Here is a 72089-nt window from a genome sequence, read left to right on the forward strand (position 1 = left end):
CCAGATCCGGGTTAGACTTAGATATTATTGGTTTTATGTCATTTGTATTCCATTTTAGTTTCTCTTCAGTATAATTGGTTTTATTTAATTGAATTGATTAAAATTTAGCTTAAAGATCCTCTAACGTTGGCTTGCCTAAAAAGTAAAATGTTAGGTGCCATCACGGCCCCGAAGGTGGAAATTTCGGCTCGTGACAGTGAAGCACACGAGGCACCAGCAAAATCTACCAACTCCAATCATGCTCCGATTCGTCCGAAACTCACCCGAGTCACCCGAGATCCCTATCATACCAACAAGTCCATAGACACTACCCAGACCTATCCAAAGCTTTAAAATACATACGACATGACTACATAAATGAATCAAAGATCAAATCACAAGTCGATCTTCTTTTAAGTTCAAGAACTTCTAAACTTCCAACCAAGCATCTGATTCATGCATAAACACTTACCTCTCATAACCAAACTTTGCACACAAGTTCCATAAAAAAAATGAACCTATTCCAAGTTCTAGAATAACAATCGGAGTCTGATATCATCAAAGTCAACTATCGATCAAACTTAAAAACTCTTCAATTCTTCAAATTGCGAACTTTCGGCAATTAAGCTCAAATTCCTCTAGGAACATCCCAAACCAAATCCAAACATACACCTAAGTATAAACTCTCCGTACAAACCAATTGGAACCATCCAATCACCAATCTAAGATTGCTTACACAAAAGTCAAACTTTAGCTAACTCTTACAACTTAAGGGTTACAAAATGAACCTAAGTATTCCAAATCACTCCAGAACCCCATGAATACTAAACCACTCATCCCCACAAGTCATAAAACATCAAATACAGCGAGAAGTATCAAATAGGGGAACGAAGAATACTCAAAATGATTGGTTGGGTTGTTATATTCTCCGCCCTTTATACAAACGTTCGTCCTCGAGCGGGTTTAGAAATGTACCTGAACTGCTGAAAAGATGCGGATATCTACTCTAAATATCTAACTCGGTCTCCCAAGTGTCCTCCTCACTCGGTTGGCCTCTCCAAGCACCTTCACCGACGCAATCTCCCAGACCTGAGCTTCCGAACCTACCTATCCAAAATGGCCACTAGCTCTTCTTCATATGTCAAATTCTCATCCTACTGCATCATTTTGAAGTCCAAAATATGCGACTTATCTTCATGATACTTTCAAAGTATTGAAACATGAAACACTGGATGAACTCCTGAAAGACCAGGAGGCAAAGCAAGTCTATAAGCAGCCTCGTCAACTCTTTCTAACACCTCAAATGGACAATAAACCTTGGGCTCAACCATCATTTCTTTCCAAACCTCATCACACCCTTCATAGGTAAAACTCTAAGAAGAACCTTCATTCCTTTCATAAATGCCACATCACAAACCTTCTTGTCCGTATAACTCGTCTGCCTGAACTGATCTATGCAAACCTCTCCTTAATCAACTTCACCTTATCCAAAGCATCATGTACCAAGTCTGCACCCAACAACCTAGCCTCACTAGGCTCAAACCAACCAACCGAAGAACTACACAACCTCCCATATAAGGCCTCATAGGGAGCCATCTAAATACTGGACTAGTAGCGGTTGTTGTGGGAAAACTCCGCCAATGGTAGGAACTAGTCCAATGGTCTCCAAAATCAATAACGTATGCCACCAACATATCCTTGAGGATCTGAATAGCTCGTTGGGACTGCCCATCTATCTGTGGTTGAAATGCAGTTGCTGAGCTCCATCCGTGTGCCTAACTCATTCTAAACCACCCTCCAAAAGTGTGATGTAAACTAAGTGTGTGATATGAGATAATAGAGACAGACACACCATGCAAGCAAACGACCTCTCTGATATAGATATGAGCTAACTTCTTTAAAGTGTAAGAAGTCATAACTGGAATAAAGTGCGTCGACTTGATCAGTCAATCAACAAGGACCCAAATGACATCAAATTTCCTCAAAGTCCATGGCTAACCTACCACAAAGTCCATAGTAAGCATTCCCACTTCCACTCTAGTATATCAATATTCTGAAGTAAACCACCCAATTTCTGATGCTCATACTTGACTTGTTAACAATTCAAATACCGTTAAACATGCCCAATAATGTCCTTCTTAATCCTTAGCCACTAATAAGGCTACTTTCAATCACAATACATCTTCACAGCATCTGGGTGAATAGAATATCGCAAACTGTGAGGATCCTCAAAAATCAGCCCTCTCAGCCATCAACATTAGGAACACAAATCTAGTCCTAAAGTCGTATAACGTCATCATCCCCAATAACCACCTTCTTAGCACCACCTCGTTGCACCATGTCTTAAAGTACCAACAAGTGTAGATCATCATACTAGCGAGCCTTGATACGCTCAAACAAGGACGACTATGCAACAACACAAGCAAGAACTCTGCTAGACTCAAAAATATCCAATCTCACAAATCTATTGGCCATGCCTTGAACATCCAAAGCCAAAGGCCTCTTCACAACTAGAATAAATTTCAAACTCCCCATGCTCTCCCTCTTCCTACTCTAGGCATCGACTACTACATTTGCCTTACCTAGATGATACAAGAAGGTGATATCATAATCCTTCAATAAGTCTAACCACCTCCGCTGCCTCAAATTCAAATCCTTCTATTTAAACAAATGTTGAAGCCTCCGATGATCCATGTAAACATCACATGACACGCCCTATAAATAGTGCCTCCAAATCTTAAGTGCATGCACAGTAGTCGCCAACTCTAAATTATGCACCAAATAGTTCTTCTCATGGGGATTCAACTGGTGTAACACATAGGAAATCACCTTACTGTCCAGCAACAATGCACACCTAAGGCCAACACGTGAAACATTAAAATAGATTGTATACCTCCCCGATCCTGAGGCCAATACCAATACTGGAGTTGTAGTAAAAGCACTCTTGAGCTTGTGAAAGCTCTCTTCACACTCGTTAGACCATTTGAATGGAGCGCTCTACTGAGTCAACTTAGTTAATGGAGTTGTAGCAGACAAGAACCCTTCCACAAAGCGATGATAGTAGCCCGCCAAATCCAAGAAACTCCTGATCTTTATAGCTATAGTAGGTCGGGGCCAACCCTGAACTGATTCAATCTTCTTCGGTTCCACCTTGATCCCATCACTAACACTATGTGGCCTAAGAATTTCATTGAATCCAAAAAAAACTCATACTTGGAATACTTAGCATACAATTTCTTCCCCCTCAGAATCTGAAGCACAATCCTCAAATACTACTTGTTGTAACGACCTGATATGTCATTTTGAGTTCTAGCCCCCGCTTTTATGATTCGAGACCTTTAATAGCATTATTTGATGATTTATTACTTGCATGCATAGTTTGTGTTAATTTACAAAAATCTTTAATGTGAATTTTTAAAGAAAACTTGATGGTTGACCACGGTCAATATTTTTGGTAAACAACCTTAGATCGATATTTTGACAATTCCCATAAGTTTGTATGATGATTGTGGACTTTACGCACGTTTTGTTAGGGTCCTGGTGACCAGAGGCCGTTTCAATGCTTAATGTGGAAAGTTAATTTTTTTATGCTTGAACTATGAAATTCTATGAGTTTTGGTGTTTGATTCTTTAATTTAGATGTTATTTTGATTATTTGAGCTTATGCGCGAGTTCTTATGATATTATTATACTTGTTTGAATATTCGGATTGGAGTCCTAGAGGCTCGGGTGAGTTTCGGATGAGTTCCAGACTGATTTGCTAGGAATTAGGATTGTCGGTGCGGTGGACCTCACATTTGCGAGATTATGTTAGTAAATGTGATCCTTGCATTTGCGAGTGTTAGGTAGGGATTGGGAAACATCGCATTTGTGAAGTTTTGGTCACTTTTGCGAGGTGATCGTGCTTTGTAATTGCGAGCCTTATGTTACAATTGCGACATTGGCGAGTATAGGGACAACACAGAGCTTTGTTCGCTTTTGGGAGGGTTTGATCCTTTGCAAATGTGAAGGCTTAGTCTCATTTGTGACATCAAAGGGGCTCCGACACTGTTCGCATTTGCTATCAGTGGTTCTCTTTCGCGAACAAGAGTTCACAATTTGGGTAAAAGGTTGGAATTTCGAGACTTAGCTCATTTTACTCAATTTTTGAGACCTAGACTCCACATAAAATCGATTTTGGAGGGCAATTTCTTCCCAACTTCATAGGTTAGTAACTTTAATTTATTTTTGTTCAATTTCCATTACTGTTTCATGGATTTTATCTATTAAATATAGGGTTTCATAGAATAGAAATAAGGGTTTTGGGTAGAAATTTAGGATTTTGTAAATTTGAGATTTAGACCTAAATCTCGAAACAAATCGAATTGGGGTGGTTTGACCTATTGTTGCTACGCAGCCCAGGGATAGACCCGCGATGTCAGCTGATGAGCTAAAGAGGTTGGACAAGTTCACCAAGTTGACCCTCCTCACTTTAGTGGTGTATCTTTTGGGGATGACCTGGACTTCTTGGACCGTTTCCATGAGATTTTGTGCAACTTGGGACTAGTAGAGTCCAACGGAGTTGATTTCACTATCTTTCAGATGCATGGTTCTGCCAAGAGGTGGTGGCAGGTTTATGAGCTGGGCAGACTAGCGGCATAACCTCCTCTCATATGGGTTAAGTTTTCACAATTGTTCTTGGAAAAGTTTATTCCCCTCACTCAGAGAGATAAGCTGCAGCCAGTTCGAGTACTTCCAGCAAGGTAGCATGACTGTTACTCAGTATAACACTAGATTTGTTGACTTGTCTTGCCATGCAACTATCGCGATCCCTACTGAGAGGGAGAAGATGCAGAGGTTCATTGAGGGTCTTACATGTGGCTTCAGACTTCAGATGGCTAGAGAGGCCAAGACTGAGATTTATTTTACTCAGGTAGTGGACATCGCAAGGAGGATTGAGCACATTAGAGGCCAGGCAAGGAAAATGATCTCTAACAAGAAGCCCCGATCATTTTGCTGGTTTCAGTGGTGCCTCGTCCAGAGGCAAATGTGTCAGTTTTGTAGAGGCCATACTATCAAGCCGGTTTAATTAGCACTCTAGGTTTCTGATGGTACAGGAAGCCATAGTGATTATGCACCTAGTTCCGAGCAGCTAGCATATAGCTCATGTTAGTGCACCTTTGATATAGAGTTACCATGGTGGTTATTCGGGTCGTCGGGGATAGCTCCAAGTTTAGCAGCCACGTCAGCAGAGGTCTTGCTATGTATGTAGGGATCTGAGGCACGTTGCGCGGTTTTTCCCTAGGCCGTAGAGCAATATGCCACAACAGGGTACTTGTGTTATGTTTTCGGCACTGGTTGCTTCACTACCCACTAATCCAGCAAGAGGCGGGGGGCAGGTAGAGAGAGGTGGAGGCCAGTCGTGAGAGGTCATCGTAGAGGTTGAGGATAGGTTGGTGGGCTCAGCCTCGTTGTTAAGCATTTTTGGGTAGGCTCAAGGCGGAGTCATCCAATGTAGTTATTATAGGTATTATCTCACTCAGTCTTAGAGATACATCTGTATTGTTTGATTCGGGTTCTACATATTCGTATGTGTCTTTATATTTTTCTTCGCACTTGAGTATGCCTCATAATTCTCTTGATGTTCCTATTTCGATGTCTACATCGATTAGAGATTCCCTAGTTGTTGATCAGATGTATCGGTCTTGTGTTGTTACTATTAATAGTTTTGATAATATATTTGATCTTTTGTGGTTGGATGTGGTGGATTTTGAGGCCATTCTTGGTATGGATTGATTTTCCCCATATCATGCTACCTTAGATTGTCATGCCAAGACTGTGACGTTGGTTATGCCATGGTTGCCTAGATTAGAGTGGAAAGGGACCCTCGGTCATTCCACTAGCAGGGTGGTTTCATATTTGAAGGCTCGGTGTATGGTTGAAAAGAGGTGTTTAGCATATTCATCTTATATCCGAGAGTCTAGTACATAGGTTTATTCGATGGATTTAGTGCCAGTTGTGAGGGAGTTTCCAAAGGTGTTTCCTGTAGATTTGCTGGGTATGCCACCCGATAGGGATATTGACTATTGCATTGATTTGGTTACAGACTATTTATATTCCACAATACAATATGGCTCCAATTGAGCTGAAGGATTAGTTGTAGGATTTGCTTGATAAGGGATTCATTAGACCGAGTGTTTCACCTTGGGGTACACCACTTTGTTTGTTAGGAAGAAGGATAGAACAATGAGGATGTGCATTAACTATCGGCAATTGACAAGGTTACAACTAAAAGCAAGTATTTTTTGCCTAGGATTGATGATTTATTTGACCAACTTCTGGGTGCCAAGGTGTTTTCCAAGATCGATTTGAGATCTGGCTACCATCTAGTGAAGATTAGGGCATCAGATGTCCCTAAGACAACTTTTAGGACTCGATATGGTCATTACGAATTCTTTTGTGATATCATTTGGCTTGAGTAATGCTCCAGCAGCCTTCATGGATTTGATGGACAGAGTGTTCAAGCCTAATTTGGATTCCTTCGTGATTGTCTTCATTGATGATATCCTGGTTTACTCCTATATAAGGGAGGAGAATGAGCAGCACCTGCAGATTGTACTTCAGACTTTGAAGGATCATCAACTATATTCCAAGTTTTTGAAGTGTGAGATCCAGTTGGACCTAGTTGCCTTCTTGGGTAATGTTGTGTCTTCTGATGGTATCAAGGTATATCCCAAGAAGATTGAGGTAGTTCAGAATTGGTCTAGACCTACTTCAGCTATAGAGATTCGGAGCTTCTTGGGTTTGGCGGCCTACTATCACCATTTCATGGAGGGGTTTTCATCTATCACATCCCCATTGACCAACTTGACTTAGAAGGCCGCTCTTTTGACTTGGTTTACCGAGTGTGAGGAGATATTTAAGAAGCTCAAGACCGCCTTGACTATAGCCTTAGTGTTGGTGTTACACATATGCTCGGGGTCTTACTTTGTGTATTGTGATTCATCGCGTGTTGGACTTGGCGCAATATCGATGTAGGATGGTAGATTGATTTCCTACCATATCGTCAGTTGAAGGTCCACGAGAAGGACTACCCCGTGCATGATTTGGAGTTAGCAGCCATTGTGCATGCGCTCAAGATTTGAAGGAATTACTTATACGGCGTGACATGTGAGGTCTACACTGAACATCGGAGTCTCCTGCATTTATTCAAGCAAAATGATCTTAACTTGAGGCAATGGAGATTGTTGGAGTTATTGAAATACTATGATATCACCATATTGTATCATCCAGGGAAAGCTAATGTAGTGGCCAATGCCTTGAGTAGGAAGGGCGGAGAGCATGGGTAGCTTGGTATTTATACCGGCAATGGAGAGACCATTGGCAAAGCATGTTCAATCTTTGGCTAACAGGTTTGTGAGGTTGATATTTCGAAGCCTAAGAGTGTTCTTGCTTGTGCTGTGGTGCAGACATCTTTGTTGGAGCCCACCAAGGCTCGCTAGTTTGATGATCCCCACTTGTTGGTGTTGAAATATACGACGCAGGGGTGGTGCTAAGAAAGTTGTGATTGGGGATGATGATGTTATGCGGCTTCAGGGTGATTTGTATTCTAAATATTGATGGTTTGAGAGAGTTGATTCTTGAAGAGGCTCATAGCTCACGATATTCTATTCAGCCATGTATCACAAAGATGTATTGTGACTTGAAGCAGCATTATTAGCGGTGGAAGATGAAGAAAGACATTGTTAGACACGTCTCTCGGTGTTTGAATTCTCAGCAGGTGATGCATGAACATCAGAAACCCGGTGGTTTGACTCAAAGGCTGGTAATATCGGAGTGAAAGTGAGAGCACATCACTATGGACTTTGTGGTATGTGTATCACGGACCTTTACGAAGTATGATGTTGTTTGGGTCATTTGGACCAGTTGATCAAGTCCGCACATTTCACTCTAGTGATAACTTCATAGTCTTTAGAGAAGTTGGCTCGGATTTACATTAGGAGATTATTCGCCTGCATGGTGTGCCTATTTCTATCATTTCAGACTGTGGCACGCAGTACACTTCAAACATTTGGAGAGCTTCACAACGTGAGTTGGGCATGCAAGTTGAGTTGAATACTGCATTTCACCCTTAGACGGACGGGAAGTTCGAGCGGACCATTCAAATTTTGAAGGATATGGTAAGGGCATGCACTATTAATTTTGGGGTTAGTGGAATCAGTTTCTACCTCTAGCGGAGTTTTTTTACAACAAAAACTACCAGTCGAATATTTAAATTTCTCCATATGAGGCCTTATACGGGAGACAATGTCTTTCTCCGGTTGGCTGTTGTGAGCCCGGTGAGGATTAAGCAAAAGAGTTATGCTGATAGGAAGGTTCGTGATGTGTCTTACATGGAGGGGGAGAAGGTTCTCCTCCACATTTTGCCTATGAAGGGTGTGATGCAATTTGGGAATAAGGGTAAGTACCCGAGTTTTATTGGTCCATTTGATGTCTTGGAGAGAGCTGAGGAGATTGTTTATAGGTTGCATTACCTCCTAGCCTAGAAGGGGTACATCATGTATTTCATGTTTCCATGCTTCGGAAGTACCACGAAGATAGGTCGCATCTTATGGACTTCAACATAGTGCAGCTTGATGAGAATTTGACATATGAGGAAGAACCGGTGGCTATTCTAGATGGACAGGTTCGAAAGTTGAGATCTAACAATATTCCTTATGTGAAAGTGCATTAGAGAGGACAGACGACTGAGAAGGCTACTTGGGAGTCCGAGACTTACATGAGGAGTAGATGTTCGCACCTTTTTGCTTTATAGGTACATTTCTATGTTCGTTTGAGGACGAACGTTTATTTTAGAGGCAGAGAATATAAAAACATGATAGGTCGTTTTGAGTTCCAACCCCCCATTTTATGATTCGAGACATTTCATAGCGCTATTTGATGCGTTATGACTTGCATGCATGGTCCGTGTTAATTTTCGGAAAGCTTTAATGTGAATTTCTAAAAAAAACTTGATTTTGATCTTGAAAATGGCTAGAATTGACCACGGTCAATATTTTTGGTAAATGACCTTAGATTAGTATTTCGACGATTTCGATAAGTTCGTATGATAATTTTTGACTTGTACACCCATTTGGGTGGGATCCCGGGTGACCCGTGGCCATTTTGGTGCTTAATGTTGAAAGTTTAAATTTTGAAGTTTGAACTATGAAATTCTTTGAGTTTTGGTGTTTGATTTTTGAATTTAGATGTTATTTTGATGATTTGAGGTTACGAGCGAGTTCGTATGATATTATTATACTTGTGTGGATGTTCGAATTGGAGCCCGAGAGGCTCAGGTGAGTTTTAGTTGAGTTCCAGACTGATTTGCTAGTAATTAGGATTGTTGGTGATGCAAACCTCGCATTTGCAAGTGTTTGTTCGCAAATACGAGCCTTGCATTTGCGAGTGCTAGCTTGCATTTGCGATGCAGGGTAGGGACTGGTTAGCTTTGCATTTGCGATGCAGGGTAGAGACTAGTTAGCTTCGCATTTGTGAAGTTTTGGCCACTTTTGTGAGGTGGTCGGGATTCGCAATTGTGAGCCTTATGTTTTTATTGCGACAATAGTGAGTAAAGGGACATATTCTCTTTTGCGAAGATTTGTTTGCTTTTGAAAGGTTCAGGTCCTTCGCAAATGCGAAGGCTTAGTTGTATTCACGATATCAGAGGTTGTTCGCATTTGCGATCAATGGTTCTCTTTTGTGAACATCTTCGCAATTGCGATATCTACATGTCATGATCCCAAATTCTCCATCTTAGGCTGTCGTGATTGCACCTAGTCTCTAAGACTAGGTAAGCCTAGCATACATTGAGAATTTATCAGAGTTAAAAACTAAGATGATAAATTAAACTGATATCCATCATAATGAAACTAAAACAGTACATTAGTCACAATATTCCCAAAATAAATGGAACTGAGCCATAAGCTCTAAGAGGTGCACTAGAAATCTCAAAAGTACAATAATGTCTAATGTGAAGATAAACAGTATAAAAGACAATAGTAGAAGGTGACTCCGAGGCCTACGAACGTCAAACAGGTATACCTTGAAGTTTCTGAAATATCTGGGTCGACTAACTAGCATCTGGCACGAGCAAATATACATGGATCTACACAAAAATGTTCAGATGCGTAGCATGAGTACACCAGAACGGTACTCGGTAAGTATCAAGCCTAACCTCGGTAGAGTAGTGACACGGCTAGGTCATGACACCTACTAGACATAGAAACTTGAACAGAATATTAATATATTCTAATAACAGAAAACAAAGAAATAAATGCCAACGAGACAGTACAATGATGTAAGGCTAACAACGGATATTAAAGCAATAAAGGACAACAAATAATGAGAATATGATAAGAACAACAAGTAATCAAATACAGTCAAATTACAAGTAAAACAAATGAAGGAATAACAATAAATGTTCCATCAACAAGCCTTTTCCACATGGAAAGTACAACAAGAATCACAACCGAGGTGCCACATAACACATTCACATTTCACTAGTCATAGTCACAATCTTCCTTATATCATCGCGTGAGCCTTGCATTTATTTTGAAAATAATTTTTTTGAAGTAGCTATATGTGTTTTAGCTCCCTTATCTTACCACGTGGCTTCAAGTAATTCCCTTACTAGCAATATGCGCATAAATCCCACCTTATATCAACTCATGTGTTTCAATACCCACCCTTATACTACCGCATGCATATCAATATCACAACACAATAATCAACTCGTACCACATGTACCCATATGCCACAACATTAGTAAATCAACAATAACAGTGTTACCACAACACATAGCCCACGACTCAACCACAATGTGTACAAGAATATCAATAATAACAAAATGAATGAGAAATAACTCAACAAGGAAGGATGTCCCAATAATCAACACTTCAACCACAATGCGTTAATAGCTTTCACAACTACAACCTCAATAACTCAATAATGAAGGTATTCCTGTGAAATGGCAACTTCCAATTCAAGTACGTAACATAAGCTTAACAATGAAAGAGATAGTATGAAATAGCAACTACAACTAAATGCATGTAAATAACTCAACAATGGGGAGGATATCATGTAACAACGTCTACAAATAAATGCATATAAGAGTAACTTTGACAATGGAAAACTAGAACATGTAATAACAACTTCAATTAAGGCATGTAAGAATAATATTGACAATGAAAGACCGAACAAATAGTAACTTCAATAAAGTGCTTATAAGTAATCTAAGAGTCTAAACCGGTCAAATATCACATATAATCCCTTGTACACACTCATCACCTCGTGTAAACGTCTTCCACATAATTCAAATAGAACAATCAACCCAAATCCTAAGGGGTAGTTCCCCCCCCACAAAGTTAGGAAAGATACTTACTTTATCTAAGCCAAATCAACACTCAAAAAAATAGCTTTTCCCTTAAAATTCGCTTCCGCGCGGCTCAAATCTAGCATTAAAATGACTTTATATCATCAAACAATATAAGAGAAATTAATTTCGATTAATAAAGCAAAGATCTTTATACAACTCCCCAAAGGTCAACCCCGGGCTTGCTCGGTCAAAACTCGGGTCCAAAGGTAGATCCCGACAGCCCATAACCCATGAGTACATATATGTATTTTGTTTTCAAATCTGAGTCAAATTAGACTCTAAGATCCCAATTTTTCATTTTTCAAAACATAAAAAAAATCTCTTTGATTATCATAAATTTGATGTTTAATCTCATATATAATCATGCAATATAGTTGAAAATTGATCAAAATCACTTACTCAATGATTGTATGTGAGAATCCCATATCCAAATCGCCTCCTACCGAGTCTAGGGTTCTAAAAATGAGAGAAATAAGAACAAATCCCATTTTCCCTTCCCTTTTGTTCTGGTGCAGATGTCGCAATTGCGAAACAGGGTTTGCAATTGCGAACCCTCACAATTGCGAAGAAGGAATCGCAATTGCGGCGTCTAATAACCTAAAGGGAAGTAGAAAATACGACATCGAATATAGAATATCGATGTCGTAGTCCTTGAGTAACTCAAGCTACCTTTTTTGCCTCAGATTCAATTCCTTCTGCTTGAAGATATATTGAAGGCTCTTATGGTCCGTGAATATATCCACATGGACCCCATTCAAATAATGACGCCAAATCTTCAATGCAAAACCACCACCGCAAGTTCTAAGTCATGTGTTGGATAGCCTTTCTCATGATTTTTGAGTTTCCTAGAAGCATAAGTGATCACCTTGCTATGTTGCATCAATACACATCCAAGTTCGATCCTTGAAACATCACAATACACCACAAACCCTTCTATACCCTATGGTAAGGTCAACACCGATGTCGTAGTCAATCTTGATTTCAACTCTTGGAAACTCTCTTCGCAAGCACCCGTCCATTGGAATTTAACCGCCCTCTGCGTCAGTTTAGTCAATGGAGAGGCAAGAGTAGAGAACCCCTCCACAAATTTCCTGTAATACTCTGTTAAGCCCAAGAAACTGCGAATCTCTATTGAAGTTGTAGGTCTAGGTCAATTCTTCACAGCTACTACCTTCTGAGGATCAACCTTGATTCCTTCACTAGAGACGACATGGCCCAGGAATGTGATAGATTCAAGCCAAAATTCACACTTCGAAAACTTCGCATATAACTTTTGTTGATATAGGGTCTGCAGAACTTCCCTGAGATGATCAGTGTGGTCCTCTCGACTCCGTGAATATACAAGAATGTCATCAATGAACACTATCACAAAGGAGTCGAGGAAAGGCTGGAAGACTCGATTCATAAGATCCATAAAAGCTGCTGGGGCATTTGTTAGCCCAAAAGACATTACCAAAAATTCAAAGTATCCATACCGGGTCCTGCAAGTTATTTTCGGAATATCCTTCTCCCTTATCTTTAATTGGCGATACCCAGATCTTAAATCAATTTTGGAGAAGTACTTACCACCTTGCAACTGGTCAAATAAGTCATCTATCCTTGGCAGTGGGTACTTATTCTTGATTGTGACATTGGTGAACTACCGATAGTCGATACACATTCTTAGTGACCCATCCTTCTTCCTTACAAATAGAACCGGTGCGCCCCAAGGCGACACACTCAGCCAGATGAAACTCTTCTCTAACAAATCCTTCAATTGTTCCTTTAGTTCAACCAGTGTCATTCTGTAGGGTGGAATAGATATAGATTCCAAAATCAATCTCCCTGTCTGGTGGGATCCCAAGGAGCTCATCTGGGAAGACCTCCAAAAATTCATTCACAACTAGTTACTATTTCGAAATATAACAAATTTGAACACAAATTAGGAAGAAGTCCATATTAATCATCTCTCACTTCCACATTGAAATTTCTATATTCTGTGCCAACCCACCGGGACTTTGATGTTCGGCCTTAATTTGCTGACAATTCGGGCATCTTGCCACAAAGTTTGCTATATTTCTCTTCATATCATTCCACCAGTAAACTTTCTTGAGATCGTGATACATCTTTGTAGATACCGGGTACACGAAATACCTAGAAGCGTGAACCTCGATCATGACTCTTTCCCGGAGACCATCTACATTTGGAACACATAATTACCCTTGGTACCTTAATGTACCATCATCCATGCCAAGAGAAAAGGCCGTGGTCTTATGTTTCTGAATCCCCTACTTCAGCTGAAAAAATAATGGGTTGTTGTATTGCTTCTCCTTGACTTCCACAACAAGCGATGATTCATCCCTATTTTGCACAATCACCCATCCTTGACTAGAGTCCGCAAGATGAACTCCCAAACTAGCCAACTGGTGAACATCCTTGGCCAACGGCCTTTGATATGCTTCCAAGTGAGCCAAACTACCCATGGATTTCTAGCTAAGAGCATCCGCCACAACATTAGACTTCCCCAGATGATATAGAATATCGATGTCGTAGTCCTTGAGTAACGCAAGCCACCTTCTCTACCTTAGATTCAATTCCATCTGCTTGAAGATATATTAAAGACTCTTATGGTCCATGAATATATCCACATGGACCCCATACAAATAATGACGAATCTTCAGTGCAAAAACCACTGCCGCAAGTTCTAAGTCATGTGTTGGATAACTTTTCTCATGATTCTTGAGTTGCCTAGAAGCATAAGCGATCACCTTGCCATGTTGCATCAATACACACCCAAGTCCGATCCTTGAAGCATCACAATACACCATAAACCCTTTTATACCCTCTGGTAAGGTCAACACCAATGTCGTAGTCAATCTTGATTTCTACTCTTGGAAGCTCTCTTCGCAAGCATCCGATCATTGGAATTTAACCGCATTCTATGTCAGTTTAGTCAATGGAGAGGCAAGAGTAGAGAACCCCTCCACAAATTTCCTGTAATACTTTGTTAAGCCCAAGAAACTGCGAATCTCTGTTGAAGTTGTAGGTCTAGGCCTATTCTTCACAGCTACTACCTTCTGAGGATCAACCTTGATTTCTTCACTAGAGACGACATGACCCAATAATATGACAGATTCAAGCCAAAATTCACACTTCGAAAACTTCGCATATAACTTGTGCTGATATAGGGTTTGTAGAGCTGTCCTGAGATGATCGGCGTGGTCCTCACGATTATACTGGAACTCCAACATATTATACTGGAGTTCCAGATAAATCCAGCATATTATACTGGAGTTCTAGTATAATATACCGGTCTAGCATAATATGCTGGAAGTTCATACACAAGTGCTCCAATTTCCAGTATATTACACTGGAACTTTCCGCGTGTTGGGGTTTCAGCATAATATGTTGGAAGTTCATACACATGTGCACCAATCTCCAGTATATTATGCTGGACCGGTCTGTGTTATAGTAAAAGAGTGGCTATTTTTCAATGATGGTGAATATACAAGAATGTCATTAATGAACATTATCACAAAGGAGTCGATGAAAGGCTTGAAGATTCAATTCATAAGATCCATGAAAGCTGCTGGGGCATTCGTTATCCCAAAAGACATTACCAAAAATTCAAAGTGCCCATACCGGATCCTGAAAACTATTTTCGGAATATCCTGCTCCCTGATATTTAATTGGTGATACGCATATCTTAAATCAATTTTGGAGAAGTACTTAGCACCCTACAACTGGTCAAACAAATTATCTATCCTTGGCAGTGGGTACTTATTCTTGATTGTGACCTTGTTGAGCTGCCGATAGTCGATACACATTCTTAGTGACCCATCCTTCTTCCTTACTAAGAGAACCGGTGTGCCCCAAGGCGACACACTTGGCCGGATGAAACCCTTCTCTAACAAATCCTTCAATTGTTCCTTTAGTTCCTTCAATTCTGCTAGTGTCATTCTGTAGGGTGGAATAGATATAGGCTGGGTGCCTGGCATCACATCAATCCCAAAATCAATCTCCCTGTCTAGTGGGATCCCAAGGAGCTCATCAGGAAAGACATCCAAAAATCCATTCACAACTAGTTACTATTTGGAAATATAACAAATTTGAACACAAATTAGGAATGTTGTGGCGGATGCTCTTAGCTGGAAATCCATGGGTAGTTTGGCTCACTTGGAAGCATATCAAAGGCCGTTGGCCAAGGATGTTCACTGTTTGGCTAGTTTAGGAGTTCGTCTTGGGAGTGGGAGATGATCAATATGGACTTTATGGTAGGACTACCTCGCACTCCTCGTAATTTTGGCTCGATTTGGGAGATTATGGATCGACTCACGAAATCGGCACACTTCTTGCCGGTTAAGGCTACTGACACAATGGAAAAGTATGCTTAGTTGTATATCTAGGAAATAGTCAGGTTGCATGGCACTCTAATTTCTATCATTTATGATCGGGGGGCATAATTCACGGCTAATTTTTGGAAGAAATTTCAGCATGGTTTGGGTACTTAGGTGAATCTTAGTACAACCTTTCATCCACAAACCAACAGGAAGGCATAAATGATCATTCAGATGCTTGAGGATATGTTGCGCACTTATGTTCTTGACTTCAAGGGTAGTTAGGATGATCATTTTCCACTCATAGAATTTGCCTATAACAACAATTACCATGCTAGCATTCAGATGGCACCATTCGAGGCTCTATGTGGTAGGAGATGTAGATCTCCCATTGGGTGGTTCGCGATTGGGGAAGCAGAGTTGATATGGCCAGACCTCATGCATCATGCTATAGAGAAATTTGGATCATTAAGGAATAGTTAAAATTGCTCAGAGTCGTCAGAAGTCCTATTTAGATGTACGTCGCATGGATTTGGAATTCAAAGAAGATGATTGAGTATTTTTGAAGGTTTTCCCAATGAAGGGTATAATGCGGTATGGGAAGACGGGAAAATTGAGTCCCAGGTATGTCGGGACGTATAGAATGATTCAACGGATTGGTCAAGTGGCTTACAGGCTTGAGCTACCACTAAAGATGTCCTTAGTGCACCAGTGTTTCATGTATCTATGTTGAAGAAGGTAGTCGGAGACCCTGACACTCATTGTTCCGGTTGAGACTATTGAGGTTAATGAGGAATTGACTTATGAAGAGATTCCAGTTTCCATTATTGATAGGCAAGTCCGAAAGATGAGAAATAAAGAAATTTCCTCCGTGAAAGTGTTATGACGAAACCAACAAGTTGAAGAGGCCATTTGGGAGGCCTAGGAAGAGATGAAGAGGAAGTACCCTCATTTGTTTGAATAACTCTGTATTTATGAAGTTATGTTCAGTGAAATTGTTAAGAGTTTACTTTCTATGAATTATGTTTCACTTGTACAATTTATGTTAAGGACGTTTCTTTTGGTAATATAATGTTTATAACGTTGTGGTCGGTATTGCCTCCATGGTTGTGTTACATCATTGTGTTATGGTTGTGTTGTTAGGATTGGTTTCTGTGATTCTGTGACAGGTGGATAGGCCCAGTTATAGGGGAGACTCAGGCAAAATTTTTGAAAAATTTGGGAGTTAGTCAAAAATTTGGAACTGCTAGTGTGGGAAGTAGCAGCTGAGTCACATTGGATTCTAATGGCGGATTTTGACCCTCATTCGAGGACGAATGATCTTAGGTGGGGGATGATGTAAGGCCCCGCAGAATTTCACCTAGCACTCGGGGTTTCGTGATGAAAAAGTAGACTTATATGTTAGATGATTGTAGAAATTCTTCGCGGCTCGCAAGCTCGTCGCGGTACGAAATTTTTGGGTTGAATAATGCATGAGGGAGTTGAAGAATTTTTTTTGCAGAGCAGGGCATTTCTGCGATCCACTCTGCGGCCGCAGAATCACTCTGCGGGCCGCAAATTGGCCCTAGAGTGCAATAGAAAATGGCCAATTTTGGAGGGTCTTTTTGAGGTCCAATATACGACCGTATAATGTTTCCGCGGGCCGCACAATCCATCGCAGATCCAACATAAAAATTTCTGGAGGGGAATTCTGAGGACCGCATGTCTCCCGCAGACCTGACCCAAGCAGCCTAGTTCTTGACATCACTTCTGTGGCCCATTTTGCAGACCGCATATTCATTCTACGGTTCACTCTGTGACCGCAAAGCTGTGTTCGGAGGGTCCATTTTCTGGTTTTTATAACCCGACCCTATTTTGATATATAGACGTTAAAGACCATTTGCAAAGAGAAAATCTGATATTTTTAGAGTGAGGAAGTGCTATAGAGTGGGAGGGGAGTTCCTAAGCTATTTTTCATCAATCCTTGCTCAAAAGTTGGAGAATCCACAAGGAAAACTAAAAAATTCTTCATCCAAGAGGTATGGTTCCATACCCTAGTTTTAATTTTGAATTTTGGGTAGAAAATGGTTAATGATGAGTGTGATTCTTGGGTGTGAGAGTGTTGATTATGTATGCATGTACTATCAAGGTTTGTGGGAAGGTTGTTAAGCTCAAATTGGTAGGCTTTGGGTTGTGGGATGAAGGAACCCACCATAGGAGGATCTTGAAATCATGATGTCCACTTAGTTTTGTTAAAATGCTCAAATGAGCTGAACCCATGAACTTCTTCCTAATTTGTGTTCAAATTTGTTATATTTCCAAATAGATCGAAGTTGCTAAGTTTTCACTAAAATACTGATCGTTGTCAACTTTAAAAAACTAGTCGTTGCCAACTTTAAAAAAATAACCGTTGCTAACTTTAAAAAAAACAATTACCAACTTTAGTATATAAATATTTAAATTAATAATATTTTAAAAAAATGTCCACTTAAGGTCCACATCTCGTTCCATACCATTAGTTAAGCCTCATTTGTTTGCACTTAATGGAGGTCTGAATCTTAATCATTCAGATCTCAGACATTAAGTGCGTTTGTTTTCAAAGTCTGAATCTTAATTATTCAGATCTTTATCATTAAGTGTGTTTATTTATTTTTTACTTCACAACCACTTAATGGGTATGAATATGTCTGTATCATTAAGATCTATAACATAGACTTAATTTCATTAAGATGCTATCATCCATATTCATTATTAACTGCCGCCACCGCCTACCATTATCAACTACCACCATGCCACCCACCACCACCATCATCCTCAATCATAGACGCCATCATTGTCGACTACCACCACCTACCATCCCCACCACTCCCACCACCATCATTAACAACAACCAACACTAATCCACCTCAACTGCCACAACTAACCACCCCATCACCATCAACAACTATAGCTGGCACTGCCCATCATTATATCTACCACCACCCACCACTGTCTTTCTCAATCACAACTACCACCACCACCACTCGCCATTATTAAATATCACCACCCGCCACCACCATCTTCAATCATAATAGTTACCACTACCAATCACCACTAGCTACTACCCTAAACTATCACCAACTAGGGGTGTTCAAAACCGAACCGAAACCGAAAACCGAACCGAAATCGAAGCTTAATGGCTTATTGGTATCGGGTTAACGGCTTAACGGACGGGGAACGGATTGAAATTTTTTTATTAACGGCTTATCGGTTTGGTGGCGGATTATTCAATTTTCTTAACGGATAATCCGCTAACCCGTTAAGAATATATATATATATATTTCATTTTTATCCATATATATATATATATATATTAAATATCAAAAACCCTTCCACTTCTTCCATATATATATATATATAATTCATTTTTATCCATATATATATATATATATATATATATATATATATTTATATATTAAATATCAAAAACCCTTCCACTTCTTCTAGTACTCCATCTTTAAGTTCTAACGCCTTATTCCTAAATAATCAGAACCTTTACGTACTATGCATCAGAAGATCCCAGGCTTGGCTTAGCTTAGCTTATTCTCCCACCCTACAACAAGATTGTTTAAGCTGCTGTCTATGGTTCACCTCTGCTTTTGTTTTTTTAAAACTAATGCCTGCTGTCTATGTTTAATAGAAGAACAATAGTGTTGTGCCACAACTTTTTTCACTCTACAATACATGACACACTACATCATTCTTATGTAGGCGTTAACAGACATGTATGTATGGATTCAATGTGTAATTTTCTATTCTGAATTTGTATGCTAGGCGGTCAACAAACAATTAATGAACGCAATATAGATTGAATTAGGCCGATAAACCGCCCAATAACCGCCCGATAAGAGCTAAACCGTTACCAATCCGCCCGATATCTTATCGGGTGGCTAGCGGATTAATACATTTAAAACCCGATAACCGTTAAGCCAAACCGTTAAGAGTAATTAACCGCCCAATCCGCCCGATAAGCAGCCCTATCACCAACCACCGCTTTTAGTCGGCATTCACAAGCACTACCGTTAGCCATCACCACCAGCAACTACCATATTTTAAAAAGCTATATATTTTAGTGATGTAATATTAGATTAATTGGTATTTTATTTGAATTTTATGTTTATTAATTTTTAGATAAACGTAAATTTTATATATTAAGATGTTAAAAACCAAACAGTCTTAATCATTTAGTATTCAGATCTTAATACACATCTTGACATTCAGATGTGTATTCAGATTCGAATGACTTAATTTTAATATATATTTTGATATTCAGACGTATATTCAGATTTAGATGTCTTAATCTTAAAAAGAAAATGACGCTTTAGTGATACGGATCGTCTCGTTTATCTCGGCCCGAATAAGATCCAGTCCCGTTTATCTCGTTAAGATTTCCTCCGTTCATCCTTGCCCCCAAGGATACCGTAGCAAGTTTCTCCACCAAAGACCAAGCCATTTTTGTGGCGGGAGCCCTAAAAAGCCCAAAGTGTTCATTTTATGTTGCCTGTGTGCCCTATTTTAAGTAATAACGACATCGTATTGGTCTTCGGTGTACTAGTCCAGAGGCTAGATGTTTCTCTTCACTAAGTTCACCGTCAATATATAAATGCAGTGTCTCGTTTCCCTCCTTTCAAAACTCACTATTTTCAACTGATTGAACTCACGACTGTCCTATACATATATATTTAGAGAGAGAAACAAAAAGGGTCTTAGGGTTCGTACGCGTAGCTCGGGATTTCGATATCTAGAGGAGAAGAAGTTAACAAGATGAGTATATGGAACTATGTGGTTACGGCTCACAAGCCAACGAACGCTACACATTCCTGTGTTGGCAATTTCACCGCTCCTCACGAGCTCAATCTTATCATTGCGTACGTATGCCCTAGCTTTCCTATTTTCCTCATTTTTGCCTATTTGCTATAGTTGTTTGTGGATTTTGGCTTGTTTTATTTGTAGAGCACTTTTTTTCTAGTGAATTATACCTACTACTGTGCTCAACTATTGGGGTTTTCCTGGTGGGTCGGCCCATTGTTAATTTGCATTTCCGAGTTCACTATTTTTGGGTTTTACAATCCGTAGTTAGTCGGCTTTGATAATTACATACAGAGTGTTTTCTTTTTTGTATTCTTTTCTTTGCTTATTCATTTTTTTGTGTGAAAATTGGTTACTAATTTGTTAATTCTTTTTCTCAATTTTGGTTTTTATTAGGAAATGTACTCGAATCGAGATTCATTTACTCACTCCCCAAGGTTTACAGGTGAACACGTTTTCCTTCTTGTTTTGGCTGGCATGTCTCTTCTGTTTTTGAAGCAATTACTCATATTTCGGGCATAATTTATCCAATTCTGACGTCTGTTTTAAATTGGAGCTTATCAAGTTAGTAATGGAAGGTTAATTCTAGTGTACTCTTTTGGTTTGGGAAAAGAAAGAAGAAAGAATGACATCAACAGTTCTTTTTCAGAAAAATGATATAAATAGTTGTTCTATAGGACAGTTGAAAAGAAAATCAGTTGGTACATTGGATGACTTGAACACTTGCAGTATCCTCAGTGTAATATCCCTTGTTTTAATCAGGAAATAAGTGAACTTTGGGTCATTTAAATTTAAGAAAAGATGAATTGCGATTAGCCTAATTGAATGGTTAAACCCCAGAAGAGTATATGCCTTCAAGTTGCATATACTATTTAATTCTATATTGTTACATCTTAATCTATCATACAATTCTGTTGAAAGATTGAGCTTAAATATCTTAAATATTTGCATTTCGGTGCTACAATGTCCAATGTCATCACACAACCATTCGTCTTATTGAGGTTAAACTTTCAGTGTGTGTGTATATTGTACTGCTTACTGTTTTCGGTGCCTCTCCATAGTTCCAAGTTTTGATTGATAATGATCTCGTTAGTGTTTTCAATTAGTACCACATCACTTGTCAATTGGCCTTGGAATCTCATTTAGCATATTTTTGTTTAGAACATTCTTAGGGTAATCATGTACATGTTCCAGATTTTTAGTGTGAACTCGCAGTTATAGGAAATTGTGTATCTCTTTTGTGGTTATCACACTGAGACTCCTTCGTAAATATCCTTTATGAGAATTATATATTTGGCATGGTTTTCCAGCACTAGTGGTCAATTACTAGGTGGACATTTTTTATGACTTACCACTAAGAGTATCATGTAAAAGATTGCTCACTATGAAATCCGTGATTGAAACGTGTAGAAAAAGTTGTGATGACAATAGAAATATTTGTTTAAAGGAAGCAAGGAGGTATTAATCAAGAGCATGTTTAGTATTTCGACATCTTGCATGTCAATGAATGCGTTTGTTAGTGTTTCCGGAAGTTGATTTTGAGAGGAAACTTTTGTGCGATACTAAGGATGAGACAAAATAGTTTCACTTGGCGAATTGGAAAGTGGTCATATCCGCAATACAGTATGAAGGCCTCAATGTGAAGGATTTTAGAGTCTTTAGCAAAGCACACTTATTAAAATGGCCAAGTGGATTTGACAATGAGGTGCGGAGTTTTTGGAGAGTAGTAACTGAATAATAAGGTTTCCAAGAGGATTGGGTTGAGGGGGTTGGAAGAGTGAACCATCTCGTTGCCTTGTTGGTGAAATCATGTTTAAGGTGAGATGGAAACATGATCAGTATATGGAAGTGTAGGTATTGTGGAGAAAATATCCTCACCAACGCCTTCTCGTGGTCTTTAGCATATGAAGCCAAGAAGCTATGACAATTGCTCAAGTACTCAAGCTACAAGATGTGAAATTGTTTGAGATTGAGATTTAGGAAAAACTAGTTTCAGTACCTCATGAAATTACTCTACGAGCAAAACATCGTATCGTCAAACCAAGCTGCTTAGAATTGGAACGAGAAGAAAGTTGAATTTCTAGATGTAGTCTTTCCACCATAGACTACCAAGAACAGGGACACGTTAGAGCCTTCAGAAAGGTATGTTTTTTCCCCACTTAGCTAGCATCAAAGGGACCCATTCTTACGGTTAAAAAATTGGTTTAACGTGTACAATTACTGGCAGAAAATGTTGACTACTTCGGCTACTCAATTACGATAGAAAATATTGGATCAATTTGGATTAAGCGAGTAATGCTAGCTACATGCAAGGATATGATGTTCGACTTGGCTTTAGAAGAAAAAAAGAAGATTAGAGGATGAATGTAGCCCATCCATCTATCAGTGAATGCTTGAGAGAAAGGAAATGTACGTGAGAGCTTTTCAAGATGCAGTAAATGATTTTGTATGATTTTTTTTGCCTTATAGTTATTATTATTTTGTGCACTTATGAGGTTTTAATTCTCAATTGTGTTTCATGTGGTGTTCTTTTACCACGTTAATTGATTTCAAATGGTGAACTTTTAGATAAACACCCATCACATTTGCAGTTTGTCTATTTGACCATGCAAAACCATCTCATGTTTTAAGCTGTTCTCAAGTTTTTGCTTGTTTCTGACGAGTAATTAGTTAATCTGATAGTTTATAATCTCATCTTACTTTGTTTTGAATGATGTCGAGTCTTTCAGCTTGAGATACGCTTGTTTCATCATACTGTCCCAACCTTTGTTTCCAATTCAAGATCTTCATCATGGTTGATTTTTTAGCCGAAAGAATCACATAAATTTGGTATTAGAGCATACTTGATAATCTACTCATGGAATGAAAAATAGGATGCTGGGTTCAAAAGATGGAAAATATTAAAAGAGCCTAAGTGAACTACGATGGAACCTCTAATGTTACGGGAGGCAGAAAGATGAAGAATACTTAAGAATGATGAGAAGGGGTAAGAAGTTAGTTCCTTTTATATGACTACTAGAGACAGCTCAAGGAGGCCAAGATAATAATTTGTGATTGAACAAGAAGGTAAGATCATCCGGTTTATGAGAGATTATTTCACACCCAATACTTGTAATAGAAAGGTTTGTTCGGTGATCATCAATGGTGGAAGTTGCATATATGTTGTTGAGACGGTTACTAAACTTAGTTTGCCATCCGAACCTCAAAAACACCTTTACAAGATAATTGCTTCAGAATGTTGATGTTTGTAGATAACTCATCGATACTTAGTTTCTTTTGTTGTTGGAAAACTATGCAAGAACTCTGCCCAGTGCACTAAGCTCCCGCTATGCGCGGGGCTCGGGGTCCGGGAAGGGCCAGACCACAAGGGTCTATTATACGCAGTCTTACCCTGCATTTCTGCAAGAGGCTGTTTCCACGGCTCGAACCCATTACCTCTTGGTCACATGGCAGCAACTTTAGAAAAATGAATATATAAGAACTCTATTTGGTGTGATGTTATGCATATGGATGTTTGTCATCTATTGTTGCCAAACCGTAGAAGTATGATAGGTATGCTCATCATGGTGGGTACCTTAACACTTTCTCCCTCGGTTTCAATTTATATGAGGTAATTTGACTCGGCACAAAGTTTAAGAGGGAAAAAACTTTTGAAACTTGTGGCCCTTAAACCCGGGAGAGGGATACACTACGCAGGGAACAGAATAAGAAAAGTGATGCTGCAGCTCTTCTCAAAGAGAAGGATGAGATAATTACTCAAGTAATGGCTGAAGGTATGATAAATTCAAACTGTCTCTAAGAAGTGGTTTTAATGGAGTCTGTTCTTACTCAACGGAGAATAAAGAAGGCGTAATAGACCGCTAAAATTGCGAAACAAGGCATCGCAACAGTGCCTTCGCAACAGTGCCTTCGCAACAGTGCTTCCTATGGCCGAGCCTCTTCCATCTCTTCTTCTTCCTAATTTTCCACCACACCCATCAAGAGCCAAGCTCCCCGCGTCCAAACCCCAGTAAATTTCTCCGGCAACTGAACTCTCACGCGCCCTCACGCGCCGCCAACTCGCCTGTCTTTCCGGCGAGATTTCAGCCACGCGCCGGCGCGTGTGTCCTTTCCCGGCGACTTTTCAAATTTTTTTCTTCAGACAACCTCTTCTCGAGGCATTTCCGAGCCATCCCTTGCCAGTTTCACCAAATTCTGACGACTTTTTCTTTTTTCGGCCCTTAAACCACAGTTTCTTACGATTGTTTCCTTTGTTCAGTACGAGAAAACCTTCCTCCCTTCATATATACTATTTTCACCCACTGTGAATACTATTATCCCGACTATTGAGGCTTTTTTCGGCCAGTTTTTCCGGGACAGCCGCATTTAGAATATGATGGATTGTACAGAGAGAAGCTCTTTTCTCTCTCTAGAATCTAGAAAACTGGAAAACATGTCTTTTATGAAAGCTGTCTCTTGGCCAGCCTTAGAACTTGGGGGAAGATGCCATCGAAAGCTCGATGTAGGACAGGAGCCGCACTTCACGCTGTCCGAGGAGCACACCCTCAGACGCAATGGTTTCTTGGAATCTAGTCTCATTGGGTCTTTCTCCAAATGGGTTGGTTCTCCGGAGGCTGTTAGGAACTGGGCAGCAGAGGCATGGAACGTCAAGGACGAGCTTAAAATATCGCAATTGGGGGATACTCAATCTCTCTTTCGTTTTGTTGACAAGTCTCAAGCTTCGGAAATTCTTGTCAGAGGAAACAGGTGGTTCGATGGGAACTTTTTAAATCTAGACAGATGGGTGGAGCATGATGGGTGTCTTGACCCTCGCTTCACTGGTGAAACATTGGTGGTCAACATGGTGGGTCTCCCGGTGCATCTTTGGTGTCTTGACCTATTCAAGAAGATAGGGGAAATTTGTGGGGGTTTTATTGATGTCACTTGCAGTTTACACGATCTCTCGCGAGTGAGGATTGTGGTGAGGAAAGGGGGCAGAATCCCTGTCTCCACTATGGTGGAAGATGGCTACTTGAGTTATAGGGTTTGGTTGAGCCCTGAATTTCGCCCTATTTTTATGCCTGTGATAGCGACGGAAGAAAAGGGAAGGTCAGATAGAAGGGAGGGGAGGGGAGGGTTCATCGGATCACTGGATTAAGCCGGAATCAAACGTTAGATCGAGAAGAGACGGGAGGTTTGAAATTGGGGGAGGAAGACAAAATTTTAACAGGAGGAGAAGACGTGAATGGGTCAGTGAGGCAGGCTGGAAAGGCAGAATGGGACAGTCCTCTTCTACTTATCATAGGGTCGGGCATGCTTTCAGCAAGTATAGGCCTGGGCCTCCTCACATGGGCCCAACAACTTTCCCCAATTCCATTAGAATTGATCCTAATGGGCTCAGTTTATTTCAAGCTGCGCATGATAAGGCTCCTAAGCATATGGGAACAGTCGTTCCTCCTTCCTCTGGCCAAGGTGCTTCACACAATGGCACTTCTTCACCGAGCTCTAGTGACATGTGCCCCTCTACGATGGCCGCTGCTGCAGGGGCAGAACCGGCTAAGGATGGTGCTGTTAATCCACGGCCCCCCGCCTCTGATGGACCCGATTCCATCAACCCTTCACCTGCTCTTGGGCTTAGTTGTGCTGAGGACACACTCAAAGTTTCTTCTTCTTCTTCTTCTAGGGAGATTGTTGAGCATGCCCCAATTGATGTTAGTGTCAGACCATTATTTTCAGTTAATATGCCGCCAAGGGTTTCGTGCTCTCTTCCGTCATGCTACCCTACTGATGGTTCTGGACATTCCTATAGCAGCGGGGTGTTAATTTCAGAGGTTGCTGACCCCCAAGGAAACGGTGAGACCTTTTCGGAGGTTAAAACTCCTAGTGCTAGCAATGCTATGGTCTTGTATTCCTCTAGTAGTAGCAAGGAAAGGGCACATATAGAAGAAGCCTGCCCAATTTCGTCAAGGATCGGAGGAGGGGATGTCTTTTTGGATGGGGGATAAACTATTAAACTTTGGGAAGTTTCTAGGTGTTTCTGTTGAAGGAAGGAAGATAGGGTGTTAGAACTGTTGAGGGAGATTGAGCAACAATCTCTTTACTGTGGTGCAGGGAGGGAGTTGGGTAAATGTGTTAAGCAAAATAACTTAGGGGATGTAGTGGTGTATCAGAGAAGGGGGCGGGTGTGTGACAAAGAGAAAGGGACCTCGGCTAGGGGAGTGGGGAAATGGGGGCTATTGTTGCTTATGGAAGTTAAGATCCTTTCATGGAATGTGAGGGGATGAATGACCCAAACAAAAGGGCCATCATCAAAGTGGGAGTTAGGGAGTGGGGTGCCAACCTAGTTTGTTTACAGGAGACCAAAATGGAAGTTTTGTCGGATGCGATCGTGAGAAGTGTCTGGGGAGGTAGTTGGGTGAAATATGACTGGGTCCCAGCAGTGGGAAGTGCCGGGGGCATCCTACTTATGTGGGATGATAGAAGCTTGGAGGTAAAGGAGATTAGGAAGGGAGTTTTCTCTCTGGTAGCTCTCGTCAAAGATAAAGTGAGTGGGGTGGAGTGGGGATTTGGGGAGTGTATGGGCCGATAGGGGAAGGGTCCAAGGTGTCTTTCTGGGAGGAACTGGCCAATATTATGAGGGAATGGGACATTCCATGGGTTCTAGGGGGAGACTTTAACACTATTAGATTCCCGGAGGAGAGATTAGGGGGTAGTGTGATTTTGAGGGCCATGGAGGAGTTTTCTGACTTCATCAACGATCACTTTCTCATTGACCTTCCTCTGTCAGGGGAAAGGTTTACCTGGGCCAGGACGGAGGATTCCAACTCAAGGTCTAGAATTGATAGATTCCTGACATCTCCCTCATGGGATGAGCTGGTGCCGAATGTGCTGCCGAATGTGCTGCAGATTCCTTTACCTAGGTTGACTTCAGATCATTTGCCTATTTTGCTAGGTGGATGCAGAGGGATGGGGGTGCGTGCTCCCTTCCGATTCGAAAACATGTGGTTGAAAGTGCCAGGATTCTGTGACAAGGTGAAAGAATGGTGGACAAGATATGGGGTATCAGGGACACTTTCATACCGTCTTTCGAAGAAACTCAAATTGCTCAAGGGAGATATTATTAGGTGGAATAAGGATGTTTTTGGGAGGGTAGAGGTTAAAATGAGGGAGCTTATGCATGAATTGGGGGATTTAGAAAGAGGGGAAGGGGCGGGGGAGTTAGACGAATCTGAGAAAGAGAGATTGGGGAGGTTAAGAGAGAAATAGTCGAGTTAGCAATAGTTCAGGAGACTAGTTGGCGGCAAAAATCGAGGGCGCTCTGGCTAAAGGAGGGGGATTCGAATACCAAGTATTTTCATAGGGTGGCTGTCGCAAATTGAAGGAGAAACTTCATAGAGTCCTTAGTTGTGGATGGAGTGAGGATTGAGGGAGAGGAGGAGGTAAAAGGGACGATAGCAGGGTTTTATGAGAACTTATATAAAGAGGAAGTTAGTTGGAGGCCGACTTTGGGGCAGTGTTGTGAAAAGCGAGCGCTTCCTCGCTTAAAGCGAGAAGCGAGGTGAGCCATCGAACGCTTCTGTTAGCTGAAGCGTAGTAGGTTTAAAAAAGCGCTCGCTTCCCATTAAAAAGCGAGAAGCGCAGATGCGAAGCGATGCGTAAGAAGCGAGCGTTTCTCTGTATTACAGGGCTGCCAACCTATTTAATTAAAAAAACTGTTCTTTTTTTAAAACATCATCAACGAGCAGCACCAGAGAAAGAAAGAGGCAACCTAGGGTTTAAGTTCTCTACACTTTTCAACTTCAAGATCATCAAGTTTGGTCCAAGTATGTGATTTCTTCTTCCTTCTTCTTCTTCTTTTTCTTTTTCTTTTTCTTTCACTGTTTCAGCGTCCAAATAGCAGCGAAATGCTAGCGAATTTTTTTTCCCTTCAGTTTTTCTTTCTCATTCTTCTCCTCCTCTTCTTCTTCATTTTCTTGCACTGTTTTTTCGTTTGAAATGCTGCCCAATTTTTTCGTTTCAGTTATACTTATACTGCCCTTCTTCTTATTTTCATATACTTTATTCTTAGTTCTTATTGCCTTTCTTATGTGTTATGTAGTTGTTCTTTTAATGGCCTTCTTCTTAGGTGTTCTTAGTTTTTCGTTTCAGTTGTTCTTTCTTATTTTAATATATATTTTTTTAAAATTTTGCTTCACTTAAAAAAAGCGAGCGCTTTGCTTCTCGCTTTAAGCGAAAAGGGGCATGTCGCTTTTCCTTGCTTCACGCTCTTCACAACACTGCTTTGGGGGGAATAAAGTTCAACCATATAGGGGAGGGAGACAACGAGTGGCTAGAAAGGGTTTTTGAGGAGGAGGAGGTGCACGAGGCTGTGTCGTGTTGTGCTGGTGATAAGGCCCCCGGGCCTGATGGTTTCTCCTTGGCTTTCTTTCAGCTCTTTTGGGACACCATCAAGGGGGAGTTGATGGAAGCCATTGAATACTTCCATGCGAATGGTGTTTTCGAGAGAAGTATCAATGCTTCCTTTATTACTATTGTACCTAAGAAAGAAGGTGCATCTTGTATCAGAGACTACAAGCCTATTAGTCTAGTGGGGAGCATTTACTTCTAAAGTGCTTTCCAACAGACTTAAGAAGGTTCTTGACATGACTGTTTCGTCCTCCCAGAATGCGTTTGTGGAAGGTAGGCAGATCCTGGATGCTGCCTTGGTGGCAAATGAACTTGTAGACTCCAGAAGGAAATATAGAGAACCCGACTTACTATGCAAGTTAGATCTTGAGAAGGCTTTCGACCATGTCAATTGGAAGTTCCTAGACTTCATTATGATGCGGATGGGGTTTGGGGAAGATGGAGGGGATGGATAAAGTTCTGCATTTCCTCAGTCAGATTCTCTGTCTTGGTTAATGGTAGCCCGTGTGGTTTCTTTGGCAGCTCCAGGGGTCTCGGGCAAGGTGACCCCATATCCCCCATGTTATTCATTCTAGTGATGGATGCTCTGAGCAAAATGATGGATCGTGCGGCGGGCGGAGGTTTCTTGAGAGGATTCTCAGCTCTGATTGGGGTGCTCAGTGCCCGAAGAGTCTCACATTTGCTTTTTGCGGATGACTCACTGGTTTTCTGTGATGCCGATATGGATCAGTTGACCTACCTGAAGCAGGTCCTGCAGTGGTTTCAGTTAGTTTCAGGACTCAAAATCAACATCGGCAAGTGTGAGATTTTCCCGGTAGGTGATGTTACTAATATTGATGCCTTGTCTGGTGTTCTCAGATGCAAGGTGGGCTCCCTTCCCACTACTTACCTGGGCCTCCCTTTAGGCGCTTCATATAAGGATACTACGGTTTGGAATCCAGTGATCGAGCGGGTTGAAAAAAGATTAGCAGGGTGGCAGAAACGGTATTTGTCAAAAGGAGGTAAGGAAGTGCCTATCAAAAGCACTTTATCGAGTATGCCCACCTATTACTTATCCCTGTTGCAGGCACCGGTGAGCATCACAGAAAAACTGGAGCGACTTCAAAGGAACTTCCTGTGGGATGCGGCGGATGGAACTAGAAAGTTTCATCTAGTGAATTAGCAGACAGTCACTTCCCCAAAGAAGTGGGGTGGACTTGGAGTGAAAGATCTTAGGGTATTTAACAGAGCTTTAATGGGAAAGTGGCTGTGGAGATTCGGGGTAGAAGAGCATGCTCTATGGAGGGAGGTTATCGTAGAAAAGTACGATTCAACGGGAGGGGATTGGAGGACCAAGGCGATCACAACACCTTTTGGGTGTGGCATGTGGAGGAGTATCATGAAGAATTGGGAAGCATTCAGTGGCAACATCACTTACAGGGTGGGAGATGGAAGAAGAATCAGCTTTTGGAATCATAGGTGGTGTGGAGAGGATACTCTGAGGGTCTCCTTCCCCCACGTCTTCAGAGTTTCAAACCAGAAGGAACTGATGGTCCAACAGATTCGCAAGGAGCATGAAGGGGGTAGTATGGGACCTCTCATTCAGGAGGAACATGCAAGATTGGGAGATTGCGGAGCTTCAAGTCTTGTTGGCACAGCTATACGGGCAAGACATGCTCTAGCCATCCTGCGACTATTGGAGATGGGGCTTGCGTGGCGATGGTTTGTTCACCGTAAAGTCCTTTTACCAGAGTATGTTGGTGAGAGAGGAGACCACTTTTCCATACTCCTTGATCTGGATTCCTAGGGCACCCACTAAGGTGTGCTTTTTTGCATGGCTAGCGGCAAGGGGAGTGATCTTGATTTCTGAAAATCTCCGAAAGAGGGGAATTACACTTGTTAGTTGGTGCTACATGTGTAAAAGCTCTGGGGAAGAAGTTGATCACCTTATGTTGCATTGCCCTGTGTCCTCTGCATTGTGGAGGTCGATCCTGAATCTTTTTGGTGTTCAATGGGTGATGCCAAACAGTGTAAAGGAAATGTTATATAGCTGGGGCGGTTTTCGTAGAAGAAGAAAGCAAAAGGTGTGGAAATTAGCCCCGTTAGCTCTATGTGGGTAGTATGGGGGGAGAGAAATAGGAGAGCTTTTGAGGAGATTGAGTCTCCTTTTTCACATCTTAAGAATAGTCTTTTATCTTTGATCGCTTTTTGGTGCACTCATTTAGCCCCTACTTGTATAGAAGATTGGGCGTCTTTTGTAGAGAATCATGTTCTGATGTAAATTCTCTACGTCTTTGGTATACTTCGTGTACACGGGAGTTCTCTCCCTTTTGATTAATACAATTTACCTTATCAAAAAAAAAACCTTAAGGGGTAAAAGCTTTGTGGTGCCCTGATATTTGTACGGTTATAGAAATTTCTCCTTAAGGGTAAAGTGGGTAAAATAAAAAGTTTAAAGTTAAATTGATTTCAAATGTAGAAATGCATGGTTCTTTTGGAACAGACTAATAAAGAAAGTGTGTCATATAAATTAGAATGGAGGGAGTATTTATTTACGAAAAATATTAGTTTTGACATTATTGCATGCAGAAGAACTTACTAACTTGAGCCAATTTACGCATGATTTCTTAATGACCAAATCGCAAATAATTGGTCCTATCAACAAAGAACCTTTGGAACATTGACGTGGCTATGGAAATGCAAAGAAAGGAGCATGTGTTAAATCCACAAGTTGAGAAGTTACCTAAGGTTTGATGATGTGATTTTCTAAGTGGGTCCACATGAGCATCCACCCATGCATGAGATTCTACATAATATTGATTGATTCTTGACTGCATTTTTACAAGGTAGCAAGCTACGTAATTCCGAATGTCAATGAAGAGTTGCAAGGACAAGAGGTAGAGTATCCTCAAGAGGAGCCAACATTGGAGAGTTTGAGCCTCTATTTAGTTTCAAACTGTTTAGTGCCTTAAGAGAATGGATCTTGGCAAGAATGTGTGGACAAGAGAACTCTCTACAATATTACAAGCAGTGGCTATAATATGTTTTGAATATGTGACTACAAATATTGTTGTTGATTTATTCTCAAGAAGATATTCCTTGATCCATGCTTAATTTAAAGGTTTTTCATGTATGCTCCTCAGGTTATAGCTGAACATGGAGATGGTTAAGCTTCATAAGGTTCCAATAGAGATAACTTTAGATTGGCTTGAAGTTTGATAGTCACTTTAGGATAATTCCTCGGAAAAAATTAGTTACAACTGTAAAAGTGAGTTGTAGTTCGACCACATGCTAAAATTACTTTCGTCGTGAAGAAGCTATATAAGAAGTTAGAGAAATGCAACTTTGAGCCCGGTGAATTGGGTGTCTTCAATCATGAGTGTCGCTAATCTTGTGCCATTTGTGGAGCTTTTATACTCGAGGATGAGTTTTATGAATTTTGGTCTTGGTCAAGTTTATTTTTGATAAGAAAAACAAACTTGACCTAGACCAAAATTATAACCCAAGTTCAAACATGTGGAATTGCTTTCAAGGAGCCCAAGAGGCCCAAGAAGCTCAAGTTTGTAGATTCCTTCTGAGAATATAACATCTAGTTTCCTTCCAAAAATAGAACTTCTAGTTTCTTGTTTCCTTAATAAGTTGGTTTGTTGTTTTCCTGGAAGGGATTTCTTGTTTCCTTTTCTTGGTAGGTTTTTACTTTAATTATATTTTTCCAGTAGAACCTTATTTTACTTTCATTTTAGAACATGAATGGTGATCGTCAAACAAGAGAACTTAGACCTATATAAATGGTTCTCATGCCATGTATATTCATAGTTCATATATTTTGCTACAACAACCATTTGCAATTTACTTTATTTCTTTATCCTCGCCTTTGTTCCAAGTAAGGTGGTGATAGTTTTTATCTTTATTCTCAATTGCATGTGGTGCCTCTTTATTATCATGTTAATTGATATAAGTGGTGACATTTTGAACTTCTATGTTAAGATTCTTCAAATAATACCCATCCCATTTGTAAATTTGCCCATTTTAACATTCAGAACCGGATCGCATTTTAAGTTGTTTTGAAGTTGGTATTTTCTTGTTTTGATTAAGTAAATTTGGTAATGCAGAATCTCATTTTTCACCTTGTTATTGAATCACTTGATTATTGAGTTCTACAGCTCCAGATATGTTCATGTCTTGAAATCAGGCCGTCTAATCATTGTTTCCGCTTCAAGATCTTGATGTTGGTCAGATGATTCTTTGTTAACTCAAAGAATCACATCGATTAATGCTACTATAGTACCATGGTCTAGATTTTATATTAGTTTTTATTGTGTCATACTAGGAAACTTGGTATTTAGATAATCTATTTATTTAATTCTTATTTCTAGTAGCCTATAGTCCTATATAAAGAGCCTTTTGTATTACAAGATTTTTTTCTCTCCTTTTTCTTTTCGCACTCTTTAGTTCACCTGTGTTTTTGCTGACCGTTTTATATTTCTTTTCTTTTTTCTGGTAAATGTAAGAATTAGTGACTCTTATTTCTGTCCCAAGCTTTGATTAGATCATATTCTTTGTCTATAAACGTGATGTGTCATTGGTTCTAGAATATTGCAAAATATGAGCTCAGTTTAGTGTATTTTGTCTGCAGCCTATGTTAGATGTGCCAATATATGGGAGAATCGCGACACTCGAGCTTTTCCGTCCCCACGTGAGTTGACATCTTTTTATTGTGTAGCTCATTTTTATCCTTCAAATTATATTGGACACAAGGAAAAAGTTTCTTTTAGCCATATGTCAGTTTTCTGTGTTCCCTGGGTATCCTGGCAGGGTGAAACACAAGATCTTCTCTTCATTGCGACAGAGCGATATAAATTCTGTGTCCTTCAATGGGATGCTGAGGCATCTGAAGTTATCACAAGGTTAGTCTGCAAAACTGTGTTTCTTCCTGGTAGGTTAAAATGCCTAATTTAAATATATAAAAGTTTTTTCATAAAAATAAAATCTGACAATCCATTGCAGTTAGATTTCCAACTCCCCATTGAAAGCATGTGTATATAGAACTATATCCTCCTACTTATCAAAAGAAAAAAGAAAAAGAATATGTCCTCTTGACATACATGAATCATGGTGCAGTGTACTTCATCTTTATAACCATTTTATAGAAGCCTTGACAGTTTGTTTGGTCTCTGTGGAAACTCCTTCAAAAGTTAGCCAAGAAAATGTCATTGTTTATTCACAAAACATTCTTGCTACTTAATATTAGGAGTTGGTGTAGCTTTTATATGCCTTATGGTTTTTCTAGTTGCTGAAGGTTTTCTTTTATTTAATTTTTATTTCATTACTCGCAGTCGCAGCAGTATGTTTATCTAATTTTTATTTCAAAAAATATGTCTCTACCTTCACAAGGTAGGGTAAGGTCTGCGTACACACTACCCTTCCCAGACCCCACCTGTGAGAATACACTGGGTATGTTGTTGTACTCGTAGTGGTGCGCTCCATATCTTTTCTAGTGAGTGGATATATTTTGTTTCTCAAATTCAAAGACTTCCCTTCTTTTGGTGTTCTTTATGTAGAGCAATGGGAGATGTCTCAGATCGAATAGGCCGTCCCACAGATAACGGTCAGGTATTATATTTCGAAATGCCCTTAAATATTATTATAATTTAGAGGAGCAAACTGGTATTATATATCTTTTGATTTCTCATTTGGTCAATGAGTCAATACCCTATTTTATATTTGCCGTTTACCCTATTTCTTTCTTTTGGTAGATTGGTATAATCGACCCAGACTGCAGATTGATCGGGTTGCATCTTTATGATGGACTATTTAAGGTATTGTCATTACAAGACATGTAATGTTTGCTGGATTAGCTTCTGTGGTGGTATCTTTATGTTTGCAAAAGATTCACTTGGACTTCACTGTCAACAGGTTATTCCATTTGATAACAAAGGCCAACTGAAGGAAGCCTTTAACATCAGGTATCCTCAGATCTACCTTTACAAGATTGTGAAGCTAACTTATCTACAATTTTCTCCTTAAATTAAGTAACGTCCTCTACTTTTGCTAAATACTCTCTAGCCCTTGAGGCAGTTTACTTTTCTTGAGCCGAACCATTTTACCTACTCATATCCACCTGCCTAATTGCTAAATGCTCCTTTCTGTCATTAAATTATAATGGATGAGGCATGTGGGATTGATATGAGGGTGCATGGATGCTGTATCTGTAGGAGCAAACAAAGAAAAAGAAAAATAGTGACATCATTCTTAAAATCAACAATCCAAGTAAGGACCACACTCAAGGGTGTGGCCAAGCGGTCAATGAGTGGTAAAGCCATAGGAGACGAGGATTCAAATTCTAGAAGAGACAAAAAATAGGAGATATCTTCCTATCTGCCTTAGCCTTGTTCGGCAGGGTTATCGTGTCGTAGCCTGGTACTTTGCGCTGGTGGGAGCTAGCAAGTACCTTAGTTATAAAAAAGATCCAGGTCATGACTTCAGGAAGTGAACTTGTAGAAACGAATTGCTTGTTATCCTTTTTGTTAAATTCTTTTTAATATATAGGGGGAGGGGAAAGGAAAGGGAAATTGTTTGTTGTCCTTTAGCAGATCAATTCATAGCAATCTTCCTTTGTGATGGCATTCCAAAATTCATTTGTTTCACCTTTTTATGTTTGTTTCCTGTAACCTTATTTAAATTGAAGTTGTAGATGTAAAGTTTCAAGGATTTCTGGACTGCTGCTTTCATTTTTGAATATTTAATGCTGCACTTTGAGTTCTCTTTCTTTAAGTTTTCCTAACTAAGAAACTGAAGTTCTTTCTCTATTGTATCATTTACTGTGCTTGGTCTTGGCAAAGCTGTAAATACACCTGGTGTGACCTCATTTAGTGTATCAACCTACCAACATGTCTTTTGGTAGTGATCATTTATCTGAATTATGCTCCTAAGAATTGTATCATACACTTTATGTAGGAGGATTGCTGAATAGTAGGTCTGACCGTTTCACCAGGGATATCAAGTTGTTACTCATGGGAGCTATTCTTCTTTGATTGATAGTTCATTATTTTGTGGTTTTTCCAGGCTTGAGGAGCTTCAAGTTTTGGATATTAAATTCTTGTATGGTTGCCCAAAGCCTACAATTGTTGTTCTATATCAGGTCTGTGGTTTTAAAAATGATGTAGAGCCATAATGCTTAATTTACCATTTTCATTTTGTAATTATGGTAAAATCTTTTGCTCATTTCATCATGGGAATTTGATTGGCCCCTTAAGTCGTGGATTTGTTGTTAGCACTTGGTTATAGAATGACGTCGTGCACTTTCTTTTTTAAAAACCAAGATATGGAGAGGGAGGGAGTTTGAACCACCAAATTTGCACTACTGCCATGGTGGTGTCTTCTCTCTGTGTTTAAATTACTTCATTCTGATTCTAGTCCTGAACCTTTACGTTTGATTGGCAGGATAACAAGGACGCACGACATGTCAAAACATATGAGGTGTCGTTGAAGGATAAAGATTTTATTGAAGGGCCATGGGCTCAAAATAATCTCGATAATGGAGCTTCTTTGCTAATACCAGTACCTCCGCCACTGTGTGGTGTACTGATTATTGGAGAAGAAACCATAGTTTACTGTAGCGCTTCAGCTTTTAAGGCTATCCCAATTAGACCTGTAAGCATATGTATAACTTACTAATTTTCTTTGTTTTGTGTACAACCACCCCCAGCCTTTTTGACCGAATAAACCCTTTAAAAGGTTTTACCTAGTCGTTATCACAGAAGCTGTTAATTAAATAAATGAATGAGATATTGTCTCACCAATGCTTTATTTATCCTTTCAAGTCTATCACAAGAGCATATGGGCGGGTTGATGCTGATGGTTCTCGATATTTGCTTGGGGATCATAATGGGCTTCTTCACCTACTTGTAATCACTCATGAAAAGGAAAAGTGAGTCAGCATTTTTTGGACTGTCTTTTATTCTTTTGCTGAATTGCTGGGACCAAAATGCTGTCTTGTACCTTTGCCTAGTTGCTGGGAATAAAATTTTTAACGCAGATTTAATATTACTTCCCAGAGTTACCGGACTCAAAATTGAGCTACTGGGAGAAACTTCTATTGCATCAACCATATCATACCTAGACAATGCTTTTGTCTTCATTGGGTCAAGCTATGGAGATTCACAGGTACTTTAAACTGTTGAATTAAAGTTTAAACTAATGTGAAATTTTATACCTACGTGCCATTGCTTGTTTCATCTTGTGGATTGAAAAGGAATATGTACCTTTTGCTATGCACCAGTGTTATCAAAGGCGAAAAGCGCAAAAAAGCTCTAAGGTCCTTGTGCAAATAAAGCATGGGCTTTAATGAAAAAAGGCACAACTGGAGAAAAGTAAAAATATGCATATGTAGTCTAAGAACAATAATTATAAGCATGAATAACAAATATATGGACAAAGAAATTGAAAAAAAAAGATTACGATAAAGTGAAATATCAATTATTTAGTGTCGCCTTTTCAGGATTACGCTTATTGGCAAGTAAAAGTATGTCTTAGAGCCTTGATGCGACACTGAAGCGCCCACAAAGCGAGGCGAAGCGCTCAATATGTTTTGAGCCTCGCTTCAGGGCTTAAGCGTGCCTTTGACAACACTGCTATGCACGTTTTATCTGAATTGCATAATAATTTGTGCTTAGTGAGATAAGTATCATTATACAACAACTAAGCCTCAATCCCAAGCTAGTTGGAGTTGGCTACCTAAATCATCACTGTCCAATTTGCTCCATTTATACGCCTCGCGTTCCAATGTTAACTGAATTAGGTCCTTTTAACCCTAGAAGCTTTCTACATTTCTACTAGCCTAGAACTCCCCTTACATGATAATAACTGATCCTAGCAAATATTGGACAAATGCGACTGTACAAACAATAAGTCTTAATCCTGACTAGTTGATATTGGGTGTGTTGACTTTTTTCTTCCATTGTGCTCAATCTTTCACTAAGCCTGCATGAATTTTAAAGATTGCAGTTTTTTTTTTCTTTTTTTTCTTTTTGAAATATATTCTTTCCACCATGCTTTATTTTCTGCTAAGTTTGCATGTATGACGGTATACCATTAATCTGAGGTTAAATATGACCTACTTGACTAGCAATTGGCTTATAGATTTTACTAATAGAATCTACTTTTAAACTGTAATACAAATGTTAAATTCATTTCATTAGATAGAGGGTATTCAAAAAATTAACTTGCCATAGGTTTCAAATTGCTCGACTTTAGATGAAGCATTTTGCTCACAATTAACCTTTAAACATTGTAATGTGAAAGTTGTAGTGTTACATTTACTAAACGAAATAGATTTATCTCGATCTGGATGTAGTTTTATGTTTAATTAACACCATAGAGTTGAAGGAGGTTCTTTGCTAAGATGTCAGAATAGTTGTAATAAATATTGGTTGATGATTTCATAACTCGATCTGACTTATAGGAATTTTATCTGTTGCTGTATTCGCATTGCAATATTTAATTGAAGTGTTATGAGTCTCAGGTTACTTATATGAGTGCATATTGGTGCAGTAAGTTGGTTTCTACAGCCCCTTATTGTAAATCTCCGTATAGTAGCTTTTGATTCATTGGAACTTTGAGGTTTTAAATTTCGGTTGCCTATTTCCTTTGGTGCTTCACATTACATGTTTCATTTTCGGCAGTTCCACTAATATTTTTGAATTCACGTTCAGCTCGTAAAGCTCAATCTCCAGCCCGACCCCAAAGGTTCTTATGTGGAAGTTCTAGAGAGATATGTCAATTTGGGGCCAATTGTGGACTTCTGTGTTGTTGACCTGGAGAGGCAAGGTCAAGGTCAGGTCGTGACTTGCTCTGGAGCCTATAAGGATGGCTCACTTCGTATTGTTCGAAATGGAATTGGAATAAATGAACAGGTCGTGTCATCTAAAGTATTTTTGAGTGAAATTTTTGTGTGTATTCCTATTGCTACAATAACTTGATCTATATGCGATGCTACTTACAGGCATCTGTGGAACTACAAGGGATCAAAGGAATGTGGTCTCTTAGATCAGCTACTGATGATCCGTATGACACATTCTTGGTTGTTAGCTTCATTAGCGAGACACGTGTTTTAGCTATGAACCTTGAGGATGAGCTGGAAGAAACTGAGATAGAAGGCTTCAATTCTCAAGTCCAGACCTTGTTTTGTCACGATGCTGTATACAACCAGCTTGTACAGGTATGCCCTGTGCTGAGTAGATCATTTTCTGAGTCTAAGAAGTATTTTATCCCATCAATCTACCAGCCAGGTGCTTTTGCAAGTGTTCAGTATATGTCATTCTGAACAATGTTATTGTAAGAGAATAAAAATATGAGACGTAAATAGGACTAGATTTTTTATTTTATCAATCTCCTTGACTCTCTTCCACTGTGGATGTGGACACTATGGAATAATCAGCTATTCACTACTGCTGATGAAGGATTCTACAAAATGAGAAGGATTGGCAAGCTGTTTTAAGAACTAAATGGACTTGGTATGACAAAATTGAAAGGAAGGAAATTAAATAAGAGTATAGGCTCTTTCACACTTACAGAGGGCAGCATAACTTATCCCACCACTGGTTGCATTTTTTTTTATAAGGTAAATGGTATTATTAACAAAATGGGAAATGCTCCCGTATACAAGAGGTATACCAAAAAGTAAAAAATCTACAACATAACATGATTCTCTACGAAACACACCCAATCATCTAAACAAGTAGGAATTTCAAGGGTGCACCAAAAGCAATCAAAGACAAAAGGCTATTCCTCAAGTATACAAAATCATTTTCAATCCCCTCAAAAGCTCTCCTATTTCTCTCTCCATACGACCCACATAACAGCTAACAGAGCAACCTTCCATGCCTTTTATCGCCTTCTACTATGTCTACCAGCCCAGCTGTGCAACACATCTATCACCCATTGTACACCAAAGTAATTCAGGACCACCCTCCACAAACCCGATGCCACTCTATAATGCACCAATAGATGATCAACTTCTTCACCCGAACATTTGCACATGTAGCACCTACTGACATAAGTAATGTTTCTCTTCCTCAGATTCTCAGCTGTCAGAATCGTTCCTCTTGCCCATGCAAAAACACACACCTTTCTAGGCGCCCTAGGAATCCATATCGATAAACGTTGAAAGTGTCTCCTCTCTCACCAACAAACTCTGGTAGAGAGATTTGACTGTGAACAAACCATCATTTTTTAGCGCTCATCTCCACGAGTCATTATTAAAGTGAGGTCTGATTTGCTTGTAAAGTAGCTCCACTAACCTTTGAAACTCTCCCAACTCCCAGTCTTGCAGATTTCTCCTAAACGTTTAAGTTGCTCTGACATGGCAGTTTAGGTGCCGCACCCGTGCCGACTTGACACTAGTGTGGGTATGGGATCCGTACCGGATTTGGTCAAACAATTTTGGGTACTTTGACCACGACAGACGGAAAAATTCGAGACGAGATACAATTTGATTCCCGAAGTCAGAACCAAAACTAGGGAAAATTTGTAGAAAATAGTGTACTTTATCTAGGAAATCAATCCTATATTTATTTACAACTTGAGAATAAAAAAGAAATCCACACTTTACAAAATATACATAAGTGTTCCACAAAATTTCTCATAATTTAGAGATACTTCTATATTTTTAGTTTTTTGAATTATTTTTAGACAAGAGTGGGTTGCTCTAGTGGTAAGCACCCTCCACTTCCAACCAAGAGGTTGTGAGTTCGAGTCACCCCAAGAGCAAGGTGGGGAGTTCTTGGAGGGAAGGAGCCGAGGGTCTATTGGAAACAGCCTCTCTACCCCAGGGTAGGGGTAAGGTCTGCGTACACAGTACCCTCCCCAGACCCCACCAGTGAGATTATACTGGGTTGTTGTTGAATTATTTTTAGCCGGATCCCCGCACCCGTATCCATACTAGGATCCGTATCCCTGTATCTTAGAATTTACATCTCGACGGATCCGATGTCTCGGATACCCGCACCCGTGTCCGAGCAACTTAGCTAAACGTCATATCCCAAAGTACTTCTCGTCACGCTCCCTGAATCTAATGGACTGTCAATTCCTTGTCGTTCGAAACTCTGTACAAATTAGGGAATGAAATCCTCAAGGTGTCTTCCCCGAACCACTTGTGATTCCAAAAGCTAATTCTTCTCCCATCCCCAACCCTAAAGAAGATATGACCATTGAAGTCCTCCCACCCCTTCATTTTGCTCCTCCACATGCTACATCCAAATGGAACTGTAATGGTTTTAGTTCTCCATCCCCATTCCATAAAACCATACTTCTCAAATACTACCCCTACCACTGGTTGCATTTTTCATGTCTCTATGGTTTTCATAACAATCTTACATATAAGATTCTTATCTACCTCTGGGTAATGAATTGAGACACATTTATGATTAGATCAAAATTGTGATTTGATAATATAGATCTGTCTGGGGATTATACTTTAGGGTCTATATATGGAATTGGTATGTTCAACTTCTTTCTTTTTGGGTTATTTGGTGTGATTTTTCAAGTTAGAAATGCTCAGAAATAGATTATAAAATCTATAAATTGTAGGTAGCCGTCTGCAGGAACATGGTTTCTTTCTATACAGATACTAGGTTATATAAAATGTCTGTCGTTACATTGTGAAACTAATTCTTTCCTTCTCTAGAGTGTAGACTTCAATGGTTTCCACTAGTTCTTGTTGGTACTCTTTCTGGTCTGTTATGCGCATACTGTAACTGGTAGTCTTGAAGATTTGTCAAGTGTTTCCACTATGCTTGATATTATCTTAAGATCACAAAAGTTAGAAATGAGAACGTTATTTCAGAAGCATCTTCCTTCAGTATCATCTTTTTTGTTAGGTTAATCACCAGTTGTGTGCGTAAATTCTGTCAAAGTTCATATATGTGTCATCTTTTACATGCTTCTTAAGTTGTAATGCATCTTGTTTTGTTAATATGTGCTCGTTGGATGAGGGGAGACAGAGAGTCTTTGTTGGAACAAATACTATTCTTTGCGCTGTCATATTTGAGATTGTCAGTTACTGCTATTGCCTTGTTACTGCTAGTATGTCCCTATTTGGCTTCATTGAGAGTTAAAATTGAGAAACCAGAATCTTCCATAACCTCTTTCTCTGCAGTAATTTGGTAGACTATAATGAGTAATGATCGAATCGAACACTGATTGCTTAGGGCATAACGTTGTCATTAACCATCTGTGGAAAGCTTCTTTTATATTTCTGGCTGAATACATTAAACAATCTGTATTCAAGGAAAGTTGCGCATAAATTGTCATGCAGGTTACTTCTAACTCTGTAAGATTGGTCAGCTCTATCTCTAGAGATCTGAAAAACGAATGGTTTGCTCCAGCTGGCTACTCAGTCAATGTTGCAACTGCTAATGCCACTCAGGTTTACCTCTTGCATTTATCCATGACTTCATAATAGTTTGAGACAGGCAACAGCCTGTTGATGATTAGTTTTAGATCAAATGTCGAATAGCTTTTATATATCATGGCTGTGCAGTTTTTCTGCCCTTCCAGGAAAAAACAAGAGATCGAATAACTATGACAATGACAGATGTTGGTTGTTACATGCTTGTGGCGATTGGACACAGATTCCAATGCACAATTATGCATTTTTTAGGTTATGTAGCTTCAAGATCTTATTTCTTGGGACATTTACTCTCATTTTCTTTGTTGGTGCCAAGTTCTTGTTTTAAACAGTGACATCTTTTTGTATACCAACTGAATGAAGTATATTTTCCCCAGATATTACTAATTTTCGTGATTAGTTCTTGTTGCAATAATCATTGCTTTTGACTTGGAAAAGGAAAGCTATACTTCGATTATTTTATAACACTGAATCTTTTTATTGTGCTCATAGAATTTACTTTTACAAAGTGCAGAACTTATTTTGAACTGGAGCTCGTAAGTTAATAGCAACTGTATTCTGTCTTTTTTAAGTTTATGATACTTGATTTCTTCTTTTGACTTTGGAAAAAACCCAATTTCCTTGACCTCTTTTTCTCCTTCATATTTGTGACCATCCTATCTATAGCTATATTTTTATACATCAGTTTACGGAAAATCATCGCTAGGTTACAATCTAGTGATTGATTTTACCCTAGGTCTTGTTTCCAATGTGTGCTGTGTTTGACGAAAATATGGATTAGAAGGTCTTGTTTCCAATTTGTGCTGTGTTTGACCAAAAGATGGGTTTCACCTTTAAAAGTGAATCTCTGTCAGGAATCAGGAAACACGGAATAACAAGCTAAATAACAGCACACAGAAACAACACAATGAAATTTTGAACATTAGGCAGATAAGCCACAAATTATATACCTCTGTATACGAAAAATGTGCTTTATATGAATTTTTTACTTTAGTAACAAAGAATGTGCTTTATTTGTTTTGTTAACACATTAGTAACAAAGAATGTCTAAATACATAAATCATCAGTTTCATAGATTCTTTTTGATAAATAACGTGAAAACTTTCATTAAACGGTACTAAGAAGATTTTCTTACTCTTACCAATAAAAAAAGACTAAATAAAATTGTGTACTAGGAAAGTGCATATGTATGTATAGATAAAGACTCAATTCCTTCTAATAGTGTAGAGAATATTTGAGTCCACAAAGGAATTAGCATTATTATTCTAAAAGCCATGACGCAAATTTAACCTTTGTGGACATCTCGATTTGGCAAAAAACAGTTCGAGTTCTGGTCTTCAAAGCATCGGTTTCTGTCCTTCAAGCTGCCCTAGAAATGCAAGGTGGTATCATCTTCCATCAATATAATAGATTATAAGATGAAAGAATAGATTCAAGTTAGTAACATCTCAACAAAGATAGAAAAGCATCCATATGTAGTTCCATATAATAACAGTTTAATTACATGAGTAAACTTGCCATGTTCTCTTTTGATCTAGAGCTTGGTCAAGTAAAGGGGACTGGTTGTTCAGTTTATTTTCACAAAATTTCCCTTACTATAGAAGGAACTTACTCCCCCCCCCCCCTATGTGAAACTATATGACAAGATGTGGAGTTTAAGAGCGATTTTCACAAAATTTCCCTTACTATAGAAGGAACTTATAAACCCCCCCCCCCCCAAAATAAAATAAAATTATGTGAACCTATTTGACTTGATGCGGAGTTTAAGAACGAAAGGATGACCTTTGAAACATGTGGTCCTTTCTTTTTTGATAAGGTACATGTGGTCTTAAACATACCATAACGTTTGTGTGGACTGTGGTTGTAAGGCTTCTGAAACTTGTGATCTTAAATCTGGTAACATTTTTGTTGCTATAAAGGCTTTTCATTAAGGTAAAATGGGAATCTGACGTTAAATTTTTTTCAAATTTAGAAAGGGGTCATTCTTTTTGGAACGGACTAAAAAAGGAATAGCTTCACATAAACTGGAAATGGAAATGAGGGAGTTTATATTTTTTTGATCTATGTTGTTTTCTATGCGTAAGAGTTATTGTATAAAGCCAAATGGGTGACACAATTTCCGGATTTAAAAATTGAATATGAATTAGGACCTGCATAATCTTAGCTAATACATAGACCACTTCAGCTTGTAGAACAAGAATGAGTTGTGATCTCCTTCACAATATAAAACATAATTTGCTCGAGAAAGGCTTCTTTAGATCTCTCAATAATATAGTTGAAGAAATCTTGAGCAAATGAGTACTAGTTTTTCAAAGTTATGGAGAACTTGAAAGACTTAAATAGTAAAATCACTTAATACAGTCAAACCTCTCTATAACAACATCCTTATATAACAACACTTCACTATAAAAAGCCAAGTTTTTCCAGAACCAAATTTCATGTTTTGTTATAATATATGTTTTCTATAACAGCAATTCGCTATAACATCTAAAAATATCTGGAACAAACAAAGCTGTTATAGAGAGGTTTGACTGTAGAATTATTTGAATTTCTTTGCTTGTTCTTTAGTTAAACTTAGAAGCAGAAATAGTTAATAGATTGTAAAATAAAAGGAATATATTTCAGATTGCTCAATTTAGAACCATTTCACGATTCACTTGTGGCAACCACGGACACCTTAGGATGTCTGTTGAAAGCTATAGTTTCTTTTCCCGTTTTTTTTTTGGGGGGGGGATCATGGTTTACCTTTGTTAGTTGCAAACGTTTGTTAATCCACTCTTCTGCCGATTAGCTCATGTGCTGCTATTTTTTCTTTTACAGGTACTGTTGGCAACTGGGGGTGGCCATCTGGTCTACCTAGAAATTGGTGATGGGGTGCTGAATGAAGTAAAATATGCCAAGTTGGATTATGATATCTCATGCCTGGACATAAATCCAATTGGTGAGAATCCAAACTATAGTCAAATTGCAGCAGTTGGAATGTGGACAGACATAAGTGTCAGGATATATTCACTTCCCGACTTGAATCTCATTACAAAGGAACAGCTAGGAGGGGAGATAATTCCTCGTTCTGTTCTTATGTGTTCCTTCGAAGGGGTATGTCCTCTATCTTTAGTCGCCTTGTATGCCTCAACTACCCGTTTTCTATTTCGGGAATGACAAGCAGGGGTTTTGGGTTTGATATCTTGGGCTTCCCTGGGCAGAAACCAGGGAAACAACTGGGCTAAAGGTGGGGTGCCTTCTGGTCTCTGGTTATAGATTTTTTATTCTTTAATTTCTTTGATAAAGCTCTGTCTATAGGCTTTATAGGCTTATAGCCAAACGTGAGTTATCGTTGGGATGGTTGTTAATTGTGCTCTAGAATCATGCTCCTCTAGCACTTATGTGGTGCGTATGGAGAGAGGAACAAGAGAGCATTTGATGGAGTAGAGAAAGATCTCGTACATTTGAGAAATAGTCTCTTTTCCCTTATTTCTTTTTGGGGTGCACTCACGAACTTCCTACTTGTAGTCTGTAGAAGATTAGGTTAGGTGTCTTTCGTGGAAAACCATGTCTTCTTGTAAGGTTTTCTATTTTTTGATATACTTCTTGTATGAGTGCGCTTTTTGCCCTTCTTTTAATAAAATTTATTACTTTATCCAAAAATAAAACATCAATACTGAAGCATTTATGATTGTTCTATATGGTTATTCAGGAAAATAAAATGAAATAAAATCAAGACCTGAAGCTGCTGTAATCAATGAACAGTAGGAATCCTTGGAAGCATTAAACTAGATTATGTTTCTTTCCAAATTTGGGTACAATTATGGACTAGTGTAGTTGGATGGCAAGAGTGAGAGAAAGTATACACCAGCAGATTTGATTGACTGATACTGGAATAGGGTTTTGAATGGATCAGGCAATAGCCATGAAATTTTTTATGCTGCCCTCCTCCAATATGTTCTCTTACCTCTGTTTCTTTCCTTTTTTGGGGGTCTAAAACTCTCTTTCAGATATCTTATCTACTATGTGCTTTGGGAGATGGTCATCTCTTGAATTATGTATTGAGCATGAGTACTGGTGAGCTGACAGACAGGAAAAAAGTGTCTCTTGGAACCCAGCCCATAACACTTCGTACATTCTCATCTAAAGATGCTACACACGTCTTTGCTGCCTCTGATAGGCCCACAGTTATTTACAGCAGTAACAAGAAGCTGCTTTATAGCAATGTAAATCTTAAAGAAGTTAGTCATATGTGCCCATTCAATGTTGCAGCTTTTCCAGACAGGTAATTTGTTCCTTCTTTTTCTTCAATTTTACTGCCAACATTTTGTCTGCTGACTTAAAAATTGAATGTGGTACTCTGTTGGAAATTTCTATCGCTGTCTATTGATTTAAGTGTTTAATTACATTTTGAGAATGAATTGCTAGCTCTGCCCTCAGACACCTATTACTGGGGTCAACATGTTAAAGAATTAAAATGCTTCTATATATCATTACAAGCTAATGTTAGAGTTGATATTTGCTAGATCTTCCATTTCTGTCACAGTCAAAGAATGTTAGAAAATCATAAATTGTTGTTGTAAGTTTCTGTATCTTTTATTAATTGTGTCCTATATTTTCTATGCATAAGAGCTTTAATAGTTATTTCTCTTTTGTCAACAGCCTCGCAATTGCAAAAGAAGGAGAGTTAACAATTGGCACTATTGATGAAATTCAAAAGCTTCACATCCGTTCAATACCCCTCGGGGAGCATGCACGGCGGATCAGCCATCAAGAGCAGACCAGGACATTTGCTCTATGCAGCGTCAAGTATACTCAGTCGAATGCAGATGATCCTGAAGTGCATTTTGTCCGCCTGTTAGATGATCAGACATTTGAGTTCATATCAACTTACCCCCTTGACCAATTTGAATATGGTTGTTCCATACTTAGCTGCTCCTTTTCTGATGACAGTAATGTGTATTATTGCGTTGGGACTGCTTATGTGATGCCAGAGGAAAATGAACCTACCAAGGTAAGTTTCATTGATAAAAGTTTCTCTAATTGTAAGGTTTGCTTAGATCCTGTGATTTCTGATGAACTATCGATTTGCGTAGATTTTGGGTTTCGAGCCATATTGTTTTCCTCAAATTCATCTGATACATACCGAACTTTATCATCTTTCTATCACCATACCCGCTTTTTCTGGCTCTTTTTCTTTGTTGAGACTGGTGATGTGCCTACGTGGTTATAAGGCAAATTGCGATCTTGATGATCTTTTCTTTCAACTGTTTTGAAGTTTCAACTAGATTCTTATATTCCTTGCTTAACTGAAATGTGACAACAAATATGGGGCGGTGGGAGGATTGCTGAAGGGATATAAAGAAGATATTTAATACATCAAAAACTGAAGTGATTAATATTCATTATAACATACAAACCCCCCCCCCCCCCCCCCCCCAAAAAAAAAAAAAAACCCCCCAAAGTAAAAAAAAGTGTGAAAAAATAGAACATCAGATAATCTTTATGAATTGCTTGGAAAGGAGATGAGTTTATATCATCAGTAGCTAGATTTAAGCAAACTAATCTTTTATTGAAGGAGGAAATCGTGGTTGGAAGCAATTTTTACACCTTGAGGCTGTTTTGTTTGATATAATTTTGTTTCAAGTCAAAACTAATAAGCTTGTTACTCTATTCCTAAGTCAACTTTTTTCTGGGCTAGTTTAATTCACTGATGTTCATTTTTATGGTTATTTAAGGTACTTAAATGATGAGTAATTGCAGGGCCGAATTTTAGTTTTTATTGTTGAAGATGGAAAGCTCCAACTAATTGCAGAGAAGGAAACTAAGGGAGCTGTCTACTCTCTAAATGCCTTCAATGGGAAACTGCTTGCTGCAATCAATCAGAAGATTCAATTGTACAAGTGGGCCTCGCGTGAAGATGGTGGCAGCCGAGAATTGCAGACAGAATGTGGACACCATGGTCATATATTGGCTCTTTATGTTCAAACACGTGGGGATTTTATTGTCGTCGGTGATTTGATGAAGTCCATTTCTCTACTGATTTTCAAGGTAACTTTTGTAAGTAAATATAATATTCTAATGCTTTAGAAAGTAAAGCTACAATTGTACTCTCAATTACCAGTTTCTTATGCTTAACCTAATTTGTCTTTACTTCAATAAGAAGTCATTGCTGACATTCACAATATTGTTCCTATTTAGCACGAGGAGGGTGCTATAGAGGAGCGAGCCCGGGACTACAATGCAAATTGGATGTCAGCTGTCGAGATTCTCGACGATGACATTTATCTTGGTTCGGAGAACAACTTTAACCTTTTCACTGTCAGGAAAAATAGTGAGGGTGCTACAGATGAAGAGCGCAGCCGTCTTGAAGTGGTTGGTGAATACCACCTTGGTGAATTTGTTAATAGGTTCAGACACGGTTCACTTGTCATGCGATTGCCAGATTCAGATGTTGGCCAGATACCTACCGTCATATTTGGCACAGTGAATGGTGTTATTGGGGTCATTGCCTCGCTTCCTCATGATCAGTATTTATTTTTGGAAAAGCTGCAGACAAACTTGAGGAAAGTGATAAAGGGTGTAGGCGGACTGAGCCATGAGCAGTGGAGGTCGTTTTACAATGAGAAGAAAACTGTAGAAGCTAAAAACTTTCTTGACGGAGATTTGATTGAATCATTCCTAGATCTTAGCAGGATCCGGATGGAAGATATTTCTAAAGCAATGGCAGTTCCTGTTGAGGAACTAATGAAGAGAGTGGAAGAGTTGACAAGGTTGCATTAGTTATTCTTTAATGGTCTTCCTCTTCCCCAGCATGTAATATTTCACATTTCTCTCTTGATTTTTGTTTTCTGTGAGGCTGTGATACAAGTTCTTATCCGTATATTTGTACTTATCATCTGATCTATTTATAATCGCTGCTGAATTTTCATTTTATCTTTAAGATGATCTAGTGGAATAATTATTTTCCGAGCGCAAGTGTCCAGGACTATTGTAATATTTTTGGCTCCCATTTTAGTTGGCATTCTACTTATACGACAAAGGAACAAGATGATCAAAGAAATACAAGCGACTGCTCTTGGGCTTGCAGTGAACTGTGTATGTATTTGTTACAGCTAATCTGCACTGAGGTTGTTTACATTCTTGTTGAAAATAACTCAACCTTTGACGTGACTGTTAGCCTGCAATTTTGTCGGCAAATGCGCTAGTAGGTGCGGTGGACATCAATGTCCTTTTGCTTAATGGGGCAAGGAAAGAAAGGGGAGAGTCAACAAATTGTCCTTGTCGTTTCGGGTTTTTAAAGAAAGATGACATTGGTAAGTCCTTTACCATTAGGTTCCGTAGAAATTTCTTCTGGATGTACAGTTGTTCGTCTCTCTTATCCAAACAGGAACAAAACAGTTTCATCATATTGGCCATGCTAGCAAACTTATCAAAATCGTACAGCGTTTGAGATGGCCTTGATAAGAGGGAAGAGGACTTACTCACCATGATGTTTGTTACCATAATGAATTTGTCAGTATCGGGTTGGTACTCCCAACAGAGAATTGGAACAACCGACTTTGGGTGTGTTTGGTACAAAGGAAAATATTTTATATGGAAAATGTTTTTATGAAAAATGAGTGGTTTTATCACTTATTTTTCCTTGTTTGGTTGGGGAGTGAAATTGTTTTTCTAGTGTTTGGTTAGAGTATAAAATATTTTTAGAAAAATAATTTTTTATGCTACTCCCCTCAATTTACCTTTCCCAAAATTCTCATGTTTCCCGTACTCCCCCCCCCACCCGAAACGGGATTATTTTTTTCAAAATATTAATTATTCTTTTCAAAATTCACACAAATCCAAACGAACTAATGTGCTAGTTTACTTTTTTTACACACGAACAACGTTGAAATTTGAGTTCGATAACTAAAAAATATACTTTTTTTTGTTGAAAAGGAAAATATCCCTTTCTACAACATGAAAAGAAATTACTTATTATGTTGAACGAAAGAAAATAGTTTTTGTACATAATGAAAAGAAAATACCCAGTTTGATGAAATGAAAGAAAATACTTTTTCTACTTCATGAAAAGAAAATACTATGAAAGAAAATATTTTTTGTACATCATGAAAAGAAAGTACTCGTTTTGTTAAATACTTAATTTGTTAAAATGAAAGAAAATACTTTTTTGACATAATGAAAAAAAGTACTCGTTTTGTTGAAATGAAAGAAATACTTTTTCTACATCATGAAAAGAATATACTCATTTTGTTGAAATAAAAAAAAGTACTCTATTTACAACATGAAAAGAAAGTACTCTTAATAATATTTCTATTTAGGGTGGGTGGTGTGCGAGGTTGGGGTGCGTGGGGTATGGGGTAGGGGTTGGGGTGGGATGGATGGGGTTGGTGGGGATGAAGAATAGGGTGGATAATGTTGAAAAAGAATTTTGGAAAATATTTCTTCCTCTTTTGATACAGGGAAACATGTTTTATGAAATATGAATATTTTAGAAATTAGAAGACGATCAAGGAAATTTTGCAGAGTATGTTTCGCGCCCATATCTGCTGTTGTTATTTTTTCGTTGTAGAGAAGTGTTCCACGTAATGGCGCTATGAGCTAGGGTTCTCTTCTCCCTACTCGATTTTTTATTCTTTTGCATAATCGAGCTATTTCCCAAGCATTTACTACTCTTTTACATATCCATGGAGGCTCCTTGTGACACGATGTGGGTTGTGTATTAATTTGTTATGTGATATTGTGCTATGTGTTGGTATTTTAAAATTTGTTGCAAGATTTAAAGAGCTTCATTTGCATGTCTATGATTATACCGATTTTCGTCAATTCCCCATTACTTGTTATTTTATGATGGGTTAATTCGCTCAGTGCGAGTTTAAGGCATGGGGTGCAGGTCACACACCCATACGTTTCACCTTCTCTGCTAAGTGAACCAAATTATTGAGTCATGGTTGATTGTTGGAAAGGCCAAGAATTGATAGTAAGGAACACCTTCGGAAAGAATCAAAGTTTCTCCTCTACAAAGCTATTAATGCTTTATTCAAGATCTTTAGCCATCAATTGTTTATTCTCCCTCTCCGGTGGCTTTTGGAAGCTCAACATAAAAGAAAAAAAGAAAACTAGAAAAAGAAGTATGAGAAAATTTGGCTATTTAACCTTAGAGAAAGGTAACTTGGTAAGATCAAAATTTTGAACAAAAATTGAATGAAGAATTGCTTTTTCTTTAGCGGGAGTGACCACCTTTGTTGGCCCAAGTAAATGATAGTTTTGAAGATTGACAAAGGAACTCAGAGATGAACCAGGTCCATCACTGGTAGGCATCGACACGGGCAGATTAAAAGCACGTGAGATGCACATGCAGGAGATAAACGAAATCTGACATAATAATAGATATCTCCTGATCGAAAAGATTGCATAATTGATAAGGAGAAGGACTCCTTATTCAACGAGAACATTATCCAAGATAAGGAAGGAGCTAGAAGTTGAGATTAACTAGAACTCTTCCACCAAGGAAGAGTAGCATTAGAACTCTAGTTATTTTCTACTCTACTAACTCTATAAATCGCAGGATGTTCTCATTCTACAGGTAATGCACAAAAGCAGAAGTTGAACGTGAATTGAGAGCAAAATAGCAAGGCATTTTTGCAAACAGTTCGTGTGTGATTCAAGTGTGTGAACCTGAAGTTACATGAACCATATAGAAGAACCAGTTCCTGTCTTTTATTCTAGTTCAATTGTAGTAGGTGTTTTCATATTGTACCTTTCAGCTTTATCTAGAGGCAATTGTAATAGGTACTCAGAGTATTCAAGTTAGAGTTAACTTGAAGTTGTCGAAGCAGTTAGAGGCTGGTTGCCACAACGGGATTAGAGTTAATCCTAGATTTACAAAAGTATTTTGTAAATGCATTTTTTGGCTCAGTGATTTAGTGAAAAGTTTTGGAAAAATCCTACTGGGAACTAGGTCGTGTTTTTTTCACCTTTTGAGCGAGGTGTTTTCCACGTAAAATACTTGTGTTCTTTAATTTCTGCATTTATTATTCCGCAACAGTAGTATAAGGAACACATAGAAGAACCAGGTCCTTCCATAATCCGTGCACGCGAAAAATTGAACACCACACAAATCACCCCTTTCTTATGAAGAGGTCCAGAGGAACACTACTATATTCTCAATATGAAAATTTCACCATGAAGGAAGGGGAAACCATCCAAGAGATATATACAAGGTTCATCACGTTGACAAATGAACTTAAGTCTCTTGGAAGGATTATTTTTGAAGAAGATATAGTTGAGAAGATTTTGACAAGGGTTCTGCCAGTTACTTGGGAGAGCAAAATCACTGCCATTCAGGAATCAAAGAACATTGCCACTCTTAAGCTGGATGAGCTAATTGGAAATCTCACTACTTATGAACTTAGAAGGCAAACCATGAAGATGGATGCACCCAAGAAGGAAATGAGCCTGGCAATCAGAATCACTGAAGGTTCTGATCTAGAAGATGATGAAATGGCTATAATCACAAAGGACTTCAAGAAGTACCTAATGAGAGGAAAGGGTTCTTCAAGAAGTGGAGGCTACAACAAACCAAGGGTTCCTGAAAAATAGACCAATGAGGGCTGCTACAAGTGTGGGAAGACTGATCACCACATCAAAAACTGCCCTCAATGGGAAATTGAATGGAAGAAGGAAAGAGCTGAACGAAGAAACAGAAAGAAGGAACATGTTCATCCCCAAAAGAACAAAGGATCAACAAAGGCTATGGTTACGACTTGGGGAGAAAGCTCAGATGAGGACTCAGATGATGAAAATGAAGATGAACAAACACTTATGGAAATTTGAGAATCCGATGAGGAATATGAAGTAAGTATAATCCATCTAAAAGACAAGATTAAGTTTTTGTCTAAAGAAAGGCTATTTGAGTTGCTTCTAGATTTCATTGATGAATCTGAGGATATAAACAATAAAAAAAATAGATGTCTAAGGAATGTGTGATTTTAAAAGCAAAGTGTAAGAACCTGAAACTTAGAGTTAGTGAGACTGTAAGTGAAAATACTGCACTAAAGAACCGGGTTCATGCATTTGAATCAAATGTCTTAGAACTTAGATCTGAAAACCTAAACTGAAATTAGGAACAAGTAAGAAGACAGTTGATTGCACACAACTCACTCTAGAAGAAAATATAGGTAAACTAAAAGATGAGTTGTATAAGAAAGACGAGCAGGTAAGAATTTTGACAAAGGATCTAGGCAAGGTCAAGAATGAACTAGACAGAACTTGTAAATGGAACAGGTCCTCCGATGCACTGTCATGGCTACAGGAACATCACAGTAGCAATAGAAGAGGAATTGGCTTTGGGAATCTGCCACCTAAATGGGATCCCAAAAGCAAGTATCTCACACTTCCTGAGAACAAAATTTGCACACATTGTGGTAAGACTAGTCACTATAAAAGTGAATGCATTGCAAAATAAAAGTCTAGTCAAAAGAATAAAAAGTTTGTTCAAGGGAAAAATAGGTTGCCAGGTTGGGCTAAAAAGAATTTGATTCATCCTTTTGCCTATAGAAAGGGACCCAAACTAGTTTGAGTTCCTAAGACTAACCCCTGATTTCCTTTTGCAGGTCCAAGTGAAGGGAAGCAGCCAAATATGGTACATGGATAGTGGCTGCTCAAAGCACATGACAGGAAGCAAGAACCGGTTCCTTTCACTTGAGGACCTCAAATGAGGTAATGTCTCCTTTGGAAATGGGAAGAAAGGTAAGATCATTGTGGTTGGTAAGGTAGGTAAGACTTACTCTCACTCGATTGAGGATGTCTATTTGATAGACGGCCTAAAATACAGTCTAATTAGTATATAACAACTATGTGATAAAGGTAACTTGGTAGCATTCACCTCTACAAAATGCTTTGTAATTAATCTTACCACTGCCAAGATTGTTTTACAGGAAAAAAGAGTGAATAATATATATATTGTAGATCTGTCCAAACTATCAGAAAATGAACTCACTTGCTTAAGTGTGTTGGACAATGATCTCCTCCTTTGGCACAAGAGACTTGGACATGCAAGTCTGAGTCAACTCAACAAATTAGTCTCCAAGGACCTGGTGATAGGGCTGCCTAACATCAAGTTCAAGGAAGACAAAGTTTGTGAGGCTTGTGCAAGGGGGAAGCAGGTAAGATGCTCTTTTAAATGCAAGAAAGTAGTAAGCACCACCAGGACGATGGAACTGGTCCATATGGATCTTTGTGGTCCAATGAGAACATTAAGAAGATGTGATAAAAGATATGTGATGGTGCTTGTTGATGATTACTTTAGGTTTACTTAGACATTATTTTTAACATCTAAAGATGAAGCATTTGACATGTTAACTTCTTTGGTTAAAAAAACTCAGAAACAACTAGGTAATCAACTTGCATCAATTAGGTCTGATCATGGCACTGAATTTGAAAATGCTAAATTTGCTGAATTTTGTGATGAGCATGTCATAGATCATAATTTTTATGCTCCTAGGACTCCACAACAAAATGGAGTAGTTGAAAGAAAGAATAGGACACTTGAAGATATGGCTAGGACTATGCTTCTTTCTAGTAAATTACCCCATAGCTTCTGGGCAGAAGCTGTAAATACTGCATGCTACATCATAAATAGGTGCATGACTAGACCTCTTGTAGAGAAGACTCCCTATGAGTTACTTGAAGGGAGAAAACCAAATATATCCCATCTTAGGGTATTTGGATGCAAGTGCTTTGTGCACAACAGTGATAAAGACTCCCTAGGCAAGTTTGATCCCGGAAGTGATGAGGGAGTATTCTTGGGATATTCTTCACATAGTAAAGCTTATAAGGTCTATAACAAAAGAACTATGTGTGTTGAAGAAAATGTTCATGTGGTTTTTGATGAAACTAGCATTATTTTTGAGAGACAGGAACATGATGATGAAGCAATTGGGCTGGTGAGAAATTTAAATGAAATCACAGCCCAGACTAAAGCAGCACTGAAAGAAGGAACATATGATGGAACAATTCCTTCTACCGAGGGAAACCTAACAGGAGGAATAGAACAAAGAGGAAATGATTCTCAAACCTCAAGGGAACCGGTCCATGAACCTGTTCCACAACAACAAAGCATTGAAAAAACATCAAGGGGAAACCAGTTGGTTGTGAAACCTTACAAGTATCAAAGTTCTCATCCCATTGAGAACATAATTACCGATCCAACCTCTGGAATCAAAACCAGATCTTCATTAAAGAATCTTTGTGCTTTTGATGCTTTCTTATATCTTATTGAACCTAAAAATGTTGCTGAGGCTTTACAGGATGCAGACTGGGTAAATGCAATGCAATATGAACTCAACCAATTTGAAAGGAGTCAAGTTTGGCATTTGGTGCCAAGACCGTTAAACATATCAATAATTGGCACAAAATGGTTCTTCAGAAACAAACTTGATGAAGATAGAACTATTACAAGGAACACGACAAGATTGGTGGTTCAAGGATATAGCCAAGAGGAGGGCATAGACTATGATGAAACCTTTGCTCTAATTGCAAGGTTGGAAGCAATAAGACTCCTCATAGCCTTTACTACTTACATGGAATTTACCCTCCACCAGATGGATGTCAAGAGTGCCTTCCTCAATGGTTATCTAAAGGAAAAAGTATTTATCAAGCAACCTCCAGGGTTTGAAAGCAAGGAAAGTCCTGATCATGTGTACAAACTTGACAAAGCACTTTATGGGCTCAAGAAGGCGCCAAGAGCATGGTATGAAAGATTATCAAAGTTTTTGCTTGAGCATGACTACAAGAGAGGTAAAATTGACAATACTTTGTTCTTGAAAGAAAAAGGTAAAGATCTCTTGGTATTTCAGATATATATTGATGATATAATCTTTGGAGCAACTACTGATAAGTTAAGTAAAGAATTTGCTAAACTAATGAGGAGTGAATTTGAAATGAGCATGATGGGTGAGCTTAATTTCTTTTTAGGCTTACAAATTAAACAAAATTCAAATGGAACTATGATCCATCAGTAGAAGTATGTAAAAGAGTTGCTTAAAAGGTTTAAAATGGAAGACTCCAAAGAAATACATTCCTATTGCAACAGCTACAAAGTTGGATATAGATAAACCTGGTTCATCTGTTGATCAGAAGTTGTATAGGAGAATGATTGGCTCATTGTTATATCTCACTGCTAGTAGACCTGATATTATTTTCAGTGTAGGCCTTTGTGCAAGATTTCAGGCAAATTCGAATGAGTCTCACTTGACGGCTGTCAAGAGAATTTTGAGATATCTAAAAGGCACCACTGATCTTTGTCTTTGGTATCCAAAAGGTAGTAATTTCAATCTTGTGGGATATGCTGATGTTGATTATGCAGGTTTTCTTGTGGATAGAAAGAGCACCTCAGGTATGGCACACTTTCTTGGCTCATGTCTTGTGTCTTGGGCCACCAAAAAGCAAAATTCAGTGGCCTTATCTACTGCTGAAGCTGAGTATGTTGCTACCGCTTTATGTTGTGCTCAATTATTGTGGATCAAACAGAAATTAATGGACTTTGGAATTGATGTTGGTTGTATCCCTATTTTTTGTGATAACACTAGTGCAATTAGTATGACCAAAAACCCGGTTCATCACAAGAGAACTAAGCACATAGATATTAGGCATCACTTTTTGAGGGATAACTATGAAAAATGGTAGATCTCTGTGGAATTTTGTGCTACTGACAAGCAAATAGCTGACATCTTCACAAAAGCCCTAAGTACATATCACTTTGAAAGGATCATGTTAGAATTAGGTATGATTAAGATCACCTTAAAGGATCAGTTCAGAATTCACAACGAAAAAAAAGGAAATTAAAAAAAAATTGAGAATTGTTTTTTGTTGGTTTTGGTTAGAAAATATGAAAATGTGTATATAATTAGATTAATTTTTGCTTAGAGTCATACTTTCAATAGTATACTCTTGTGCCATATGTTAAAATGACTCATTAATCTCTAATGATATTTTCTCTATTTTGGCAAATTTAGACTTACACAAGAGAATTATCAGTGAAGAACCTAGTTCATCAAGATAACACGATATGTTTTCTAATTTGAAATAATAATATTTGGATCATGAGAAGAGTCCTACTTAATTCCAAACTCCTTTTGGACTTATCCGTTACAAGTGAACCAGTTCTGTTCAAAAGCGTCCCAACCAAATTGAAGTACCTAGATTATGGGGATACACTCCAAAGTCTTTTCAAAACTGAAATTCAGTTTGATTAGACTTCCACACCCACTATCATCCCTTCCACCACCCCAACCTCTAACAAAAGAGTAAAGATTCTTGATCGCAAGGTTGTTGCAGGGATAGAACAAATTTGGAGAATAGGTTTATACTAATAAGATCTAAAGCAGGTGTTGGAACTACAGAGTCTGGAGGAATTGGTGGTAAAAATAAAAAAGAAAAAGAAAAAGAGAGCAAGGGTGTTCGAAGTGCTGTGAGGGAAAAGGGTAAAAAAGTAGTTGATTCTTCACCCACTCCTATGAGTTTAACCAAAGAAACATGTATAATGGTTGTTTGGGGAGAAATATCTGCTGGAGTAGAGGAGCGTGTAAAGAAAACAGGGGGAAGTGGATTTGGCAAAGCCGCTAAAAGGCTGGTTCAACTTGGAAAAAATATAGATGAACCTGTTTCATCTTAACAAGAAACCCTTGCAGACCTACTGAAGAGAGTGACTGAAAGTTATAATCCAAAGAAGAAAGAGAGGTTGGTACAAGCAAGGATCATTTTGGGGCAAATACGCTGCATGCTTGTGACTATGAAGTCCATGTCACTCCTAAAAAACCTGGTTTATCTAAGAAGGTACCAGTGAATAGCAAGGTGAGAGCCTTGGTGCAACAAAGTGGGTCTAAGGATGCTGAGATTGAAAGGCTGAAGAAAAGGTTAGCTGAGGTGGAGACTGAGAGAGATGCTCTCAGAAATGAGCTAGCAAGAGAAAAGGAGAAGAATAATGACATTCTTTAGGATATACTGAAACTCCTCCAAGCCAAAAACCAAGCATCTAGTTCTTCCAAACCTTAAACTCCTAGCCCAGTGTAGACCTTTCAGTGACCCAATTTGGATTTTTTTTTGTTTGCTCATGTTTTCAATATTTTTATTTTTTTTATGCTTTGTGGAAGAATCGTATCAATCATCAATGAAATTCACTGTTTTTGCTCTAACTATTTGTTTATATTTCTTTGATGGTTAAAAGTTTTAGCTTGATCTATGATGATTAATCCATAATTTCATTTGAAGTAGCCCCAGCGGCCATGAGTAAGTTTTAAAATCTGGTTATCTCACATTTTTATGCAACTTTTTGATGATGTCAAAATGGGGAAAAAGTTGTGCTTTACACTTTGAACAGTGATGTTTATAACCTAATGAACCTGGTCCTTGATGATAAGTGATAAAAAGGAAAAATATTTCTAACATTGTGTTGATGTTGAGCTAAGTTGAAACATGGCCTAAGCTTATGGAAGCACAAAATTTATCATCATCAAAAAGAGGGAATTTGTTGGCCCAAGTAAAGGATAGTTTTGAAGATTGACAAAGGCACTTAGGGATAAACCAGGTCCATCACTGGTAGGCATAGACAGGGGCAGATTCAAAGCACGTGAGATGCACATGCAGGAGATAAACGAAATCTGACATAATCATAGATATTTCCTGATAAAAAAGATTGCATAATTGATAAGGTGAAGGACTCCTTATTCAACGAGAACATTATCCAAGATAAGGAAGGAGTTAGGAGTTGAGATTAACTAGAACTCTTCCACCAAGGAAGAGTAGCATTAGTTATTTTCTACTCTACTAACTCTATAAATCGCAGGATGTTCTCATTCTACAGGTAACACACAAAAGCAGAAGTTGAACGTGAATTGAGAGCAAAATAGCAAGGCATTTTTGCAAATAGTTCGTGTGTGATTCAAGTGTGCGAACCTGAAGCTACATGAACCAGATAGAAGAACCAGTTCCTGTCTTTTATTCTAGTTCAATTGTAGTAGGTGTTTTCATATTGTACCTTTCAGCTTTATCTAGAGGCAATTGTAATAGGTACTCAGAGTATTCAAGTTAGAGTTAACTTGAAGTTGTCGCAACAGTTAGAGGCTGGTTGCCACAACGGGATTAGAGTTAATCCTAGGTTTACAAAAGTGTTTTGTAAATGCAGTTTTTGGCTCAGTGATTTAGTGAAGAGTTTTGGGAAAATCCTACTGGGAAGTAGGTCGTAGTTTTTTCACCTTTTGAGCTAGGTGTTTTCCACGTAAAATACTTGTGTTCTTTAATTTTTGCATTTATTATTCCGCAACAGTAGTATAAGAAATACATAGAAGAACCAAGTCCTTACATAATCTGTGCACGCGAAAAATTGAACACCACACAAATCACCTCTTTCTTGTGTGATATTGAAGTTAAAACATCAACATTCTAATTTAGTATTTGTCGACCCGCTTAATAAAATAGGATACACTTCCCGACTAATAAAAGAAAAGAGCAGAGTTAGCCACCAACAAAGGAATTATTGTTTTAACTTGTGGCATGCAACTTTAAGGTTTTGTAAGACAGAAGATCTACCAACTAACCAAATACTTACATTTAAACGACTTTCATAATTTATCGAAAAATACAAATTTGCTTATACGGTGATACATAATTTCCTTTACACAATATTTATTATTTATGAAAAAGGGCCAAAACTGCCCCTGAACTATTAGCAAAGGGCTTAATATATCCTCGGCTCATTTCTGGCCTTATGTCTAATAGTTAACTTGAATTAAAAAAATTATTTAAATTCTACGTGTCGTTTTATTACCCGTCCAATCTAATTAAATAAATAGAAAAGAGTCAAAACCATCCTTGAACTATTGGGTAGGGCTAAATACACCGTCCATCCATCTATCCATTCAAAAATACCCCCCAAAATACCTGATTTTCTAACTTACCCGACCCAAATACTAACCCGTCCGGAAAACATAAAATCTCGCCGGGAAAATATTTTTTTCGGACATTTTTATTTTACTTTCTCCATCTTATTTATGTTTGTTTAATATTAATACCTAATATTTTAGTGAACACTCAAGTGATTAAATTAGCCCGAAATTAATAGGGTAATATTGGTCAGTGACTGATCATTAGTTAATGGACATTCAATCCTTCACAAGAAATAAGAAATCAAATTATCCATATTTATTACTCCTAATGGTCAATATTAGTTTCTTATGGATAATCTCAATTTGAGGCTAATATTTTTCCTAGAATGCCAGCTTTCGCTGCTTTGTTCTTTCATGAAAATTGAAATGACCAAAATCTTGATTTATTTTTAATTAGAAGACCTATGAAAAAATCGTGATAGCCTTCTTTCATTTATGATATTTAGTTGCTTTCGTTTTATGGTAATTCTATGATTTTTCTGTATGTATATAGATCTATCTATATATGCACAATGTGATGTTATATTATTGGTAAGGAATTACAAACAAAATGAAGAAAAAAATAGTTTCTTTCTTTGTGATTCTCATAAATTGGTAAAAAAATTCTAAGATAGATTTTTTTTTAATATGAAAAAGGGTTTATGGTGGGTTTGGGCACTTTTTCAGGTGGGTTAAATTGTTGGGCCATTTTTTAACCTATATGTGGATGGAGAGTATATTTATCCGGCCAATAGTTCAAGGGTAGTTTTGGCCCTTTCTTATTTAATTAATTGAATTGGACCAGTAATAAAACCACATGTAGAATTTAAATGTAATTCTTTTTAAAATTCAAATTGACAGTTAGTCATAAGGACAGAAATAAGCCGAAAAGATAATGTTGAGCGCATTTTTGGACAAGATAGGTAGATGGAGGGTATATTTAGACCTTGACCAATAATTCGAGGACAATTTCGGCTCTTTTCCGTATTATCTATTACTACTACTCCCTCCGTTTCAATTTACGTGAACCTTTTTCCTTTTTAGTCCGTGCCAAAAAGAATGACTTCTTTTCCTATTTGAAAATAATTTACCTTTATGCAATGATTTATAACCACACAAAATATATGTGCCTCATTTTACACCACAAGTTCAAAAGTCTTCTCTCTTTCTTAAATTTCGTGCCCAGTCAAATGGATTCACATAAATTGAAACGGAGGGAGTATTATTTACTACTTACTTTAATATTCCTCTATTCTTACAAATACATTAAATGTTCCTTCCAAAATCTGTAACAATTCAAACTGTAAGTCATATAAGAGGAAGTATTAAAGAATGCAAAATTTTAACTAATTTTCTATTTAAGGTTTAAAAATATTAATTATATAATTAAGAACAATTTCGACAACACAAAAGATCAACTTTACTGAAAGGAATAAAATGTATCTCATAAGTCATAAATCACTAAAATTTACTACCACCCTAAAATCTAGTGGAAATGACTCCGGATAGCTACTTTTAAGTATGTTGTTTAAAATATTTTTACAATTTATAATATATTTAAAGATTAGTCAGTTTTGTTCAAACTTCAGGACACAATGTCCTAGAGTTTAAACCTCAAAGTTCAAGCTTCAGGACATCGTGTCCTAAAGTTCGAAAATTGTGTCTAGAAATTCGAATCTTATGTCCTAAATTTTAAATTAGTAGTTCAAAAATTTAGTCCTGAATTTCAAATTAGCAGCTCAAAAATTCAGGACACTAAATCCTAAATTTTCAAATTCAAGATACTTAGTCCTGAAGTATGGATGAATTAACTAATATTTAAATACATTATAAATTGTAGATATATTTTAAATAACGGGCTTAAAAATGACTATTAATGCAGTTCACCCTAAAATCTATAACAATCCAATAAAGGGGTCAAGCAAGTTATGCAACATTGGTAAGGTAGAAATTCACAGAGATTTTAACATATGAAGTACCTGTTTATTTAATTGTTGTATTAAAAGTTATTACACGATAATATATATATATATTTCAAAATATATTTTATTTTCTTCACATAACCAGTTATTACTATACTTAATTAACACATATTTCTATCTTAGTTTATGACATAATCATTTGTTAATTAAAATGATAAAACGCTTTGCTCTGATCACTTCATACCAACCAACGACGTAGCCACCCTACGCCAAGTGGTCAAGCGCACATTCTTCGCCGAAAAATTATACTGTATATATAAATTAAATATTACTTTATATGATTATATATTATAGTTTGAATACCTTAACACAATTGAGTGAGAGAGTCCAACGGCTTAGGGTGTTAAAAGTGACGTTGTCAAAGTTCTCTACCCATTTTATTTGCCAAAACTAAACCACCACGTGAGTTCTATTTGATACTTTTGCAATCTAAAAAGTTTTCTAAAAATTTTCCTTCTTAAAATTTAAAATTTGTGTAGAAATAAACAACTAATCTTAAAAAGTAATTTTTTAACTAAAAGTTATTTCTTAAATAATTTTATAATTTAAAAGTCAAGCTCTACAAAAAATTCTTCAACAAAAGCTCTTTACAAACTACAAATCCTCTCGACTCTCTCTTTCTTTGGTTTTTATTAGTAAATCTTTTAAGCCTACTACCCCAATACTCCTACCATCACCGCCGCAGACAACAAGGCTGCTGCATGCGGCCAAGGCTTCAACTTCTCTTCTACTTTTGACTGCCTCTAACAAATGCTTCCAAGTTCCAACACTTTGTTAGATACACAGATCATACTTTTTGTTTCTTATTGTCCTTAATTTTAATGTATAGAAGTAGCATGTTTTTCTTCGTAAGCCATGACGTCAATAATTACTAGTTCCAGCAAAGCATTTTTCTTGTCTTCTCAGATAAATAGAAGACCCCGTCTATTTATTACTCCTTTATTTAGAATCGTAGTCTATAATTATTTAGTATGATGATGACATGACTTGAACTTATCTGTATTAGTGAGAATTCATATGGCCGATACCAATTTGTTTGGGATTGAGGCGTAATTGTTGTTGTTAGTTTGTACTGTTACTCCTTTTGTCTTATTTTATGTGATAATATTTGACGAGACATGAAATTTAAGTCTAAAACAAGTTATAGATATTTGTGTCCTTATAAATCATCTCAAGGTTAAAAAAGAAAATAAGTTAGATTATTTCTTAATATATATAGAAAGGTGTCTAAAATGGAAATAACGTTACATAAATTGGAGTAGTGGGAATAATTTTTATTTAGAATTTAGATACTTGTTAATCCATTTCTTGACTTCCACTATCTTTGTTTTCATATATTGCACTCAATTATTTCTGTTGTAGATGGTCAATTTACTATGTAATTGAGTTCAGTGTTTGGAAAAAAGTTGCTTTCTCACTCATAACTTCAGAGATAAGAAAGTTAACAAAAGAATAAGGAAGTGAATTGGATTTAAACAAATTCAATTCCCCTTCACTTAATTAGGATGCCCAATATATACTGGCAGAAAGTAGATATGTTATTTCTCAGGTCTTGCAACAAAAGTTCTCAACAAAATAGGAGGATGGCAAGGCAAAATGCATCTTTTGGTGGAAGAGCTATTATCATCAATCATGCGCTACAATTCCAGACTTTCTACTTTTTCGCTGCCATGGTTCCCCCAAGAGCAATTATTAGTCAAATTGAAATGTATCTTCTGAGGTGAAAAGAAGGCAAGAAGAGATACCATTGGAGTTCGTGGAATAACTTGAGTTACCCGTGCGATTAAGGTGGTGTTGGTTTCAAAAAAGTCCAAGACATTTGTAGCTCATTTGCGGCAAAGAGATGGTGGCGATTTCGAGTGGAAGACAACCTATGGACCAAGTTTTTAAAAGCAAAATAATACCCGAGATCAAACCATCTTTCCAAAGTACTAAACTCCAAAGACTCCAATACACGGAGGAATCTACTAGAATTAAGAGAAAAAGTAGATACTAATATTTTTTGGAAAGTCAACCAAGGGAGAGGCTATTTTTGGTGCTCCTTCATGCCCTCTCAGGTTTCTCTACATCCAAAATCGCAAGCCGAGGAACATTATAGTTTGTGAATTTATCCATCAACATCAATAGAACCTGGACATGCCAAAAGATAACTTTCCTCCTCATGTAATGCAAGAGATCTCCCTAGTTAACCTCGGCCAATCAGACAAGAAATACCATGCCATTTGGTCTCCTAACACCAAGGGTTCCTTCTCCTGTGCTACCACATATCAAATGTTAAGACAAAAAAGAAATCTCGATCCAAGGATTGCGAAAATATGGAACAAAAATCTGCCATTTAAAATTTCCTTCAATACTTGGAGAATTCTAAAATGCAAACTACCGCTTGATGATATTATTAAAAAGTTTGACACTAACATTGTTTCTAGATGTGTTTGCTGCAGGATACCAGAAGAAGAAACTGTGAACCATGTTTTTGTTTTAAGTGAAACAGCTAAGAAAATATTGAAGAATATATCCGCGCCTCTGGGACTTTATCCAAGAGGAAGGACTGTTCTAAACATATTTGAATACTGGTGGAACAAACAAGCAACAAATATAGTTCACAAGTATCTACTGCAAATCACTCCAACCATAATTTGCCGGGAACTATGGAAAGCTAGATGCGGCAAAAAAATATGGTAAGAATCCTATATCTATTTCTAGAATTTACCAACAAGTTCTTTTTCAGGTTAAAGTCTCCTTCGGGCAGATGTTCAGCAAAATGGACCGGGAATGGAACTAGATTAAAGTCTGACAAGTGGTGGAAAATTACAAGTGTAAATTATCAAGTGTCATGGTCAAATGGGAAAACCAGAGGGAGCCTGGAAACTTAATACGGATGGAAGCTACATGAATAACCTGAATATAGCAGGAGCGGGAGGTGTTGTTAGGAACAGAAATGGTCACATGGTGATGGCATTTGAACAACCAATCCAATTCTTGACTAACAATTGCTCAGAGGCCCAAGCTGCCCTTCAAGGAATTACATGGTGATGCCAACAAAATCTACAACAACTTACACTAGAAATGGACTCCCTTTTGGTGGTTAACATGATCTCGGGCAAATCTAAGATACCATGGAAGCTACAGGAGATCATTACAAAAATTCAAAACATGGTGCAACAATAAGATATTGCGATCAAACATTGCCTAAGAGAAGGTAATGGAGTTGCCAACCTGCAATCTAAGTATGCAAACGCCATCACTGATAAGGAAATTTATTTTACGGAAAATGAATTACCCAGTGAGATTAAAGGAGGTCTCAGTGTGCAAACGCCAACAATGAATTACCGTTTTAGTTCTTCCAATGCTTGTTGGCATTCCGGGGTCCATGAATATTTTTTTTAGCAGTGAGAAGAACCTATGACTTCTATATGAAAACCTCGAGATGAATCGGCCTAGAGAGGCTATGTGCCCTGTTAATATTTGTACGGCCTTAACATTATCCACGATTGTGATGTCTTCGATCGCCTTGATCTTATCGGGATTGATTTCGATACCCCGATTTTATACCATAAAGCCGAGGAATTTGCCCGACCCGACCCCGAATGCACATTTCTCCAGGTTGAGTTTCATGTTGTATTCCCTTAGTATATCGAAGGTCCCTTGCAAAAGTGTCAAATGGTCCTCTGCTCGTAGGGACTTTACCAGCATATCGTTAATATAAACTTTCATTGACTTACCTATTTGTTCTTCGAACATTCGATTTAGTAAGCGTTGATAAGTGGCACCAGTATGTTTTAGTCCAAACAGGCTGCGTACAATAGACCCTTATGGTCCGGCCCTTCTCCAGACTCCGTGCATAGCGGAAGCTTAGTGTATCGGGCTGCCCTGGTCTTCATTAATCCTGTGTAGTATGCATTTAGATTCACCTGCAATTCTTAGCTGAAGAGAGAAACCTCTTATGTTAGACAGTATTTTTGTTTTGTATACATCGTATGTTGTTTGTCAAGTAAGATATATGAGATAGAAGAATACGTGTCAATGACCTGATTAATATGGAATACAAGGCCAACGTGTTTAAGTGTTTATGTGTGTCTATACTACACTGATGATACATTTCTATTGAGGACACTAATATATACTTGCACACCTGAGCAACTTTAATATTCCTATCTCGTATGTCATATCCATCAACTTATCAATCTTTACTTCCAAACCTTTTTAAACAAATGCTAATATAGTTAGCAAGTCAAATTAAAATATTAATTTGAAGCTCAATTAAATTATGTCCCATAAAATGAGACAGTGTTGTAGTTACTAGTTAAAAGAACATAATATGGTAGATAGTGCACTTTTTTTAAAATATAAATTTGCTTACCATCACTTTTACCTTAATATTGGGTTTCCCTCTACTATGTCTTGACTAGATATAGCCATAAGAATATGTGGTGTTAAAGAGATTTGAATACAAAATAAATTGTGAAAGAGAGGCTTTAGGAGAGACTGATCCCTACTATGTTTCCTCCTTTCTGAGCTGTGAGCCTTCCGATTCTGGTATACCATGGCTCTTTTTCTTTTGGCCAAATACATAGGCAACCCTGACATATTCAGTTGAACACTTGAACTCGGACTACTATCTATTGAACACCTAAACTCTCCAAAAAAAATGTTTCATTTAGACATATTTTGCTGACATGGCAAAGTACGTGTTTTCCAATTTTCTTTAAGCGCGTTCAAGGTCAATTCATTTTTTATCTTTTTCATTTTCCATTTTTCTTCACCTCCGTTTACTTGAAGGTCGACCACCTTGCCGGATAGTTTCATGGCCGATGGCAAGTTCCATGGCTGGCTTGCAAACCTGTTTCTCACTTCTCAACCAAAGCACCACCACCAAAAACATTCCAAAAGATCTTAGATTTGATTTTCCTAATCTCTACCCAATTCCAAACAACACCATAGTCAGCTGCAATTTTGCTGAAACTTTTCTGAGGAACAACACCAGGGATTGGTTCCTCAAATTCATCATCTCCTTTTCCCGTCATTCTCAGTTTAGGTTGTTTTAGATTTGAATGACTCACCCAACTTCGAAAAGAAAATCAATCTTTTTTAACTTTCCAGCTTTATTTCTTTCTTGCCACCACCAAACCGACTTAATTTAAGCATTCAAAGCTCATGATTTCTCTGCTTTCTCCACGAAAATTATTTCTTGATGATTGCTTTCTTAGTTTTCATTAAAAGTTTCTTTCTTGCTTTGTTGCAGGTTCCTAGTGAAGAATTTCATCTGGCTTTTCTAAATTCATGCCCAGATCTCAAAATATTTCTGTTTTTGATGCATCATCTTGAGTTGATTGAATATTTCGAGCAGAGGGGAGGAGGCCATAGCAACTGTTCCCGGTTTGAGGAACATAGCTTTTTATTTTTCCCCCTCAATATTCTCTTATTATTTGGGATCCAAATCCACGTGTCGATATCTCATTGGATTTTCTTACCACTTCAGCCGTGCGTTGAAGTGCTCGCATCTTATATTTTTGTCGTTTTTATAAAAAATGTGTCTAATTGAAACACTTTTAGTAGAGTTTAGATGTTCAGTACTAGCCTAAGTTCAAGTGTTCAAATTAAAATAGGACACAAGTTTGAGTGGATAGTCTCTAATACTATGTAAGCTTATTAATGCGGAATAACTGAATATAAACTGAAATTTAATCCTTAACAGTCGAATACATAAGAATTGCAAATTTAACAATTTCAACTCCCAAAACTCGGTAGGAATAAGTCACAAGCTTCTAAAAATTTATCCCCAGTGTCTTTATACATCAGAGTCTAAAGAAAATAAGGAAAACGATAAGGGGACTCCGGGGTCTGCGGACGCTAGCAGATGTACCTTGAAGTCTCCGTGTACAGTCTAATTCACTGATGCCTGGTCTGATAGGAAGTACCTGGATCTGCACAAAAAGATATGCAGAAGCGTAGTATGAGTGCACCATAGCGGTACCCAGTAAGTGCCAAGCCTAACCTCGGTAGAGTAGTGACGAGGTCAGGTCAGGCCCTACTGGAATAATAAAAGACAGGGTGGAAAGTTTAACAATATAATAATAAAAATGACAATGAGAATAAATCAAGTAAGTAGTATGTCACAATTTAACTACACAGAATAAGGGTAAACAATACCTCGCGGAAGGAAAAACATAAATTTATAACTTTAAGAAAATCACCAAAATAACCAAAGGCAAATGCAGCCATAAGGAAATATCAACAAGGGCACTCCCGAGATACCGCCTCGTAGTCCCAAATCATAAATAAATTCACAATATCTCATTTTCTTATATCACCGCGGGAGCCTTCACATTAAATTTTAAAGAAAATATTTTTTCCGAAATAGCATCCCACGTTTTAGCCACCCTTATCACACCACATGACTTCTAGTAATTCCCCTACTAGCCATGCGTGTCAAGCCATCATTATCTCACCGCATGCGTTTCAACACCCAGACCTTATACCATCGCATGCGCATCAATATCACAATATATCATAATTTGCACCTCAAGTGCCCAAATATTTCAACTTGCCAAAATCAATCAACAACAACATTATTTCCATAATAAGGAGTTCACGACTCAATCACAATGAAAACAAAAATCTCATAAAATATTCAACAAAAATAATATTTCACAAATTTAACATCGAATCTTGACTTAACATCAAATTTTTAAATGTAAAATACTTTATTTTTAATAATATTTAAATTAAGAAATCCAACCTTCAAATAATGCACAGAACAAAAGAAATAGAGTTTCAACTAAATAGGTAAAACACTTAGCAGGAAAATGTAAAATACGAAAATATATTAATGATGATGAATATAACAGAATAAAATAATTTAATTAATATGCAACTGTGCTCTACATAATTTAAATACACAATCTTTCAAATTTAGCCCGTGTACACACTCGTCACCTCGTGTACACGACTTTCAACACATCAACATTTTCATATCAATACCAATCCTAAGGGAAATTTCTCCCACACAAGGTTAGACAAGTCACTTACCTCGACTTGTGTAATTCTTTACTCTGCTATGCCTTTGCCTCGCGAATTAGCCTCCGAAAGTCTCGTATCTAGTTATAATTAATTCGATTCAGTCAATACGATTTATTAGAATTTATTCCATATGAAAATATAAATTTTCCAACAAAAATCCGAAATTTAACTCAAAAATTGCCCGTGGGGCGCACATCTCGGAATCCGACGAAGCTCACAAAATTCAACAACCCATTAAATTACGAGTTCAACCATACTAGTTTCACGCAAATCTGACTTCGAATCGACATCGAAATCTCAAAAGATTATTTTTAAGAACTCTTCCTCATTTTCCCAAATTTTCATCTCAAAACACTAATTAAATGATGAAAATAATGATATATTCGTGTATATTGACCAAATCCGAGTTAGAATCACTTACACCGATATTTTTCCTTGAAAATCTCTCAAAAATCGCCTCTCCCCAAGCTCTAATTTGTCAAAAATGGAAAATAGGACGAAGTCCCCTTTTTATAACTTGAAGTTTCTATCCAGGCGCGCCGCCGGTCGCTTCCCCAATCTCTGCCACCGATCGCTGCCCTTGATCGCAAACAGGAAACCAGATACATGCATCAGAAAAATTCCAGCAGTTGTTTAAGTCCAAATTTCGGTCCGTTAACCATCCGAAACTCACCTGAGGCCCTCGGGACCTCAGCCAAATACACCAATAAGTCCTAAAACATCATACGAACTTAGTCGAAACCTTAAATCACATCAAACAACGCTAAAACCATGAATCATACCCAATTCAAGCTTAATGAAACTTAAGAATTTCCAACTTCTACATTCGATGCCGAAACCAAACAAATCAATTCCGATTGACCTCAAATTTTGCACACAAGTCATAAATGACATAACAGAGCTATGAAAATTTTTAGAATTGGATTCTGACCTCGATATCAAAAAGTCAACTCCCCGGTGAAACTTCCAAACTTAAATTCTTATTTTAGCCATTTCAAGCCTAATTTAATTACAGATTTCCAAATAAAATTTCGGATACACTCCTAAGTCCAAAATCACCATACAGAGCTGTTAAAATCATCAAAATTCTATTCCGGGGTCGTTTACACAAAATTCAATATCCGGTAAACCTTTTCAACTTAAGTTTTCATTTTGGAGACTAAGTGTCTCAATTCATTTTGAAATCTCTCTGGACCTGAACCGACTACCCCTGCAAGTCACATAACAACTATAAAGTACAAAATGAGCAGTAAATGGGGGAACGAGACTACAACTCTCAAAACGACTGGCCGGGTCGTTACATCCTCCCCCTCTTAAACAAACGTTCTTCCTCGAATGAGTTTAGAATTATACATGGAGTTTTGAAAAGATGAGGATAACAGCTACGCATATCATGCTCGGTCTCCCAAGTCGCCTCCTCAACCGGATGATCCCTCCACTGTACCTTTACTGAAGCAATGCTCATCGATCTTAACTTTTAACCTGTCTGTCCAAAATGTCCACTGACTCTTCAACATAAGATAGATCTTTATCCAACTGGACTGAGCTAAAGTCTAACACATGAGACAGATCGTCGTGATACTTTCAGAGCATGAAAACATGGAACACTGGATGAACTGCAGAGAGATTAGGTGGTAGTGAAATTCTATAAGCCACCTCTCTAATTCTTTCAAAATTCTCAAAAGGCCCAATATACCTAGGGCTCAACTTGCCCTTCTTCCCAAATCTCATAACACCCTTCATGGGCGAAACCCGGAGCAAGACCCGCTCACCAACCATGAATGCAACATCATGAACCTTCTAATCCGCATAACCCTTTTGCTAGATTTGGGCTGTACAAAGCCGATCTTGAATTAATTTAACCTTTTCCAGAGCATCTTGAACCAAGTTAATACCCAATAGTCTAGCTTCGCCCGGCTCGAACCAACCCACTGGAGACCGACACCGCCTACCATATAAGGCCTCATACGACACCATATGAATACTCGACTAATAACTGTTGTTGTAAGAAAACTCTGTAAGTTGCAAGAACTGATCCCAAGTACCCCCAAAATATATCACACAAGCACGAAGCATATCCTCCAGTATCTGAATAATGCGCTCGGACTGCCCGTCCGTGTGAGGGTGAAATGTTTTACTCAACTCTATCTGAGTACATAACTCTCGTGTATGGCTCTCCAAAATCGTGATGTAAACTGAGTACCCCGGTCAGAGAGGATAGATACCAGTACGCCATGAAGCCTAACAATCTAGCGAATGTAAACCTGAGCTAGCTGCTCCGAAGAGTAAGTAGTAATCACAAGAATGAAATGAGCTGACTTGGTCAATCTATCTACAATCACCCAAACTGTATCGAAATTTTTATATTATGCATGTAAGTATTGTGCTATTTTGCATTATCTTGATATTATATGCATCACTATTAACTTTATATTGCTTACAATCTCTGGAACGAGGTGATCCAGCTTGGGTGAGCCACTTATATGCTTTTTTGATTTTTGTTGGGGTGGTAAGATTCAATCTTCATCATGTTAAATGCATATTATTTCATTTCTTTCATTTAATGGCACCGAGAAGGTGTCCAAGTTTATCATGAACATATAATAGGAAGGAAACGGAAATAAAATAAGAATAGGAAGTGATAAGTTATGTGTCTTTTTGTATTTTGATGCTCTTGATATTCTTGAAAGCTTGTCTATTTCTTTCGGTCCATACCGACCTAGAATCGCAAAGTGGAGTCACTGCTTGAGCTTCTTTTATGTGTGAACTATGCCTCAACCCTGAGGAAGGAAGAAAAAACTTAAACTCAATTATATTATCTGGTTTTGTAATGGTGATCACTTAGTTTTCTTCTTGCTCATGAATGGAAGGTTAAGAATCTTGATTCTCTAG

General features: G+C 38.1%; 1 protein-coding gene across 1 annotated transcript; it reads left to right on the forward strand.

Moving 5' to 3' along the window:
• Positions 1-20063: 20063 nt before the first annotated feature.
• LOC107797933 (DNA damage-binding protein 1) lies at positions 20064-49243 on the forward strand. Its single transcript, XM_075234162.1, has 19 exons — positions 20064-20576; positions 20914-20962; positions 33518-33577; positions 33697-33788; positions 34443-34494; positions 34638-34700; positions 34798-34847; positions 35947-36022; positions 36325-36534; positions 36705-36811; positions 36939-37047; positions 38595-38795; positions 38885-39100; positions 42197-42307; positions 45110-45385; positions 46282-46556; positions 46934-47285; positions 48035-48322; positions 48473-49243. The coding sequence occupies exons 1-19, from the start codon at positions 20473-20475 to the stop codon at positions 49052-49054; spliced, it is 3273 nt and encodes a 1090-aa protein (XP_075090263.1). The 5' UTR covers positions 20064-20472; the 3' UTR covers positions 49055-49243.
• The last annotated feature ends 22846 nt before the right edge of the window (positions 49244-72089 follow it).

Source organism: Nicotiana tabacum, chromosome 17, assembly GCF_000715075.1.
Source record: "Nicotiana tabacum cultivar K326 chromosome 17, ASM71507v2, whole genome shotgun sequence".
In the NCBI taxonomy this organism is placed as follows: domain Eukaryota; kingdom Viridiplantae; phylum Streptophyta; class Magnoliopsida; order Solanales; family Solanaceae; genus Nicotiana; species Nicotiana tabacum.

What these genes read in the sequence shown, in the direction of transcription:
- LOC107797933 (XM_075234162.1), top strand. Translation starts at nt 20,473, where the DNA reads ATGAGTATATGGAACTATGTGGTTACGGCTCACAAGCCAACGAACGCT. An exon ending in AAGGAAGCCTTTAACATCAG is followed by an intron (nt 34,848 to 35,946) that starts GTATCCTCAGAT and finishes TGGTTTTTCCAG; the next exon opens with GCTTGAGGAGCTTCAAGTTT. An exon ending in CAACTGCTAATGCCACTCAG is followed by an intron (nt 42,308 to 45,109) that starts GTTTACCTCTTG and finishes TTTCTTTTACAG; the next exon opens with GTACTGTTGGCAACTGGGGG.